Genomic DNA, 72,089 nt, shown 5'->3' on the forward strand with positions numbered 1-72,089 from the left:
GCCCATCACTATTTCCATTGGCAGCGAATGCCACAATTTGATTATTTCTTGAGTAAAACAAAATGGGTTCTTTTTGCCTGTTCAGAATCTGTTGTTCATCAATTTAATTTGGTCTCCCTGTGTTCTCGTATTATGGGAGAAAGACAAAAAGTTCTTAGAGGAAAATCTCATAAAAATAAACTACATGATTTGCCCAGCTTCATGACTCCCCACATAACAAAATGATGTCTCCTTTAAAATGTGAAATATCACTTAATCTAAAAATAAACCATAATGCCTAAGAAAATCACTACATGGGTACATCTGGGTGGGGCTGGGGAGCAATCTATGGAATTACATTAAGGACAGATGCTGAAAACAAGAATTGGTACAGATGCTCTTGATGCATTTAAAAGAAGTTAGCAAGAGCATTGTCATATCAATGGTACTCTTTTTCTTTATTTCTCCATAAAATATACAGCAATAGAAATAAGCCCAAGGCAATAGGACAGAATGTAGCAGGCTGTGTAATACTCTAATAGACGTTCTCTTTATACTTTATTTGTATTATTTATTAAGACAGTTCAGTAGCACCATTTGTTTATAAATGAACCACTATCAAAATTTGTTTATACTAATATTGCAGGTGATCTATATTTAGCTTTAGGGAACATGTCAGATATTTGTCACGTGCCTAGTCTCTAAGGGTATTGGGAGAGATTGGAGAAGGATTCATGTTTGTTATTTTCATAACCTGGGTTTAATATTCCTCAGCACAGGAACTAAAGCTAAAGGTACTAGAAAAACTATCATATGTCTTTATATGCCCACATGAGTCTCTGTCCTTGGCCAGCAGCCATGTTCAAATGGGTAGGAGTGAACAAGCTGAAACATAATTCTGATATAGGCTTGCCAACTGGGGATTAAGGGGCAGAACATGGGGATGGCAGGTTTTGGAGAGGGGAGGAACCACAGCAGGGTATAATGCCATAGAATCCACCCTCAAAAGCAGCCATTTTCTTCAGGTGAACTTGTAGATTTTTGAGCAGTCGCAGTCACCTTTGTTCCTGGAAACTCTAATTGAACTGAGGGAAAAAATTAAATCAACAATATTTGTCTATAAATATTTGATGTTGATTAATGAATATAGTATGCAGAGTCTCTGGGATGAATGGAATTAAGAGCTAGATCACCAAAGAAATGGAATATGATCTTAAGGTTTATACCAGGGTCTTCAGTGCGGCATCTGTGGGTGCCATGGTGCCCGGTGACACCTCTTTTAGTGCCCATCAAATTTTTGTAGACAGAAGATTAGACTAGCTGGGGCTTTTTCCATACAAAGCTGCTGATTGGTTGTGCAGATTTTTAAAAAACCTTGGGCCAGTCTCTTACTTTCTCTTTGGCCCTTTCTGCACGGGCCATTTACAGCACCCTAGGGACAGCAAAAATGCCATCCCTAGGGAGCTGTTTGCATGGGGGGCACAGCTGCATCGCAGCCGTGCCGCCCTCGCTCTCCCCCAGTGGCACGAAGCTGCTGTTTCCAAACCTCGCTCCCCAAGCAAGGTTTTCTGGAAACAGTGACTGGAACTGCACCATCTTCCCTGCCCCTACCGGGACCGTTCATGCGAACGGTTCCGGGTGTGTGTGTCAGCGTTGTATACGCCGATGCACCCCCCAGCATGGCCGTGCGGAAACGGCCCAAGTCTCTCTGCCTAACTTACCTTCCAAGATAGGTCATGAGGAAACATGGTAATGAGATACCATCTTTGCTTTCCTGAATTATTTGGAGCAAGAGTACAAAGAGCATAAATGGATCATAGTTTGTGCAACCAATGGCACCCAAGCAAAAACAAGGCATGTCACTATAAAGGCACAGCCCTTTGTTATGTGATGCCATATGAAGTGGTTTAAACTTAATGCACTAAAATAAATTAAACTAAATTAAATTATGCTGAGGCAGAGGAGGGGTAAAATGGCCTTTCTTACTCTTTCATGCACACACATCTGCCAGTGCCAACATTCCAGACATGTCCACACCTGAACTTTTAAGAATTGGGGGGTTAGAATGACATTTTCAGTTATTTGATTGTAAACTCAAATTTGTCTTAGGTGGCTAGATTACATTTTGAACACTTGTTTTTCAACAGAGTGGCACTGTTTTTTATACAGATAATTACAAAATTGAAATTTTCTAATAGAAGGGATATCTATTCCATGAAGGGCTAGTATTTCTTTAACATATATTAATCTAAAGTTAATTTTGGAAAGTAAATTTCATTTAGAATCCATCAGAACATAATAATTGAACAGCAGATTGTTCTAGTTCTTCAAATATTTTTGATGAACTGGCTCATTTTGTTTCAAGTCACGTCCAGAACTGGAAATAACAATTTTGAATTAGTCATTATTAAAGTTTACCTACATTCTAACTAGAAGGAGATTGGGAACAAACCATACTTTGTTCCAAAAGCAGCAAACAGTAACTAGAAAAGATGTGAATCACGATTTTTTTGCAATGAAATCCTTGGAAGAGTTATCACTTTTAGCTTCATAAGAAGCCTATGAATTTAGAAGAGTGTGACTTTGTTTAGGATATATTTGTTTATTAAAAACCTTTCTATGTCACCTTTCCACTAAGCTTAAGATCCTCAAGGTAGCAACTAGTCTTGCAGCCCCATCCAAAGCCCTGACCACAAAACACAATGCCACAATGGTGCCACCCAACCACCTCCAAGAAAGCTTTCCAGTGGCACAGGGAGTCAAACAACAAAGAAAAAAACCCGTCACTGGACAGCCCTCCATTGGGCTCCATGGACTTATACACCCGAAAGGGTGGTGTAAGTCTGGAAGCCAGAGCCATGCCATCATTGTTGCAAACCCAGGGTGGAAGCCAACTGCCATGCCCTCACTGCACCAATGTGGGTACCGGCAGCATGGCAGTGCTGCTGTAGAGCTGGGCACTGCATCCAGGCATCACAGGGCACAGAAAAGGCCACCCACCAGCATTTCTGACTTTCTGTTGGAGTAAGTACCCCAGGGAAGGAAAATCTGCTAGTGTGGGCATGCACTGCATCCACAGTGTGATTCAGGCCCTACCCTTTGGAAAAGGCTGAAAACCATTAAAATAAGTTTTGGAAATATATAATACAAAAAAAATGACAAATGAAACACATATACAGTTAGAACACATACACAGGAATAAAGGTCAATGAGGAAATGCCAGCTGAAACAGGTTCTACACACTGACAGAAGACAATGATAGAGGGGATAGACAGATCGTCCTCGGGATGGAATTTCATAATTTTGGTACTACAAGTGAAATGCTTGAGGGTTCCCTACCATGCAAGTTGGTCTGGTCCAGTGGCCACCACCACACAACTGGGACATAGTTTTCCTAGGTAAAGGCTATTGGGGGGAATGCTGAAGACAGAGAAGTAGATAAATGTAGGTTGACTGTTGAGCAGGCAAGAAAGAAGGAAGTAGGAAAAAGGGAAAGACTATAAGGCTAGCATGAAAGGAAAAGAGGAATATAATGGGGAACAAGGAAATGAGGTTCTTCCCACAAGTCCTCTTGGGTTCCCACTTCTTAATTACCAAATTTGTGCCAAAACGTAAACAATGTTTAGCCCATAAATTTGTTGTCAAGATGAGCCCTGGAAGGACTCTATAGAAAATGTAGAAAATGTCTTTCCTCAATTCTGAATAAATGCAGTCTTTTTAACAATTCAGAAGCAGGTTGTCTGTGGGTAGAAACTGGACAAGATATCCAAACATAAGAGCAGAGCCTGAAGAATTTTTTTTTTAAGGGAAAACCCTTCTCTTCTGATTTTGTCATTGCTGCTTTTATCTGATTCTAGCCTCTTAAAAAATAAAGTGTTTATAAAATTAACTAAAACAGTGGCAAAATAATTTTCATTTCAACATTTTCAGCTACCCAACCCATACAAAACAATTTTAAAATCTGATCCATTTGTGCAAGAAGGCAATGCTGAGGTTACAGAATGTACCAAATAATTTCAGATTTCAGGACCCAATGACAGAAATCATCTTTTGGAGTGTTCTCTATGGCTTTTTCCGCACACATACGGAAACACACCTCCACTGGCATGAGGTATGCCGGTGGAGGCTCAGGGACCGTTCGCACGCTAGCGTGCGCACAGCTCTGACTTCCCCTGCAGCCAGAGAAGTGGTTCCGTGTGGAGCTGCCTCTCGGTGGTCCCCCTCCGCTCACCTTCTTGTGCAGCATCCCTCTGGAGGATTGCAGAGACCCGTCCACGCCAGAGGTCACAGGGAAGCGTGGGTGGGTCTCTGCAACCCTCCAGAGGGACGCTGTACAAGAAAGTGAGTGGAGCCAATGGGGAAAGCAACGGCTTCCCGGTGGTGCGGTTTGTACTGTGCCGCCGGGAAGACACTGTTTATCGATAACCTCGCTCAATGTGGTGTTCAGGGGTGGCTTCATGCCACCTGGGGAAAGCCAGGATGTTTTTGCCATCCCTGGGATGCTGTATTTGGCCCGTGAGGAAAAGGCCTTATATTGAAAACTCCATACAAAAAGAACTAGCACAGCAAACACCAAATAGGGTTGACTATCAAGAAACTGAGTTCCACTATGCAGTTACTTGCCTTTTCATACATTGATTCAGGTTTTATGGCCTACATTAAAATTATAATGGAATTTAACAGTTTTGTACTTGCAATATAGCACAGCCCTAACCTTTTGAAACTGAGATAAAGGACCAGGTGAAACATGGTTTAAAGCAGCGATGGCGAACCTTTTCAAGACCAAGTGCCCAAATTGCAACCCAAAACCCACTTATTTATCGCAAAGTGCCAACACGGTAATTTAACCTGAATACTCAGGTTTTTGTTTAGAAAAAACGGTTGGCTCCGAGGCGTGCGTTACTCAGTAGTAAGCTTGGTGTCAATGGCTTTGCTTTGAAGCATCCATGCAACTCTTCCAACGGGTGAATGGCGACCCTAGGAGGGTTTACTCAGAAGCGAGCCCCATTGCCAGCAACCGAGCTTACTTCCAGGTAAAGGATTGTTCTTTAGTTTAACAGCGCTTAACAAAGTTACCTAAACTACTTCCCCAAAACTAGATCTTAGGTTTAATGCTAATAATCGAGCCCAGCGGCCCAGGCCAGTCTAGATGTGTGGAGGGGGCACTCTGTTTGTGTGTGCCCACAGAAAGGGCTCTGAGTGCCACCTCTGGCACCCGTGCCATTGGTTCACTATCACTGGTTTAAAGCTTGATTCCTTAGGCCTTCAAGGTGACTTCAAGGAGCCACCACAGTTCCCCTGAGAAAAGGCAGTTTTGAATGGCAGATTCTATGCTATCACACCTTTAATGAAATCCTTTTTCTGTGCCCTCCCCAGGAATAACCTCCAAATCTCCAAGGATTTCCCAAGCCAGAGTAGGCAACCCTAGCAATAAAAGCAGGAGCCTTTCTCTTTGCTGTGCTTGGATACTTTGTTAGAGTGGCATTTTTTATGTGAAGGAAAACTCAATGCTGGAACCATAAACTGAAGTCTGAGATGGTATCATCTGTACCACCACTTCAGAGCTCCAACATCTACTTCCAACTTTATTTTGCTGCATGTGTGTACCAGGCGTAAGGCTTAAAGTTGCTTTTACAGTTAGACAATAATTTGTGTCAATAACTTCAAATAGCATTGGCAGTTTGAGTTGGGAAATTCCTGGAGATTTCAGGATGGAGCTTGGTGGGGCATGGTTTGGGGAAGAGAGCACCTAAGCACATTATAATGCCACAGAGCCTATCTTTCAAAGCCCTGGGAATGGGTTTCACTTATTACCACCTATCCTGGTAATTGTTAGGTGAGGTGGGCATGGACTTCTACCTACTCAAGTTTCTACAGTCTGTATTTCCTATATCCTGGTAAATTAGTTACCCATCCTCTTGGGGTTTTCAACCTGGAGGACATTGTGCTATGAAGGAAACTACAACAAATCTCCTTGGTTGGCTCCATCCATCTGCAAAGGCCTTTCAAACCTGGTGATGTACCACAGTAATTGTGGTACTGAATTGCATGGCTTTCTCTGACATCTCTGCAGTGCTTGCAGAGGCCCAGCAGAGCTGGAGAGAGGCTTTTATAGTCTTTGTGAGTGGATGGGGCCACACTGACTACAACAGCTAGTCAATTCTAGCCCAGTAATATTTACTTGCAACCAGACTAGTTGCACCATGGAGCTGAAGCCTGACCCACATGGCTCCTCTCCCCATCATGATTATTTCTCTTGCCCTTGCAGAAACTAGGTAGCCCAACTGTATGATTTAGGGCTGATTTGGGGGGGGGGGAATGCAGGGGAAAAAACAGCCAAGAGTTCTATAGTAACTTTTGTTTCCAAGATAAATTGTCCTGTGAAAACTAGTGGTAAATTGGCCCTTCCTGCGAGTGCTGGTGCTTCTTTGTGGATACTGGGATTCTTTTTCCTTTGAGAACAAAACCTACAAAACTGTTTTCATCTAAAATAGTACTGAAAACTGAAACAGGGGAACTCTCCAATTATTTAACCTTTGCACTGGAGGGTTACATTTCCTGTCAAAATGAGATTTCCAGCCTCACATGTAAAGGTTATCACAGGCAGTGATAGCCTTTCAAACAATCAGACCACCTGCCAAATACAGGGTGTTCAGAAGTTTGACAGTTGCTGCAGTGATCCTGCTCGTGCATGAAAATGGCTTTATCAGTCCTGTAATTAGAAATGAAATAGCCTTAACCGGTTTCAATTCAGCTTGACTTTCAAAGAGGTTCCAGTTTCACATAACTTCATATAAACAGAGAACCAGAAGACAGAACCAGATACCATAGTTCCTGCTTACTAATTGCCATAAAGCAGAGCCATCTGCTTTATACAAAGCCTAGGTCAGGTAAGTCCTCTAAAATATGACCTTTGAGACGTAGTGGGACTTGTTTTTGATTAAAGGAAGGTTTGTTAGGAGGCTATTGTGCACTTACTTTGTACAAAAAAGAGGCTTTTTAAAAATGTTAAGCATTTATTATTTCCCCTCCAACATAAAATATTCTCTACACAGATTTACGCAGTGAGTAGAGGACAAAAACGATTTCAGGGGTAGGGAACCTGCGGCTCTCCAGATGTTCAGGAACTACAATTCCCATCAGCCCCTGCCAGCATGGCCAATTGGCCATGCTGGCAGGGGCTGATGGGAATTGTAGTTCCTGAACATCTGGAGAGCCGCAGGTTCCCTACCCCAGGGCTATATGAATATTCATTAGCTGTCCCTAGGAAAGTCATTCTCTTTCAGACTCAGCAATGTTCTCTGCAATACAGAGCCCTTTGCAGAGCTCTTTGGGGATAGGGCGTGGGCGGTATACCAAATCAAATAAATAAAATAAAAATAAAATATGGATGACAATACTGATCTTTGTTGTGGAGCTGTTGTAAGGAACACAAGAAAATGGCTCAGAACCTTTGCAAACACTGGCAAAAGTAGACCTCCTCCCCCTTTCCCCAGTGGTGCACTGTGGACTTGTTAGTGGCCTTGATGGTGGAGGAGGATGCAGCCTGGCACATTTGGGATTCTTTGCAGAGCCAAGCAACATCTGTTCTCTTTGGAGGACCATTTAGTCTTTTGTTTAAACTAACATTCAGAGCAAGGGAAGTCTGTGCTACACACACCTATTGCCCGTGTTCCCTCATGAACATGCACAGTTTACTAGGTGCAGGTTGGAAAACACAGATCTCCATTAAAATGTACCACTTCAGTGTGTCACTTTAGATGTCTTCAGTGCATTAAAAAGAGGCTTTCTTCACTCTGGCAATAAAATATTACACACCTAAGTGATTTATGTTAAAGAGATTTTTCCTAAATACAGCTCTAAAATATGAAAAGAACTAATCGTTGAAGAGTTGTTTGATTTTTATGGTATGATAGTGTAGTGCTAAGAAAAAGTTCCAGTCAATGTTAGCTTTTTACATTCCTTTCTCACTTCTCCCTCCGACCCCCAGCAAGACTTTGGTGCTTAGGATCTTTGATGGCCTCAGTGTACTTTTTTAAAAAATGTAAGCATGCAGTGCAAGATGTTCCTAGATAAATAGTTACTTCAGAAGGAGTGGGGACCCCTTCTTGTTAAGAATTTTTAATGATAAAAAGTTGCTTGCATTCCTTAAAAAAGTCCAGTGCCTTGACATTTGTACGACTAGTCTCCTTCTTTTTTAAACTTGTATTTTTCATTCTCGTTTTACCGTGGGCTTCCTCTCCATCTTAGATCTATCCTACTACTAGGCTCTTTGAACATAACAAAATTAAGAATTCGAGGCAATAATTTAGTGTTACCTTACTTTCCCTGTGTGGTGAATAGCAAGTTGCAATTGTTACTTCCCTTTGTATATAAGCAAAACCTGGGAATCTTCACCCATTATAAGTGTTAACTGTCTTAATATACAGTATGGCTGGAAGCTTTATGTAATGAAGAATTTCTATCGATTGTTCTTTTCTGTTTTCACTGAATTTTTCCAAAATAACTTTTATTTTTGTTTGATTGTTTTCCTTTTTTCTCTTCTTTCTCTTCTTTTCTTTTTCTTTTCTTTCTTTTATCTAACTAAAACTGATATGTTTATTGGCATCATTGTTATATTTTTCTGTTCTTGTGACTGTGTATTTTAAAGTTTGTCTTTTCTTAAATAAAGATTGTTTTAATTTTAAAAAAATGTATAACTAATGGAAGGTTTTCATTTTTAAATTGCATTTTGTATTATACTTTGTTCTATACATGTTGTATTTCATAGATCCTCAATGCTTCTGTTTGTTTTCTTCCCATACACCCTTTACATGAAATATCTGCAGTGAGGAATCATTCATTGCATTTGAGAAAATGGGCTCCATAAAAACCTATGCTTGAAATAAGATGTCAAAATTGTCTTTAAGGTGTCACTAGACCCTAAACAAATAGAATGTTTGTGTTGTTGTTTTTTAATAAAACACATATTGCAGTTTTGAATGCTATTTTACCAAAGGGTCAGAGCTGAGCTTTGAGTTTCATTATGAACGTTACTTGCTGTTTGTTAGGCTCACATAAATTGTCTTGAACTGAGACAGATCTTGGTCTATTAAGGTCCCAACAGTGTGCTCTGACTGACAGTGGCTCTTTAGGGTCTCAGATAGAGTTCTTCCAACTACTACTACCAACTACTACTTGGAGATTCCAGAAACTGCAACTAGAAACACTTGCATGCAAAGCAGATACTCTACAAGAAGCTTGGAGGTTTTTATAAATATGTGAGAGCTAGTTGTAGCGACTTAGTGGAGAGAAATCCTTTGAATATCTTCTGTATTGCCATGAACTTGCTGGGGTTTGAACCACTGTCTCATCCTCAGATTCTCTTCCCCCTATGATATGAGGATTATAGTGCTGACCTACTTTGCTGGAGTTCTATAAGAATGGCTAACCAGATGAATGTGAAGTACTTAGAAGATGAATTCTTTTTGGATATCAGTTGGATGTTCATGTTTGCAGTAAAAGGACGTACAAGATTTCAGAGCTCTAGCCAGGATTATAGCAGCACAACAGCAGACAAGTAGTACAATTGATGATAACAGGCAAAAAGAGCATAGCAAAGAACCTGGGAAGTGGTGCACAGAATCTCAAAGGAATTATATATAAGAGCAAAAGATGGGATGTGGAAGAATTTTGAAAGCCTTAGATAAGAAGACAGCCTGAAAAGAGTGCTGCCAGGTACAGTCCTATCAAATGGATAGTCCAGTGTTATCTTTTGCAAATTTATTTTGTGCATCTCATTAAAAACCTGTGTATGCAACTGCAAGATTTCATGTGCACAACTGAGTTCTGAGATCCTGGTTTTGGGAAGCGTTTCAAGGCTCTCAATGAGTCTTCACTCCTTCCAATTGTTGTCAACATTGCACAGGCTTCAAGTTCTTCGTCTGAAGTCAGAAAAAAAATATTGCAACCCCCCAACAGAAAGTGTCTTTTTAGCATCCTTCTCCCACAATATTGGCATAAAACTGGAACAGTACTGGAAAATATATATTAAGAATCTCATGTCCTGAGTCAATTATTCATGCTTCTAAAACCAAACAGATATACCAACCTAAATTAGTTTAATATTTTATGTAAATTCTGTTAAAACAATACCTTGATTACACAATACATTTTTCTTGATTTTAAAAAAAATGCTTATTCTTGTGCTAGCCAGAAGAGGTCACTCTTTCACTTTCATCATCCTGCCCTACTATGCGTCAAGTCATCTACTTTTAAAACAATTCTCTCCTATTGACTGGTTAAATACAGTCTGCTTTCTTCTGACTGTTCTGTTTAAGGAGTGCACTTTTCTGTGTGGTTTAGTGGCACACTGATGTGTTAACTGAGCCTTTAACTTTTATACTTGTATTGATGGGTCCTGTAGGAAATCTGAAGAATGGCTATGATTAGAGCCATGTGATCCATCAAGGAAGTGCCACAAAATACCAAGCATCATAAAGACAATTATACAAATCTGTAATAAGTTAAATTTAGAACACCATGCACATTACTGTTTGTGTCCCCTTTCAAAAGATACAGTCATAACTGGAAAGGTACACAAAAATGACACAAATATCAGAGCATCTTGCCTATAAAGAAAGACCAAGAGGTTGGGTATTGTAAGCTCAGAAAGAAAACCCCACAGTGGAAACAATAGCATTAGTATATTCAAATATGCTATAGTTAGAAATAGTGATTACTTCTCCTTTATGACATCACAACTTGGAGTTCTCCAGGGAAATTAATTGGCAAGAAATTCAGGATAGGCAAGAGAAAGTTCTTTACATGATCATGGTTTCAGAGAGTAGCTGTGGCTGTTTCCGCACGGCCGCCATGCGCCCCCACGCCGCTAAGAGTTCTGCCGGCGTGGGGGCGCAAGCCCGTTCGCACGCAAGCGTGCGAGCAGGCCAAGCAGAGCCCCTCGCGAGGAGAGGCGGCTCCGCGACGGAGTCGCCTCTTCATCACGATGTCTCAGCCAGCCGCCTGCTGGCCGTGGAAGCCCCGTCCACGCTGCCCTCCGACCCCTAGAGGTTGGAGGACAGTGTGGGCGGGGGTTCCACGGCCAGCAGGCGACGACGGAGACATCGTGAGTGGGGCGGAGAAGGGAGACAGCGTCTTCCCCCCCAACAACAACCCTTTAAAGGGTTGTTGTTTAGGGCGGCCTGACGCCGCCCTGGGGGGGGAGCGCAGTCAGGTCGGCGCTGCTGCGTTGCAGCAGCGCCGCCTGTGCGAATGGTGGCCTGGGGGCGGCGTTTTTACCGCCCCCAGGCCGTCGTTTTTGGGCCGTGCAGAAACGGCCTGTGTTAGTCTGTAGTAGAAAAGCTAGATTTGAATCCAGTGTTACCTTAGGGACCAACATTATTTGGGGGGTATGAAGTTTTGAGAGTCAAATTTCCCTTAACTCTTGAAAGCTTATAACCTGAAATTCTTGTTGGTCTCTGAGCTGTTGCTGAACTGGAATCTAGCTCTTGACATGATCTTTATTTTATCGAGTCACCAACCGGCCGCTGATGGTGCCTCCCCCTTTCATGGCCCTCTGCCTCATGGCCCTCTACATCTGGGACCTGCCATTCCTCCCTCTTGGGGAGAGGATTTCAAATACGGAGCAGCTGGATGCCATTTATATTTATTATTGTATTTTTATTGTATTATATTTATTATTGTATTTTTATTGTATTTTATTGTATTGTATTTATAAGACTTAGCTTTTACTGTTTTATCGCAGCTTTTAAAGATTTTGCCATTTTATTATGTTTATTGTTGTACACCGCCCGGAGCCCCTCGGGGATAGGGCGGTATAAAAATCTAATAAATAAATAAATAAATAAAAAATACAGTGATGTGTTTTTGCTTTTTTATCAAAAAAGCTTACACCATTCTGTGGAAGATGGAAATATAATTGTCAATTTATCATGATATAATATAATCACAGAGTCCCCATGTTCAGCAGTAATACAACACTTATTACCAAAGTGGAAGTGACCATCACCATCCTATTCCGTCCTTGCTTCCCAGGGACATCACCTTGGCCACTGCTGGAGGTAAAATGATAGTTTCAATGTCCTTCAGTCAGTAGGGCTATTCTCATGTTATGTCCTTACCTCTTCCCAATAACTGGAACCCAGAGAAATTCAAAGTGAGTGGAGTATGCTCTTTCCCCTGGCATTTATTTACAATAACCAAGGTTTGAGGGGTAGTAATGCTGATATGGATGCCTACCAACAATAACAGTAAATTAAAAATAATAAAACTGCAGCAGATAAACTTAATAATTATATCTAACCATAAATGATGTCACATTAAAAATATCACCCTGTATTAAAATCAGATAATGACCCTACAGAAAATCCATATAAACTTGCTGTCCTCAACTATGGACCATGTGGAACAACTCAGTTTTACAGACTCAAAAGAACTGTACCTTATCTTTAGGAGCTGAGGTCTCCTTTGATTGTGAGCTTCACTAGGCCAGGCCATAGCTGAAAAGGATCTGACCTTAGTCAAAGACAGCTAGATGGCCTTCAGGCCAGTGACTACCAGTAAGTTTCCTTCAGATGAGCACAGGGCTCTTTGGAAGGTATTTTGGAGAAGGCGGTTCCAAAGATATAAAGACCCCAGACCTTTTAGGGAACGGGTTGGAGCATGAATGAATCAATAATGAAGGTTGAGTGAATGCTTCACTACTTGTTGGAGAAGGCTGGAGGCTCTAAGATTCTCATCTTATTGTACTGAATCACTTCTAATTATACAGAATATACAGTATGCTTTATTCACACAGTGTGGTTGCGTATTCAGCTGATTTAATATGAAGATGCTGGTTGTGAAAACATACCTGGTGTCTCATTCAAACTGGGCCTTCAACTATGCAATGTTAGTACACCAGAGATCCATAAACCTGATTTGTGTCATACTGGTGTGTTAACATTAATGGAACAGTGCCAGAATCAGTTAGACACACATCTCATTCAATAGAACATGGGTTATTTCTTGCCTGTCAGGGTCCCATTTGAAAATGGTTGAAGGTAAATTTTGTAGGTGTGTTGTAGAAGCAACAGCATGTGGCAAAAGTAAGCATTTAGCTCATGCCTTAATGAAGGAAAGAATAGCATATTTGGCAAAAGCATCCAAGCATCAGCTTAGAGCTCAGAGACTTAATGAATTTTTTGCCAACTGACAAGAGTGGGAGCAAAATTTGGCTGGTATTATAAATACCTTTGAAAATCTCATGAAAGACATAAGGGAAAAATCATATTAACTTAACGGAAAATGCATTAAGATGCTTTTAGTTTTAAACTCAGGAATGTAGCTCATGGAAAGCACATTGAGAAGTGAAGCTGGGAAATAAAATTATTACTTGAAATGCCCAGGTTACTTACTCTCTGTGGTACTCAGTGGATAGATTTGCATGGCATTTTCCAAAGTGACACCAAAAATGTTTTTGGGTTGTTGTTTCTGTTATAAAAAGTCAAAATGCACATCCCATTTTAAAATGTAGTTTTGTTTTCTATTTCATATGAACAATATTCACACATACAGACCCCAAAGGGCTTTTGAAATCTAGACTACACAGCTGCAGACCTAAGATGGTTTAATTATTGCATCTTTTCCCAAGGAACTGCAAGAATGTTAGTGCTGTGAGGAAATCAAGAATTGTTTTTGTTAGAAAACCTTAGGATTTCTTTAAGCAGATTTAATATTACTAAAATTTCTTTGGGAAGCCATAACAAGTATGGTTGGGTTTTACCTCTTTCTAGTACCCTTTGTTAAACAGCTCTCTTCACCAGGGCTGTAACCTTTAAACCACAACTAATGGACAATCCATACTTAGAGCCAAACTACAAATGGCAGACCACCCTTGCCCAATAATGCCATTTTAAAAGCATTTGTGGGTTTAAAAAAAATTGACACAGTCGGGATTGTAAGTGGAACCAGAAACTCCACTGTGGCTTTTCAGGTACATAAACAGCACATCATAGCTGCTGAAAAGGCACTGGCAGGGGGAGAAACAAGACCTCTTGGGGCCTCTGCATGCCTAATCCATATTGGGGCCTCATGGCAATTTTAAAATGTTTTTAAAATGGTGACTGTGAGCAAAGTATGTACCTGTGCCAGCTGTCATTTGTAGTTGGGTTTTACTTATCAATTTAGGCAAAATTCCAATGATTTTTGCCTTAGGTTGTAAAAAAATGCACTGTTTCAGAAAAGTTGTGTGTGGTTCATTTTTCCTCCTTTTCATTACCAACCTCAACATAGTCACTAAATTTGATGTCTTCATGTCAAGAACTATAGTTCTTTTGAGGGCTTAGCCACATATTGTTCTAGGATGTAGACTGTAAACCCAATGTGACTCAGAAATGGCACTGTATGGCTTGATCTCCTTCCCCAGAGTATACAACAAGCTATATGACTGGGTGCCTCTACCTTTATGTACATGTGCTCTTGCCAGGCAATCAGTCCATCCTGTTACATAATTCCAATGCTTGCATAGGACTATAGGCAACCAAGCACGTCACACATACTGCATACAGAGGAGGATGACGTGTGAAAATATCACTCCTTTCTTTACACACAAAAGACCAACATGTGGGAATGTTCACCAGACTGAACCCTATTTTTTATGGAACAGTATAAAAACTTCTTTAACATTATTTGATATTTGTAGTCTGCTTTTCTCATTGAGACTCCCAGGAGGATTATTAGGCAGTGCAAACAATAGAGTAAAAATATCTGATAAGTGAAGTAATAGGACTAGGGTTACAGAAACCTGAAAACAAAGCATAAGTATTAGACATGATATGGTAGTTCTCAAAAGTGGAATTACACAGGCATATAACAATGCAGTGGAATTAGGAAAATACATACAGCAAAGAGATAATGCCATATACAGTTTGTGTAGCCCATCATCCTATGCCTCTTATTAAAAACTCCTGTAATAATTGAATCATAACTATAGCTTTATTGTCTTTATAAAATGCCTCTTCTGATTCAGTCATAGAAAACCTTCAGCACTATTATTTAGAACAGCCACATACATTTTTAGAACTATCAAAAAAGTGCCACAAAATACCTTTCAGTAAGACTAACCAAAATGATTCAAAACAGTGTACAAGCTTTCACATTATCCAGGAAAAAAACCCTTTCAGGCCATGGTATAAAGGCCATTTTGTGTCTATCCTGCAGGATGTCTGCAGGGTGCTTACCTGGCTTTTGTGGGCATAGGGTGTGATGTTAGACTGCATCCTGGCAACCTGGGAAAAATAAATGAAAAATAAAAACATCATATTGAAAATATAAAACATTATGCAATGGATTCATTATAAATGCTACTCTTCCATTTGGACATGACCTAAAATGAAATTTGCCAGCACTTGGAATTTGCCTGTCACTCTTTCCCCCTGCATGTGCCTCTTGGAGTGTTTAGCAATGTGCTTGTGAACCTTTGCCTGCTGGCAAGTATTTTGCTCCCCACCATAGAAATATGAGCACTGAAAAGAATCAACACTTGCTTTTAACAAAACCAGGCAGTGGGGTGGGGGGGGGGGGAGGAAAAGAGACCCTATCATTTTTGTTTCTCTACCTTATGGACAAATATAACAAAAAAAGGATCTTGTGAGTACTCTGTCATATCAGAATCCCCATAAATTGGAGCTGTGGCAAGCTGTCTGTCTGCCAGAGGTGTGAACAAATGTGAACAAGTCCCGCTGAACACATAAACCATCTGCTCTTTACCCAATAGGCTCACTCCTCATCATAAAACTTAAAGAAAGAAAGAAAGGAAAAGAAAGAAAAGAAAAAAAGCCTGTACTGTTATATCCCTTCCTCCCTCCCACTCTCTATTGGGATACATAAAACTTCAGCTTGAGCATCAGAACAGCTCTGCGGAGAGACAGTGCTCATGAGCGGTGAGTCAGCTTCTTTATTACCCATCGGTAACCTTTCACTCTTTGTTTCCGGCATGCATCTCTGCTCCCCAACATACATACTTTGTTTTTTGGTCACCCCTGTCAAGCTGTAACTATTCTCTTTTGCTTTGCAGGCCAGAAATAATACAAAGGAGGGATTTGTATGCATTTTTCTGTGGGTTGATCATGCACTTTATCAAGGGAGCATCTGTTGGCTGACACTTGATCTTTTTGTTGCTTTAAAAAAATGCTCAACAAAGCTAGTGGAAATATCTCACTTCTTTAAGTATGGGATCTATCAGAATAGGCTGTTATCTAAACTGAACTTTACCTCCTAAGCCTGTAAGGTTTTCCTGTCATTAGATAAACTACAGAATATATTATGTTATCTATACAGTGATTTGCAATGCAGAACCATTTTTTTTACAAATGTAGTTGCTAGCAGTTTACCTGATCTTGCAACATGAGAATAATGGGACATTTTCAAGACAAGTTTCAATTAAAGTCATCTACAGCTGTTGAAACCACTCAAGTATATCCAAGGAACCTCCATATGATTGATGCGAGGTAAAAGTAATCTAAATTTCCTGGATTGTACTTCTGCTGTCCACTGGTATCTTACCCAATATAATTGCTAACATGTAAAGCATTGTGACGATAAACCCTCAACCAACAGGCATGCATGCCCATTGTCCTGCATGCCTATTAGTTCAGGTTTTAGCATTGTGCTGAAAAGACACGGAGAGGCCACCTGGGTGCTCTGGAAAGGAGGTGCCTGCCATGAGCCTACCTGGACGAGAGTGGCAAGCTGGCCAGCCACTGTGGACAGGAGGTGCCTGCCACAAGGTTGCTTGACCTCCATGGAAAGGAGACAGAGTGGCCACCCATCCCCTGCCAGCCAATTCTACCTTCCCAATGATTAAGCTGGCTCCTGTGGAGCACCACCAGTAAACTGCCAAACCGGGGGGGGGGGGAGGAGGCACCGATCAAGCCCATTATGGGGGGACATGTTTGCTTTCCCTCCTTGATTAGAGCCCATTGCATTTTCCCTACAATGGGTTGGATGCTGTGCAGAATGGACCTATGTTTATTTTTCCACCAGATTTATTATGGCAAAGCAGAAATTCAGCTTATGTAGATTCCATATTGCTGAGCTTGTCTTAGTCTGGTATCTAATATCTGCAAGGAAAAAGTTTCAGTTTTCAAGTAAACTTTTGTTTCACCTGTAAATTTTCTGGCTATGCAGTGACTCAAGTGTGATTTATGAAGGAGAGGGACCGTATGTAAGCATTTTATGTGTCTCATTTGTATGCATTCAGCATGTTTACTTTCATGTGTCACGTTAGAATGTCAAGGGATGGACCACTAAATTTTGGTGTCGTAATGTTAAAGGGATATGGACTGATGCACGAGCTAAGGGCATTTACATGTGATGGGGTGCGTACGGAACGCTTATATAAATTGCTAAGTAAATAAACTAAATATCCCAATGTATTTCTAGGTGGGTTTTGTTTCTTTTTTCCCTTTTCTTTTCTTTCCTCTCCCACTTTTTTGGTGCCCTTTTTGGTGCCCTTTTTTGGCATCTAATCCTTACTTGTAAACTGGTACAATCCACAAAATCTGCCCTACATTTCACTCCTTGTATATTTCAACATCTAATGGAAAGACAACACCCCAGTGACAACTAAGAAAGAATTAATACAGTCTAGTGAAAACTGTTAGATTACAATCTGCAGAGCTCAAAACCCCCTTTTTGGAACAGAAGCTTGCTGATGACCTTGGGACAGTCACTGTCTCTCAGCCTGCCTAACTCACAGGGCTATTGTTGTGAAGATTACAATGGAAAAGTGCAGAATGAGGTGCTTTCGGTCCCCACTGGGAACAAAAGTAAGGATAAATATCTAAATAAACAAATGATGTGTACTTTCATGTTTTTTAAGCACTTCATACTGAAACTGAAACAGATTCATTTCCCATCAATTATGCTGCATAAAGTGAGAGGTCATTTATTTTCCTGTTCTAGTATGAAGTGGGGCTGCGGGTATTTTCCCCCCTAAACAAAGTTGTAAGTGGTTGAGGGAGGTAGAACTTACCTTCCTCTGTCTTTCCCTTCATTTGGGCCCCTAATTTCACAGACTTCTTTTCTCACCTTCAAAGAGGAGGTGAAAGAGCCAGGCCACCGAAATGATGGAAGAAAAACTAAAATATAAAAGTAACACATGTCTTTGTTAAAGCTGTTGGCAGCTCTAGATTATACTCCCTAGCAATGGTAGAGTGATGGCTTTGACGATCTCTTAGCAACAGTAATTCAGATTTCAGAATTTGGCCTTTGCTTTCTGAATTCTCTTTGTGCTTTGCACATGCTGGAACGTTTGAGCGAAGAGCATGTTTCTGGCAGGGACTGCATCATTTGAATCTCAAGTGTGGAATTAACAAGATGCTAACACCCTATACAACACAGATTGCTGAAAGCATGCTCTCTCATAAACAACGTGTTGGAGACCCTGTTGTCCTTCCTCTGTTTTCAGACCAGCTGGATCCTCTCATGAAATTTAATGTATTTCGGAAACATCAGGAACTACAAAAGAGACTTGTGAAGCAGGAACAGTTGCATTGACACTCTCAGAAACAATGGCAGTGCCAACAAAAGCAACTGAGGCACCTGCAGTGAATGCAGTAACATGAGATTGAAAGAGTAGAAGGGAATTCACAGCACAGAACCTTGGAACCACAAAGTAGGCACCAGAGTCTAGTAATAAGGCTGGCTGTCTTTATTCTGGAGATGGTTCTGACAGGAGTACATTAAATGCCTGTTGCAATGCAATTGTGAAGTTTGCATAATTGACGCACCTGCAACCTAGTCCTAATTTGTTGATAAAGACTATCCATCATGGCATGATTTGAGGGCTGTGATGTCAGGGCTGTGGTAGGGAGAGTTTCTATCCTGACTTCTGAACTTGTGTTTGGTGCTGTGCTGTGAAAAGTCCTGGCATTAGGCCACTAGTAGATCATTTTGCCCTTAATTTCCTGATGCAGCCAAAATCTCTGCAGATTGTAGCTAAATTGAGCTGAAATACAGAATTATGTGAGGTATGTTTTTTATGCTGTTTGGCATTCCACCAAGCAAAGAAAATGGCAGCTTAGATATTCACTTTGAACACATTCTCACAAGGTATTCTGATCTCTTGGCCACGCAGGTCATAATTCTGTCATCCTAAAGTCTCATTTCAAACCTTTTCGTTTTGTATGACATTTGGCTGTTAATTCTATTATGTGCTAATGATTTTTTTAAAGTGGCAGCTATTGTTACATTAACTTTTGGGGATTTACTTCGATCAATTTGTGGTGTTATATGTGTGTATATGTAAACCACATTAAGCATGGGATTTAAATCAATGATAACAATTACATTCATTGCAGAGATTCTTCCACTGTTATATTGTGAATCTTCTCAATTCACCAATGTGCATGGCAGATGATAACAACTAATCAATGATAACAACTACATTCACTTTAGAGATTCTTCCACTGTAACATTGTGAATCTTCTCAATCCACCAATGTGTGTGGCAAACAAACAGCTGTCTTGAGCCTCTTGAGTAGAACTGTTGCAAATAAAAAAGACAAACATGACGTTTGTTTTCAAACATATAGAAAAATAAGGCTCAGGAAGCTATACCAGAGCCTATAGTACATTTCAGGGTTCCCAGGAGCAACTCCCTAAGATGACACATAGTGAAGGCAGGAATGACATGTATTTTGAAGAACTATACAAGTCTCACCATTCTGCCTTGAGTTCCAAGAACAATTGTGTAGTATAGATTGGTGGCCGAGGCTATTCCCATCTCAACAGATCTCAGAAGCTAAGCAGGGTCAGCCTTGGTTAGTACTTGAATGGGAAATGACCAAGGAAGACAAGAGTTGCTACACAGAGGCAGATTATGAAGAACAACTTCTATTCATCTCTTGCCTTGGAAACCCATAAGTTCCCATAAACTGGATGCAGCTTGAAAGCACTTTCCATCACCAGATCTTTAATAAATAATATGCTTTGTATCAACAGGCACGTATGTGAATACATTCATTACATTAAAAGCCCTCCCTCAAGATCTGTCTGCTGCAATACAAGAAGTATGGAAGAAGGATGTGTGGGAAAGGCTATTTCACATGCAAATTTATGCATACTTCAATTCGCATAAAATGTGTGATGGAGGGGAAAATGTATGAACCCTTAACTCACTCCCATCTTTCACAGCACAGAGACACAGATGTGGGTGAACTAATATTTAAGGAAGTAAATGCTTTCACTTAATTTGTGATAAACCCATTGATCAAAACACTGTCACTCAGTACAACAGATGGAGAAGTGAGGATGGTGTACTTGTTTTCATACACTACACTTAGATTATAAGTAATGTCAATATAAAAAAGGGTCTCCTTTTGATTGTATTCCTTATCAGTAGTATTAACACATGCTCAGAAGGACCATGGTTTGCTGGATTTTTAATGTCCCATGAGACAATGTTTTTAGCTCTAGAAATGTTAACAACCCCCCCCCCCCCGCTTCCAGCCCAAGTCAGAAGATGCTCATGCAACCCATGGCAACTATCTTTTCCTCCCAAGAGAGGCCAAACTTGCACTCTGAGAGTCAGTATGTAAAGATATATGCATGTCATTTCTGACTTTGCTTCTTCATTTCATAAGTGAGCTGTTCCCATATAATGAGCCATTTCTTTTCTTAAGTCATCTAAACAAAATGAGCAGGACTCTAAATTTCCTATTTAAGGCTGAGCTACATATTTGAGGGTAGCCACTTCTAGAAGTCTATACCATTCCCAGGCAGAGTGATGTTTTAAAAATTATTGTGGCAACCAATGTGCGATTTGCTTCTTCATTCCATTAACAGCTATGTGAGGCGCCAGTACTACAATTGGGTCCATATGGTGGGCTGCCTAAATGAGATTGGACTTAAGATGTTAAAAAACCAAAATAAATATCTGCTTCCAGTGCACAGCTGTTGCCCATTGTGGATAGAGCTGAGGCTAACCAGGGCCTTTTTGATTGTTAGCAATATAATGCTGAATCCTTAACAAATCCTTGGATTTGTAACCCATGTTCCCGAGAACTTCTTTGCCTCTCAGAAAACGACCTCACTTCCAAACAGCAGGTACCCTTCATATTGCTCTTCCGTTCAGTTATTTTGGCTATTTTATTTATTAAAAGGATGAGTTTTATAGCAAAGCTTTTAAAATGACAAAATAGATATGATAAAATCCTAAGCCATAGGCAGGCTCATGCATACATTAACAGTGTCTCAAATACCCCAGTTGGGTGGGAAGGTGGGGGAGAAAAAGATATAGAGAGATTGTCGAAGGCTTTCACAGCCAGATTCAACTGGTGGTTGTGGGTTTTCCAGGCTGTGTGGCCGTGGTCTGGTGGAAATGTTGTTCCTAACGTTTCACCTGCATCTGTGGATGGCATCTTCAGAGGTGTATCACAGAGAAAAGTCTGTTTCACACTGTGTCTAGTGAGAAAGGAAAGATACAGAAAACGGACACACACAGACCGGTATCTACATAAAAACTCCAATCACCATCCACAACAGAAAAGGGGCATAATCGAAACTCTGACAGATTGTGCAAAATGAATTTGTGAACCTCACCCGCTCCTTAATGAAATCAATCCTCAAGTCTGGACTCTGCAGGCTAATGGCTACTCCACAACAGAAATCAGAAGATCTTTAAGACCAAGAGAAACCCAGAGGACTGACGAGAAACAGCCCACTACAGGAAAAATATTTCTACCACACAGTATACAGAAAACCAACACACAGAAACCAGTATCTACATAAAAACTCCAATCACCAGATATAGAGAGAGTTTCTTCATTTGAAGTGGAGTGTCTCAAGACAGCAGTAACTAGTGAATGGAATAATGTGCGTTATGTACAACTGCCCATGTGCACCAAAAAGGACCCCACAAACATGCTTGAGCTACTCCAAGGCAACTTGAACTGCCTGCCAAACTATCATCTTTTAGCTTTTGAAGGCAAACAAGATATGAGCAGAACTGGTTGGTGGTTGAGGATTCCTAGTTATAATACAAACTAGTGGGGCCCGGCCACGTGTTGCTGTGGCAATTGTCCTTCTCATCACAGTCTGCAACCCACACAGAGGTCCATGAAGGTCCAATGATCCGCAGCATAGCCTTTTGGGGTGGTCAAATGGAATCTCTCTTTCCCTTTTCAATTCACATTGTTATATGGTGGTGTCTTTTTTTTAGTATAAGGTAACCCTTTTCATTCCACAACAGAACTGTCCAGAGTGCAAATCCTGCTGTCCATGAGGCTGGTTGACATGCATAGTCCTGGCTTGGGTAAGGCAGAACTGGGGCAAGGAGGCTATCCCAGTCAGGCAGCAGAGGCAGGGTGGTGAAATGCTCAGATCGAGGCCTGCTCCCTGGGTTCTTAAAAGGCCATGTGCAAAAGAAGCGGAGCCAGTAGTGTTGGTGCGCCCCCACCCCGCAGATTTTCTTAGAAGAAAAAGGCTAACTCCAGCTTGCTTTTAGTAAAAGAGAGCTGTGGCAAATATGGGTCAGGAAGTGGGTAAGTGGTGGTTGGATGTGAGGGAGGGCAGAGTGAGGTGTGTGAGGATGAGCTGGATGTGTGTTGTTTGGTAGCAGTTGGTGAGACACAGAGAGTGAAAGTTACCTGCGTGTGAGGGGGGGAACCCCACCTGACGTCTCACACGGCAAAGTGTTTATGTGTTTCACTTCCACTTGTACTACCTAACAGTATTACCTATTTACTGTTTTCAATGCTCATCTCTGACCATCTGAGCGAACATTCTAAGGGCATACCAAGCCCTCAGGCCACAGACATGCTGCACGAACATTCTAAGGGTGACAGTTAAACACAGCCAGCTTCATGGCCTGGTGCGCCAGGAAAAAGACGTTTTACCTGGCTCAGGTATGGACTTTCGGCGATTTGAAGGTCTGATTACTTGCCCGCAACAGGGAGGAATGTCATGTGAAAATTTGGGGGCGATCCGTCCAGCCGTTTCGGCGTTAGGGCGTGACTAACAAAGTCACTGTTACCTTTTTATATATATAGATAATGAAAATACATAGTGTTTTAAAATAAGAATGAATCTGGGCAAAAGGTACAAACTGCACTCTCTTCTTTTCCCCCAGAGCTAGTTTACCATTAAGTAGAGGCCACTTTAAATTGTTCCCCAACAGAGTGGTTATCCCATGATGAGACATTCAGATTCAGCCATTAACCAGAGACCAAGTGAATGAAGTGACCTTTCTTTGGCAATATGGATGGTGCTATTCTGAGACTCTACACACAATCCATACATAAATGGCTTTAGGCACCATATGGAAAAATTTAAAACAGTTTTCATGTGGCAGCCATGCATAAATCATGGCAAGAACTGTCTGTAAAAGCCCTTTGTTATAAGAAAAGGCATTTTATCAATGTTCTGTAGAGGTCCTCTAAGAAACTATGCCTACCTAAAAAAACTTTAATGGCTTTGTGATTTTATATGAGTTACACAGTGCAGTCTGCTTCTGGGAACAATTCAAGGTGCTGGTGCTAACTCTGAAAGTTCTATATAGTTTAGGACCAGCAGACCTGAAGGACTAGCTACTCCTTTACAAACCTATGAACACTACAGTCATTTTCTTAGACACAGCTTTGGATGTCCCTACTTTCTCAGATTAGATGGGTGACCTGGGAGAGGCCTTCTCAACTGTGGCACCAAAACGTGTTCCCTGGAGAATTTCTTCTGTCCCATTGTGTTGCTGTTCTCCACCAGCAGGTGAACACTTTGGTGTTTCATCTGGCATTCCCTCTGTGATCCCTCCTACCTTCCTCATTTTAACTGTTGTGGTTTTATATGTGTACTTTAGCTTGATTTTATTTGCGGGCAGATGTGCAGATCTTTCCTAAGTGAATAGCCACAGGACACATTCTGGATTAAATTGGGCTGCAGTCCTTTATTAATGCTGAAGCTGGGCAAGCAAGAGGAGTGCATCTTATAGCCGGACAGCATCCCAGGTGACCCAGCAACAACCCCAATCCTTATTGGGGAGGACAGAGAGGTACCAGGCCGCTGGGCGTTCACCCCCTTGCATCCCCCTAACTGCTGGGATGTCAGGCTTGCCTGCAGAGGCCTCCGTGGCATGCTCCATGAGCCCAACCCACCCCAAGCCTCTGTTGGAGGTCCCCAACCACGGGGAGGTCTGTCATGTGATTTTGGCATCCAGACAAGGATGCTCTCCTCTGCCCAAGCTGCCAGGACTGTGACTGAATAGCAGCACTGTTGAAAACCCTGTCCCTAAAGAGGGAGGGAAAGTGGGTCAGTTTGCTAAAGGTGCCAAAAGAGGCTAAAGCAACCGTGTGCTGCCTAATATATATAGGGAGTGTGCTCCACCCATTGCCCATGTGCGTGATGCATGACATTGCCGGGTTGTCAGGCTCCGTCGTTTGGCTGCCCAGGGTCATGCATGCTCCTTACCCAGAGTTCACCTCGTGCCCTTCCCCCTGTCGCAATTATGGACCTTGTTGATTCAAGTGCCATTATTTGTTTAATGTTTTTTTAATGGTTTGTAAGATGTGTTTTTAGTATGCATATTTTTAATCTATTAGCCACTTTGATGGCCAAGATAAATGCAGAAAGGCTGGGTATAAACAGGTGTTGTGGGGTTTCCAAACTGTGTGCCCATGTTCTTGTAGTTGCTCCTAACATTTCGCCCACATCTATGGCTGGCATCTTCATTGGTATGTCACGGCAAGATGTATGCCACATCTCGCAAGAAACACATCTTGCTGTGGCATGTGGAAAAAACATTAGGAGCAAAAACTACCAGACACAGCCAGAAAACATATGACAGCCAGTTGATTCTGGCCATGAAAAACTTTGACAATGTGTGGGTATAAAGTTTGTAAACAAACAAACAAATAAATAAATGAAATCTCCAGGTAGTGGAGCCACTAAAACCCATCTTAAACAAGATTCTTGCTGCATGAACATTTGGTAAAGATTTGCTTACTGACCAAGCATCATATTTAAATAGAAGGGTGATAAACTAGTCTCAACATTCTGTGCCTTCTGGGCATGCTCAGTCCCTGTCAAGCTCCCCCCACCCCCCGCCCTAGATTCAGTTAATTTACAAAGTATTTTTAAAAAATTGCTGGAAGACTACTGGATATGTAGAGATTTCTACCTTGTTTGTTACTTTTATGATTGGCATGGGGGTCAGCCATTTAATATTATTAAATACAATGTCTGCACATAATTTTTGCATAGTTTGCATGGCCTTTGTGCTCTTGCAAAGCCCATTTGCCTTTTGCATATTTTAATTTATCTTTACAGACTGAACAGGATATGATGTGTTGTGACTTCTTTTGACTAAATTGCTTGCTGTTTTAAGCATCTACTGCATTTTGCCACCAGAGCAGCTGTGTTTCTGCAAGGAGTGAAGTCATTCCTACATATTCATTAAGTGACTATATTCTGCTGACATTTCCCCCCATATTAGACCACCATTGCTTCAACCAAGAGGGAAAATTTGTTTGTTTATTTTTTGAAGCAGTGACTTCCATAGACTCAAAATATCTCGAAGTGCTTCAATTTCTGTGCTTTCTAAATTTTCTAACAGGGTTCAAAAAAACCAAATCCAAAATACCAAAAAATGCAGTGACTACTCTGAAAATGTTGATGTGTCAGTAAACTGTGTTTGTATCGCTTGTCCAGGCACAGTTAGAGCAAGCAGAGTCCCAGGGGTGCCGGAAGCATCTCAAAGGTTTGCCTTGGACTTGGCTGATGAATGAGCAGTTCTGGGAGGTGATGAGAAACATAAACTATGCATGTTGCTGTCTCTCACACTGCTAGCCCCAACAGTGTTGCCAGTGATTGAATGCTTGGGCAAGGATCTGGCCCTGGATGCCAAGCAAAACAGTCTGAAGTGCTGCTGTTGGTGTGCATGCCAGGTGAAACTGAGAGAATATATTAAATCAGGAACTTGAAATCAGGGAAGAAGCTTTATTGTGAACTTCTTGCTATCATGGATGATAGGATTCAATTTTGTATGTTTGTTTGGGTCTGTGTATGAGAGAGAGAGAGAGAGAGAGAGAGAGAGAGAATAATTACATTGTGAAACTCTATGGCTGTTTCCGCACAGGCAGAAAACAGCACCCTAGGGACAGTAAAACACCATCCTTGGGGCGCTGTTCGCACAGCTGGCGCTACCGTGCTCGCCTCCCTCAAGTGGCGCGAAAATGCTGCTTTCAAAACTCACTCAATGAGTGAGTTTTTTTTAAAGCAGCGTCTTCCACGCACTGCCATGCAAACAGCAGCAGGTGGAAGGCAGTGTTTCCCCCCTCCACTTTCTCCCCCCTCTTACCTTCTCTTGGCTGCTGTCCCTGTAGTGAAGCCAGGGGACACACCTCCTGACCTCTTTCCCTACAGGCGTCACCATGGCTAAGGGGGCGTGTTTCCTGGCCTCTCTACAGCGACGGCAACCAAGAGGAGGTAAGAGGGGGGGGGGAAGCGGCATGCCCCATCCAAAGGTGGCCCTGCTGGGTCTTCGGGGCTGCTGGGTCACTGAGGCCATTTGCAGAATGGTGTGCAAACGACCTCAGGGGGTGCACCAACTGCAGTTATGTTGGTGCACCCACGCTTGCTTGCCTGTGCGGAAACAGCCTTAGTGTTTATCAGACATCTAAATCACTGTGGATTCAGGCAGTAGGGTACAGAGAGCTAAAAGGGCAGTGAAAGTAAAACTGAAGTTTGTAGTGACTGAATTTGACTGCGACAAAAGCAAGTTAACCACCAAATGAACTGAACTAAACCAACCCATTTTAACCAAATAGAGGGAGGGTTGGATCAGCCAGTTTTTTCTTTCATTCTTACCTAACTCCCCTCCTTACTACACCCCAATTGTACCTGCTTTTTGTCCATGGAGATCCCACAATTCCCAGAATAATCTTTTTGATTTGCAAAGGGACCATCTCCTCCCTTTTTAAGCAAACAGAAAATCTTTAACAATGTAGTATCCAGTTCATCTTATTAAAAAGCTTGGGTAAAAACAGAGCACAGGACAAAGAAATCACGAATGCATGCTAGTTGATTGCCATTAGGTTTTCATGAGTTTATAAATATATTGATAATAGATTTTAATGGCATTGTTTAACTATAAATAACTTTGAAGCCTTTATTCAGGTGGTCTCCGCATGCTGACTTCAGTTTCTGGAAACCGGACAAAGTGCACAATAATTCTCTTTTGATAAATGTTTTCTAACCTGTGAATTACTGGGTAATTCAATATTGAAGATTATAGAGAAAAAGTGTTTACCTCAATAAGTGCCTTCCAGCCAACCACCTGTCAGAACAAATAACTGAATGCAACAAAACTGCATTTAATATGAGGCTAAGTGACAGAGTTCTTGACCTTGAAGCCCTGCTTCAAGCATCGAACAATGCATGTTACATCTGCACATGAAATTGTGCCGTCTAGAGAGGCTGCTCTGAACGTGATCCTTTTGCAAGACATTCTCATCCATCCGTTGCACCGATGAACTTACATGAAAGATTACAAAAATATTTAAACGTGCAGGAAGTGCTTTTTCTGGATATGGGAATATTTGCATAATTTGTTGCTGACACTGAAGTTCTTATCAATACGAGATTTTCAGTTCAGATTTTTTTGACATCCGCCTTAGCATTTGGTGGTGGAAAAACAATGTATTACTACAGAAAGTAGTTCCCCGGTCCCAAGTCAATTCCAATTTACTTTTTATTTAGCTGTGTTTTGAAACCCGCAATCCAGAAATCACAATGACTGCATTTCATCCACTAATTTACCATAACACAATCATAACAATACATAAACATTTGGCTGGCTTATGTGCATTTCTAACTGGTCATGGTTACATTACCAATCAGGAATTAAATTTTGATGTATACTAATGTAGCTTTGGGATTGCACAAAACTTCAGCTTCTAGGAAGCGAAAGAAGGAAAGACCCTCATGTACTCATTTCCTCAAACTTTGGGAATGTTCACTTGGTGGAAACCAAACCACCTGGTTAATACTTGCATGAAAACTAGCATTATTGAGTTCTGAGCTAAATCTTTAACAGATTAATTATGCATTATATGCAGTTAGATCACTTTCTGACTGTTTCTGCCCAGCACAAATAAAACATATTAAGACAGGAAAATAAAATATTTTCTGCAGGAATTCCGCAGTTTTTTTTAAGCATAAAACGTTTTGGAAACATTTTATTTACCCACAAAATATTTTATTTGGATCTGCTAAACTTGTGATTTTTTCCCCCAAAATGTTTTCAAAATGTTTCCTGCCTTCTGTGCAGAGATCAGGAAACACATGCAGGCCGGCAGGGCCTGGGGAGGGTAAAAGCTGGCCTGTGTGGAGGCCAGGGGGTGGGCTTGGGGGGCAGGGCTGCCTGCCACGAAGCCCTGTCCCTGGCCTCCATGCAGGCTGAGAACCACCCTCCCAGCCTCTGTTCAGGCCGGCAGGATCTGGGGAGGGCAAAATCTGGCCTGTATGGAGGACGGAGGGCAGGGTTCAGCAGCAGTGGGTGGCCCAGGTGGGCACCGTGGCTGCCTGCTGCCGAGCCCTGCCCCGCACCTCACTGCAGGCCGGCTCCTCAGCAGGCCTGCTGGGAGGCAAGGGTAGGGCTTCGTGGCATGCGCCCAGAGACATGGGTGACCCCATGTCCCTATAGTCTGTACACCTCTGTTGATAGTCATGTTAGTCTGTCTATAGCAATAGAAAAGACCAAAACTCTAGTAGTAGCCTAAAGATTAACAAAAAATTATGGCAGGGTATGAACTTCCATGAAGTGAGCCATGACTCACAAAAGTTCATACTCTGCCAGAAATTTTGTTAGTCTTTAAGGTGCTGCTAGACTCTCACTCTTTTCAGTTGGTGGAAACATTAATTATATTCTTGGATTTTTCCACACCAAATTCATACAACCTTAAATTGTGCACTACTGCTGCCTCGAAGTTAGTTTGATCGCTTCAGTTAATGGCTGGATCAATTCTCCAAAGTGGTTAGACGCTTTAGGAAAATTTTTTTCACAAACCAAACACTGATGGAGTTGCAAGAGAAAACAATCAAATAACAGCGTCTCTACATGGCCAGATAGAATGTGCTTTGAATTTTCTAAGCATTTGGCATCATTTGAATTTCCCCTCAGTTATGAGAAGAAGAATCCTATTCTTCAAGAAATAATGTCCTTTTCAAGATCAGTCCTCTGGAGATTAATAGGAGAGTGAATGAAGGTATTAGAAGTGAGTCCTTATTTTCAAATAATTGCCAACACAGCTGCTAGAGAAAACATCTATAAAATAAAGTAAGATCTTCCCATAAACCACTCAATGTCTTGGCACAGCAAGTTATACAAGCAGAGCTGTGCTGTGTTTTGTGGCAACAAATTTTTGAGTCACAGCAAAGCAGGAAGTTAAAGGTCATAGGGGTAATTTCTGCTTACGGTTACACATTTCAGCAAGTGAACATTCCACACGGAATCTCCTACATGCTTTCCTCTGGATACAGAGGATGCCTGCCAGATTGTTTGGAGGGATTTTGGAAGAAAAACAGCAGAAAGTGTGAAGTGACTTAACTGCAGGCTTAGTTCTGCTCTCCAGTACATTGATGCAATCCCAAAATGCTTTAGACTGACTTCAGTCCTGCAGAACTGAAGCGAAGTGTGGAATCTGTGCCGTCATCTCCTTTCCAGCTGGTTGTTTGCTTTCCTGTGTATGGATCTGAAATGAAAACAAATATGCAAATGGCTCAGAATAGAAGACAATTTTCACAACCAAAGGCACATCAGAGACAAGGGTTTATGAAATCAGGACATATGAAAAGAACTCTGCCCTTCTCCCCAGTAAGAACTCATAAGGATCATATTTCTTCTTGCCAGAATTCCTTGCATTCTTTTTCACCCAAAAATCTACTCTTAGGCACACCCCTACTGCCTTTGATGAGTCCCCCTGCCATATTAGCCTTTCCAAGACTCTTTTGCAAGTGGAATACAGAAAACAACTAAGTTTTTGATTTCAGTTACCCCCATGGGTTTACGTTCTCTTTTTTACTGCATTACACATGAAAAGGAATGAAAAGTATCATTGCAATAGATGTTTAATTGCTGTGCCCAGTCTTGGATTCCTGAACACAAATCAGGTCTATTTCACCTGAATTTTACCCCTATTACCTTCTCCCCATCTTCCCCACTTGCTTTAACATGCAAGCCCGGCATGGAGCCTGGAATTGGCAGGCAACCTGAGCAGAGCTGCATGACAGCCTCAGCCAAGGCTGATGTGTTATCTACCACCTTCGATCCTTACATGGAGCCCAGAGATGGTGGGCAGCCGGAACAGAGCTACATGCTAGTCTTGGCTGAGGTTGGCTAAGGTTGGCTCTGTTGCTCACTATTACTCACTCTGAGGTTGGCTTTGTTACTCACTGCCTCTGAACCAGTGGTGGGATTCATATAATTTAACAACCGGTTCTGGTGGTGGGATTCAAATAATTTAACAAATGGTTGTTTACAAGCATCATTTTAACAACCGGTTCTGCCGAAGTGGTGCAAACCTGCTGAATCCCACCACTGCTCTGAGCCCCACATGGAGCCTGCAGACAAGGTAAGTAAGGGAGAGGGGATTTGCCCTCAGTGGTGGCATGCTGAAGCAGCCCCTGAATCATGTCAAAAATTCAGGGATCTCCTTTTTGGTTCTGTTTTAATTGTTGCCGTTTTGTTTTGGGTGATCCTCCCCATAACAATAAGATATATTGGGTTTTTTTTTCTTCAGTTTGGGTTTTGCTGAACACATGGCACACATAACAGAAGAATGGACCCCACTCTTAGATGAAGTAGAATGCATTCCAGCAGTTGTGCTGCAGCCAAGTGTCAGCTGTGGCTTGTCAGTCTGAGGTCAAGGGAGACAGCAGTCCCAAGTCAAGGTGGGCACAGACATTGTTGGAAAGTCCAAAGTCAAGGCAGGCACAGATGTGGTCAGGCTGTCCAAGGTCAGGTAGTCCAGAGTTCAGGCAGGCAAGACTAAGAATGGGGGTTCAAGGCATGGAGCAGGGAACCAGGTGTGTAGAAACACACTTGTTGCATCCCAGAGTGTGTAGAAATACACTTGTTGCATCCCAGAGAAACACACTTGTTGCACCCAAGCAGAACCAAGCCCAAGTCAGGGTTTCTATAAGATGCCCTTTCTAATAAGGCCCAGATGCTGCATAGTCTCAGTCCTCCTCTGATGTTGCTACTTCTAGCTCACAGAGCCTTTTGCCATATCAAGCACTTCTATGTAGGCACTTCTTTTATTACAGAGCTGCTGTGCTATTTCTTCCTTTGTCTTGTGTGTGCACTGGCTCATCACTTAGTTTCATCTGGGGCTGCTGAATGCTCTCGCTGCTGCACTGCATCTAGCTCAGTCTTAGCTGTCAGGAATGGGTTTGGCTATATTAGTCGGATCTCCTCTTGAGAAGATAGTTCCCAGTTTATGGTGTCATCTGGCTCTGCATCTGATTCCTTGTATCCTGGGGGTTTGTTCATTAAAGCAGTTATTTAAAATAATAACTGGAAGTCCAATGCAGTTGAGGGGGGGGGGCAGAATAGCCATAGAAAACTTGGGCTCTCCCCAATGCAAGGGTGGGGGGTAAAATGGTTCCCAGGCCCTGGAGATGAGCTGTATTTTCAGGGGAACAACAGGTCTCACTTATCTTGGGGAAGTTCTTGTTGAATATATAATGAAAATACTATTCTACTTTTATTTCAGATCCTGCACTCTTTTGTTTTTGTGTAATGTATTGGCCTTAATCTGTGATGTAAATCCCATTTAGCTATCCTTCATGATATGTAGGTGTTGCATGTTCAGTGCTCCAGGCCCCTGCTGTCATCCAGCTCATAGAAAGAGATTGACAGAGAAAGTACCTCCATCCTAAGACAACTTCATCAGCTGGCTGACTGCAACAAGAGGCATACAGGGGTATAAGAGAAAGTGGATATTTATTTGTTTTATTTATTTATGTATATGCCACCTTTCTGCCCTCACAAGATCTATCAAGGCAGCGAACAATTAAAATATACATGATAAAATCACATTTTAAAATTTTTAAAATCAACCCTCCCAGTACACATCATTAAAACAAATTAAAAGTGGAGTTAAAATATGACATTAAAGACATCAAAACATCAATTAAAACACTGGTCAGGAAGGAGGGGTCACTGAGGGAATGCCAAACAAAACCAACAGAAACCTCTTCACCTGCTAGCAGAAGATTGCAACAGAATATCCCTGAAGGGAGAGTTCCAGACCTTTGGTGTCATGACTAAGAAGGTCCTCTCCCAGACCTAACCTTAGAAAATGATCCAGTCAAAACAGGACCCCCAGAAATTAGTACAGTGGTCAAATTGATACATAATGAAATAGGTGGTCCTCAAGGTATGTTGGACCCAAAACAAATAGGGCTTTGAAGGTCAAGACCAGCATTTTGAATTGTTCCCTGAAACCAACTGGGAGCTAGTGTAGATGAGCCAAGATTGAAGTGATACTGTTCCTATCCAGTCAATTCAGTCAATATCTCAGCTGCTGTATTCTGTACTAATAGAAGTTTCTGAACACTTCTCAAGGCCAGCCCCACATTGAGTGCATTGAGGCCATACACCACAGCGGCCAAATTTATTTGCCCAGGAAGGGCTGCATATGACTAACCATTCAAAGCTAGTAACAGGTACCGTACTCCTAGCCACATTTCCCACCTGCTTATTCAGCAGTAGGCCTGGGTCCAAGAGCACCTCTGATAATTGACCTGTTCCTTCAAGAAGAGTGCAACCCCATCAAGAGTGGGTGCTACCTTAAATCCCTTGTCAGATCTTCTGTTCACCAGTAGCACTTCTATCTTTTTGAGATTAAGCTTCAGTTTATTAACCCACACCCACACTCCAAACATGCCTTCAAATACCAGTTCAGGATTTCTACATCCTCTTTAGGATCAGCTTTGAGCACAAGATAGAACTGAGCGTCATCTGCATATGTTTATAAAATCGCTCTGAAAGTGGTTGTGGAAAGTCTTTCTTTAGCTGTTTTTGTTTACATTAATTCTACGGAGAAAGGGAACTGACTAAAATAACTAGATGAAAAGAAGAAGAAAAATGACTTCTGTACCTGTATAGAAAATATTGTCAAATGAATATAGCTGCATCTACAAAGGGATTAATATATTTTTTAGAATTTGTATTTTTATAGTGTTTTTTCATTTTTCCCATTTCCATTGTTGGTGCTCCCAATTCACTTTTTTAAAATGATACATTCATGTCATTTTTTGTTATATGGCCTTTGAACCATTTTTGTGCTGAATATGCATCTGCTGCAGAAACAGACATAAACTATTTCTATTGTATTTTGTTAGCATGTTTAGAAAAGAAGTGCTATCCTGATTGGAGAGAAACCACGTCAGAAACTGGAATGTTCAAAGACTGAAAGAGAGTGGTTATGAAACCAGGTAGGATTGCTAAGAACTTAGGACGGCTGGTCTCCTTTGTATAATCCCTTATGAGTAGAAAGTACTGGCAGTTTATGATATTTTTGGTAATATCTTTATTTTTACAAATAAAACTATAGGGCATGGAAAACGGGAAACCTTTAAAAAAGCACACTTTTTGCCAAAATGTTAGTGGACGCTTGGATGGTCCCGCCACCCCAGATTACTTTCATTCAGTGCAAACCTCAGGTCTCTCTCTCTCTCTCTCTCTCTGGCTGTTTCCACACAAACTTTTAAAACATTTTGAGACAGGAAAAAATGTTTCCTCCATGGAGTTCCACATTGTTTTTACCCCATTTGGTTCCCAAAAGGTATTATTTGCAGCCTCAAAATGATTTAAAAGAATGTCCTTTCAAAACTGTCCTTTTGTTGAAATATTTTGAAAACAACTTCAGTTGCCTGTGCAATCTCTTTAAGACATTTTCCATGCCTATATGCTGTTCCCAGACTTCCTCCTCAGCACCATTTTCTGGGCTTACTCCTTTCTTCCTCATCTGTTCTTTTGCAGCATTTCTGTTTTTTTAAAAAATGGGGAACCAATTAAATTTTTGAAGTATTGAACATATAAGAAGTAGAAAATTGCAGCATGAAACTTTGAAGCATTTATTCGACACAGAAATAGAAAAAAGAGAGGAAAAATAATGTAATGGCAGCCATGAATCATTTCGAGGGGATGGACATACATTGTTGTGGGGGGGGGGGGGTTTGAAAATGTTTTAGAAATGTTTTGGATTATTTGTGTGGAAAGGCCCTCCCTTTGCCCTTTGCTACCCAAATTCAATGTGCGCAGGCCATTTTTCATAGTAGCCACCAAACATTAGTGCTCATTAAAGAAACATCTTGTAGCACTTTAAAAAACCTAAGAATCTTTATGCATAGAAACTCCAACTGACCATTCATTTTAATTAGCAAATAGTAATTATACAAAAGATTGCCAACCCATTCTTTGATTCAACGCAATTATATTTCCATCACAGAAAGACATCTGATCTTCTTCCATTCTACTGTGAAGTCAATCTTCATTCTTTTATGGCAGAAGGCCTGCGGTAGGCAAGAATACAGCTGTACAATGGATTGCATATCCCTTTTCCTTCCTCCCAGTAACCAAAGCAGCACCTAATCCTTTTGGCTTTAAAACAAAACAAGAAAAGATTCTCCTCAATCAAATAATCCCCTGCCATTATCAGCGAGACATCCCTTTCTTGTCTGCGGTATTTTGCAGCTGTGGTGAAGAAGCTCACAAATCATCCCTGAAGGTCAATGAAATTGATAACTTCTGCTTTTGCTTGTAGGGTAGAGGTTCATCAAAGATCTATCTTCTGAGACATTCCCACTCACTGTTGACAAGCAAGGGGGAGTTGTTGGTGCCAATTGATTTCTCTTTGATTTCTCTGCTGCATGGAGCCTTCAACGTGAGAGTCAATTTAGAGTCAAAAGCCCTGAAGTGATTTAATAGCTTCTGTGTGAAGAACAGCAGAATCCAGTAGAGCTTACAAATCTTGAGTGTGGCATGTGCTTTGGCATGACTACAGACCAAGGCTACAGATGCTGGGCTCATTTGCCCTATTATCCCTTTCAAAGAGGTGACCTCATAACAAACAGAAGGCTAATATTTGAAAACAAGAAATGGCTGTGGGGATTCAGGCACAAAAACAAATCCACTTTTTGTTGTTGTGATTACATAGTCACCACTATTAATTCCAGGAAACAGCTATCACAGCAAGTATTTGCTGTAATAGCAGATTAAGATTCCCTTCCAATGAAATGAATGGCAACATGCCCAGTGAATGCAGTATTGTGCTTTGGGTTCCTAAATATAGTCTCTCTTCCAGTCTTATGAGAGCTGCTTCAAACATCACATCTCTAAATGCACAGCACTTCTATCTAGGAATTAGCAAACAACTTCCTCGGTTGATATATTTTCTGCATTTTCCATCACATTGGTATAGTACATTGAATGAAATATTTATGTTTGTGTGAATGTTAGTCACACATGTTGCTTGGATGCTAATACAAATACTTTCTGTTTAGTAATATTTGAAGCAGCCCCAGTTGGTGGAAATTTTAAGGAAGTGAGAAGAAACACATTTTAAGGAAGTGATTTATTTTGGGACGTCTTCAATTGGGCTATACATTGACAAAATTATTTTAATTCTGTACCAAGACTTAAGAAAGGAGATGTGTGTTGGTTTTAAGAATTCTCAAATATGTTACCATGAGATTCAAATCAGATGTCTTCCTATTGTTCCTATGCATAGAAAATGGCAGATTTTCTTGAGCAGACTTTCACCACCAAATTGTATCAAAATATTAGGGAATCTCCCTAATTTTGAAGTATGTTGAACAAAGGGATCTGATTATATAGCACCTTGAATAAAGTATATCCAGCTTTCCTCTCAGCATGACAGAAGGAACAAAAATGGCTTCCAGTTTTATGGAGCAGTGGGGTTTTTTTTTTACCAAACTTAGGCTCATTCTGCACATGCAGAATAATGCACTTTCAAACTGCTTTCAGTGCTCTTTGAAGCTGTGCGGAATGGCAAAATCCATTTGCAAACAGTTGTGAAAGTGGTTTGAAAATGCATTATTTTGCGTGTGCGGAAGGGGCCTTTGTTACACCAGAGTGTAGTGTCTGTCAAATAAGATGCCCATCAGCCCCACCATTTGTGTTGTGGAGACGTAGTAGATTTTTTAAATTGAGGCAAGTTGACGTCACATTGCAGTTGGTTTGCTTGGGGTATAGGAGGGAAGTGGATTGTGAAGTCTGTCTGTGCAGAAGTACATGCTGCAGAAAAGCTTCATTCTTCTGCCAAACAATGTAGGGGTAACCACATGAGCAGCATGAATGATGTTTTCCTGGACTTTGGGGGTCAAATAATGTGCACACAATAAACAATAACAGACAAACTACTTGGAAGCACATTAAAGGGAAGGCATAAGATCAAACAAACCAGAAATTAATCTGCACACAATCCAAAACAACACCAGAAATATTACCTTTTCCAAACTATCCCAACCCAGTGACCAAATGTCAACTCCTCACTAAATTAATAAATTTGTAAATTAATAATAAAAATGGATCAAATGAGTCTAAGAAAATCCTTTTGAGGGTGTGGCCACTTTTGTGGCCACAGGGTGGTGGGGGCAACAACAAAAAGGACACCATGGGGGATCCAGCCAGCCAGCCAGCCAGCCAGCCAGCCAGCCAGCCAGCCAGCCAGCCCCCCCCCACACACACAGAGAGAGAGAGAGAGAGAGAGAGAGAGAGAGAGAGAGGAAATACAAGAGGGACAAGAGGAGAGATTTAAAAATATACATTGAGAATGATGAGTGAGAGAAAAATAAAACCAACACGATGGTTATTTGAATCTGCACAGATCCAATAACCAACCAGAAGTCCTGCTGGGCAGAAGACCCACCTGGCATCTCCCACATGCTACCAATATTTGGCAAGTACCAGGAAGGGCAGACTAAAATGACAGACAATGGTCAGAAATTCTTCCACTTTTGAGGCAATCAGATTAACAAGAAAATTCCTTTATGAGAAGCATAAGTTGGAGGGAGAGGCATAAGGTGAATAAGGTGGAGGGAGGGAGAAATGACATCTTAACTATAATGGGAAAAAAGCAAGTTGGACAAAAAATCACAGCTGGCCCATAGAAGAACTGATTGACCAACCCATTCTGTAGCAGGGTCCCCACCCATTGAGCTCACCATTGTCAGATTGGATCCAACTAGATGGCCTCTCTCAACTTGTTCCCAACCCCAAGATCACAAATGCAACCCCGGATAAGTTCAGAACTGTTGCTTTTTTACATGTTTACTGAGAATTATTGAGTGAGAAAAATCAGCATGACTGGGATCACCGCAAGTGAAAGAATTTATTGTCTAACCAGTTGAGAAACTTATGCTGAGACTATTCTACAATTTTTAAGTTATATCCAGGAATAGCATTGCAAATTCAGACAAGTTCTCAAAAGAGGCCTTTGCACCAGGTTCTACTGTCATTATTAAATTTACACATTCTTGTGTTCCATTTGCCAAGATGATGATCTCTGTTGAAGCATGCAGGAAGCACTTCACCGCAGAATATTCTAAATGAGGATATATGTATTAATGTCTACTAATACTGGTTCAGATGTTCAACTCTCTTTGGCTGTATACTTAATAATACTGAAAGATCTAGGCTATCTGCTGTTTTATTTCTTGTGTATGTTTTGAATTAATCACACAGGATTAATATTTGGTATTAATTATCTTCATAGCTTCAGTTCCTGCAAACCCACCAAGAACAAGGGCTCCTTTCAACTACACTGTTCAATACAGACCTCCTCTTTCTTGAAAGAGGAGCAATGCAAAGGAGATTGTACATTAGATAACACAGATGACATGCAAGAAACACACACATCTGGATAAATACAATAGAACAGGGTCATAGCAACAGGAATGTTATTTTCCCTTTGCTTATGTGGAAAAGGTAAAGGATGTGCGTGGGGAATTATTGCATAGCATTTGCTCATCATGACCTGTCGTTAAAGTTCTTCATATATCTTTGCACTTTATGGCCAATCCATTCTATATTATTAGCTTGGATCTACCTCACACTGGGCAATAAAAGAAGGCCAACTAGAACTGTGGGAAGTAGACAACCATATGAATTGAATTTCTGTATCATATTTACCCAAAGCAGTACCATCCAGATATGATCTAGTTTCTGAGCCAGTTGAATAACTGAAAATTTTTGTAACCCATGAATATCTGAAATAATTAAAAAAATGGGAGGGAGGAAGAAATATTTATTTTCAGGATTATAGTATGTATAAATAGGTGTACCACCTCCAATCCCCCCATTGTTTTTCTTAGATGACAAATGAAATGGAAGACATTCTCAATTGACAAGCTCATCATACAGTGACAGTTGCATGACACCTGAATACCCTTTTTTCCTCCTTTCTTTCAAGATCCTTTGTTCTAATGATCTTCAGCAGCAGCCTTTATTTCTTTAAGGAAACCATAATGGAGACATATTTGTATTTTTCAGCATCCCTGCCCACATTCCTCAAGGTCTTGCTTCAACTGATGCTCTAGCTGCTGTTCTTCTTTTGAACTTAAGAGCACATGTTGTCCATTCATTAAAATACTGCTAGCCAAGCTTATACTTAGCTGAACACTGTGTCAGTCTCAGTGATGGGGCATCTTCTACTGTGCTGTTGCTACACTGTGGCCAAACTCAATTGTTCAGTGTACTAGCAAAAGTTTTCATGGTTAGAATCAACTGGATGTCGAGGGTTTTCTGGACTGTGTGGCCTTGGTCTGGTAGTTTTTGTTCCTAGATACGGTTTGCCTGTTATCTATGACTGGCATCTTCAGAAGCATCTTTAGAGGCAAGATGTGTTTCTTTCCTACCACACTATCACTTCACACTGTTCCATAGAGAGAAACACATCTTGCCTCTAAAGATGTCAGCCATAGGTGCAGGTGAAAAGTTAACAGCAAAAATCACAAACCACAGCCACACAGTCTAGAGACTCACAAATCCAAATCAACTGTTCCTTTCTCACCCTGGTCAAATGGGTGAATCATTATTTCCAGTTGTTTCTGAGCAGTCTGTGGGTGGGGTGGGAAAGAGGCTACCTCACATTCAACATGGTGTGAAAGACAAATGACAATCATAACACCTATAAATACACTGATGAAAATGAAACAACAGTTCTACTTGAAAAGGGGCTGTTGGGTCTCAAAGATTATATCATGGTTTTTCTGTTTTTCCAGCTTCACATGTAAATATTATTGCTGCTATTTCCCTATACCCATAGTATACATCAAAAGTTTAGTTATACTTCACAGTGGCATGAGCTTAAAGGAAGACTAGACAGCTTATCCATGTGGGCCTTGATTAGAACTTCATATTTACCACATCATATTTCCCAGACTTCCCAATTGGTGCCACCTGGTAGCTTCGATAATTCTATTTTAAATAAAGCCTCCCACTCAATCACTATGTATTTTCAAAAAGATATGATTGTGTTGGAGTTATATTTGGGTTTTCATACAAGGTATATTTACTTTGAACTTGTATTTAACATTTGCAGCATTTAACTCCTCTCTTCCCATTATGTAATTAAATCTGCTTTAAATACATGGCTTGTTATAAAGATAGACCTGGTAAGGATAATTTCCTGCATACCAATCTCTGCTGCTCCTGTGGCTTAGCTATAAAGCCAAATGGCTCTTCTTTCTCCGGTTTTATGTCAGGGTTATAGATTGTGAAATCTCTATTAAACTCAGATATAAACCTGTAAGGAAAATAATTAACCACATGAAAAAGGGGTGCTAAGAGGTCTTCATGATTAATTTCCTTAAGAAGTGATTCTGACTCAGACTGACTGAGTAATCCAGATATATTTTCCTGGCTGTGTATTTTGTGTTGTGGCAAACAATGCACTTACTTTTATCCACAGCTAAAGGACATATTTTTACACATAATATAAATCATACCACTATAGCCATCTTTTATAGCAAAGAGCATCTAAATGTGGAACACAGAGTCTTGTATGAATGGTTTGTGATGGAGTTGTTCAGGATAATTCCAATGAGTTTTGAAAATATATATATATAAAAGGAAGCAATAAGGAGCAGCCCTGATGGGATAATGGTATCCAACCATGTCTAAAAGGATAACCTGAACTGTGAGTTTGGTCTCTATAACTTACTAAGGCATGAATCCAAAACATGAAGGCAGAATGAAATATAAGACTACCTTATGAAAGGCTCCTGTGCTGATCTGTCCCAATTCTCTCAAGAGCCAGAATCATTTTCTCAAAAGCTAATGGCATCATGTACCGTTCATGAGTAAATCAGTTCCATACACGATCCTTCCTATATATAGAACTGGCAAATAAAATTATTCAGCTCCAGGAGTGGTTGTGCTTTTACTCCCGGACTTCAAATGAGCAAAGAAAAACATTTAAGTTCACAATATCCATTGAAGTGGTTTCTAAATCTTTGCAGAGATTTGGATACTTTGCACAGATACAACAAATAGGGCCTAGGTAGGATATTTTATACAATATCCACTTTAGAAAGGTGGATGCTTTCTGTGGGGAAAACAACTTTGTGTGGATATGGTAGGTATGTAACTTTCTGAAGCGTATTTAGAATTGCAAGCAGCTGAATGGCGATCCATTTTAAGAAATTGTGCTTGGCTGTTAGCTATGGATGTTTTAAAAAATGCTCTAACGATTTGGCTATAGCTACAGTGACTGTCAAACTGATTTAACTGGAACAGTTAAATACTGTTCAAAGATTATTTGCAAAACACCAGAATAAAATATTTTCTATACTCTTACAGTAACAGCAAGGAAAAGTTAAGCATTTCCATTCTTTTATAGTGATGCTTCTTGGGAACTGTTAATGTAGACAGTGAGTTAGACTAGCACTGTTGGTTTAGGCATTTCTTTGGAATAAATGAGTGCGTTGAGGACACTGATCCATTAGCCTTGTACCAGCCTTCCCACATGAAACAAACTTGCTAGGATGAGTCTACCAGAAAATACCTCAGCATGCATGTGATTCAGTGCTCTGAAAAATGGAGGTCTTCATATGGCATGCATAAGAAATTACTTCTGCCTATGTGTGCATGTAGGATTTCATGCAAATATGACTTTTCAAAGTGTGGAGTTTAGAGTTTGTGAAGATCTGTTTGTTTCTACCCAAAGGAACACTGAAGCAGGAACTATGTCATGATGGGTTGTGAAAGTCGTGTCACATAATACTTGCGCTGACCTGGATAGCCTAGGCTAGCCTGATCTTGTCAGATCTCAGAAGCTAAACAGGGTTGACCCTGGCTAGTAGTGGATCATGGAAAATCTCCAAGGAATACCTGGGCAATGTAGCAATGGCAAATTACATTTGAATGTCTCTTGTCTTGAAAATTGTACAGGGTTTTCAGCTGTGATTCAACAGTAATAAAACAGTGTTAAATGATGAAACCAAATGGGACAAAACATTCACTATAGTTGTATAATGCACAGAATGTTGGACATGGACTGGAGAGATCTGCATTCAAATTCTGGGTTGGAAAAAATTGGCCACACTCATCCATGCACCTCCTCCTCCTCCTCCTCTAATTATATCAAGATTAGACTACTGTAATGTGCTTGATATAAGGGAGCCTTTGAAGATAGTTTATAGGATCTGGCTAATACGAAATACTCATGATGCCACAGATTTCACAGCAAACCAGTCAGCAGTAAAACACACCCTGTTCAACACTCACAATCAGATTGAAAGGCTGAAAGGCAGTCAGACAATTGGTCTGATCAGCTTGCATCAAGCCCATCAAACACTTGTTTGTAGCTGCCTGTTGGTTAGAAGCTGACTCCAAGCTGACTGGGAAATCAATTGAGAGTCAGGTTCTGGTTTCCTAGAACTTTGCTGTACTATAATCTTGTCATGCTGGGAAACAGGAAAGCTTCACAGGTAATTGGAAGCTGTCTTACAACAGATCTGGGATCACCTGGGAATGGGCTTCTGATCTAACCTCCCCTGAAAAATTGCTACACAGTGTCATTGGAGATCAGAAATAATCTCTGGCCCTTTCTGCATGGGCCTCTATGCGCCCTCACACCGGCAAGAATTCTGCAGGTGTGGGGGTGGAGGCCGTTCGCACGCAAGCGTGTGAGCGGCCCCAGCAGAGGCCGGCGCAGGAGAAGCGGCTCCGCACGGAGCCGCCTCTTCCCCGTCCCTCTCCCACTTACCTCGTCGCTGTTGTTGCCCTGCTGTCCTCCTAAGCCCCACCCATGCTGCCCTCCGACCTCCAGGGGTTGGAGGACAGCGAGGGAGAGTTTTAGGAAGACAGCAGGGCGACGACGGTGACGAGGTAAGTGGGAGAGGGACGGGGAAACAGCGTGTTCCTGGCGATGCTGTTCGCACCGCGCCGCCGGGAACACGCTGTTTACTCAAAAACTACCCTTTAAATGGCCTGACGCCACCCTGAGGGAGGGGAAGGGGAGCCAGGTCGGCGCTGCTGCGTTTCAGCAGTGCTGCCTGTGCGAACGGCGGCCTGGGGACGGCGTTTTTGCTGTCCCCAGGCCGCCGTTTTTGGCCTGTGCGGAAAGGGCCTCTGATTTCCAAGCTGCAAAAGAAGATGAGTTCAAGCTCCAAAATTGAGATCTTGAGGTGTATAGAAACGGAGTGATCTCTTCCTTTTCTTTATAGTTCAAATTGACATCTGAAGTGCAGAGAAGAGAAATCAGCTGAGCACCTCTCCCAATTTGCTGCATCTCGGAAAGTCTGGGAGGAAGGTCCTAATTCCCTACTTCTTTTTTTAAAAAATCTTTGCAGTGTACAGAACAAAATTTCCCCAGCAAAATCAATGAGGGTCAGCCTCTGATGGTTGCAAAGAGCCTAGTCCTGCAAATAATTGAAAACAACTGAAGCTGTTGCCCATCAGTTAATTGTCTGATCACTCCTGGTAAATGAGCTATAAACTGAATTGACAGATGATTGAGTGGCCCTACAAGATACTGACTCAAGATTGCTGATGGTTACAAATAAAAATAAACTGGCTACCTATGGGATACAATTATAAAACTATTTACGTTGTGGGAAAAGGGCTTTTAAGGACTGGCTGCTTTCCTCTGAACCAGCCAGAACAAGTAATCTACTAAACCCCACTCAGTGGGCTCCTACCTTCTGAGAAAAGGTGATTAGTCACTGAAGATAGTGAATTTACAATTGTGGTATCTCATCTATGGGAACATCCAACCCACTGCTGACCATCTGGCTTTGAAAGGAGAACAGGCCGATTCATGAAAGCTAAATCCATCTATGTCTACTAGTCATTAAGATTAAGGGAACTTTCACCTCCAGAAGCTTCTGAATACCAATGCAGGAAAGCAACATAAGGGGTGTGCTTTAGTCACTAAACCCTGTTTGTCAGTCCTTCCAGGTGAAGTGGTTGTCCACTGTGAAACAAGATACAAGATTACATGCACAACAAAGCATGCACAACAAAGAACCTTTTTTGTTCTTTTATATGCCTAATTTCAAGCCCCATGTTAAAATCTGGCTAGTTTTGATATGGTTTGCTGGGGTATTTCCTCCTTTTTTTCACTGCAGATGTGACTTTTTACTTGATATTATGAATAATAAATGATATTTTAATCCTGCAAATTGACTTTTACTGTCAACTTGGGAAGGAACGATCAGAAAGTACCCTGAGGCATCAACAGTGATGGATGGTAGGTCTGGAACAGTGTAACACTGGCTGCCCAGCTAGGTGTGGACTGGCAAGGAGCAGCCCTCATCTGAGCAACATATTTCTGAACCTGATAGTAGCCATGTGATGTATCAGGGGAATGGTGAAGGGCACCTCTCAGCACATTGTGTGCAGGTGATTATAAATTAGGTAAGCGGAAGTCACAGACTTAGCTCATACCTACCTAGGTTGAAAGTTAACATAGGACAACATATGTGGCATACATTGTGAGAACTTATGAGCAGCTCCACATGCTTTTACAACTGAGGTATAATTGAAGGTGCTTGACACTCCTTCTGTGATTGCCTCTTTTTTATTATCTCAAGGAGGTAGAATTTTCATGTATGTTTTCTTGGAGTCCCACATATTCTCCTTCCCACCAGAAGCTATTTTTGCCAATGGACAATATATATATATATATGATGTTGGTATATATATATATATATATATATATATATATATATATATATATATATATAAATCTAAATGTGTGTTGGTCCCTGATGGTCTCCCTCAGAAGCTGCTGGACAGATCGCCACCAAATTTTCACAGGACGTCCCTCCCTGTTCTGGGCAGGTAATCAGACCTTCAAATCACCGAAAGTCCATACCTGAGCCAGGTAAAATGTCTTTTTCCTGGCACACCAGGCCATGAATCAGGCTGTGTTTAACTGTCACCCTTAGAATGTCCGTGCAGCATGTCTGTGGCCTGAGGGGTTGGTATGCCCTTAGAATGTTCGCGCAGATGGCCAGAGATGAGCACTGAAAACAGTAAATAGTTAATACTGGTAAGTAATATGAGTGGAAGTGAAACACATACACACTTTGCCGTGTGAGACGTCAGGTGGGGTTCCCCCCCCCTCACATGCAGGTAACTTTCACTCTCTGTGCCTCACCCACTACTACCACACAACACACATTGGACCTGTATGGATATCTGTGTGGGTTGTGGACTGTGATGAGAAGGACAATTGCCACAGCAATACGTGGCTGGGCCCGCTAGTATTATACAAAGACTTAGAAAAACAACCTGTGCTGAATCATGAATAGCATTCTGAAAATCAGCACAGAAGCAATTTGATTTCTGAGCTGCCTCAACGTAAGTTGTAAGTAAACCTGTTATTTTTATTCTGACATCATCACCAATTAAAATAAAAAATGGAGAATGACCAAAAAGAAGTTACAATAATTCTGTAGACTACAAGCTGAAGAGAGCTCTATTATCTCTGTATAAATAGACAGATGCTTAATTTTAGAAAGGGTTTTTACTCCTATGCACCATTTGTTTTTGCTTTTGCTTTACTGAGGGAAGGCAGCTTTGCCCCCGCACGTGGCAGGAGTGGTGGAAATCAAACCTAACTATACCAACATCAGAAACAGATGTGGAAGCCAGGGCTGTGCCAGACCAAACAATTTATTAAAGGCAATCCATTGTGATGCCAAGACAAATATATTTCACCCAGATCAGTCATTTCAAGCTCACTGGAACCAACCAGAGCAAATAACCATGAAGAAATAGAAGTTTGGAGGATAATGATTCTGTGTGTTGGACTGAAACATACTTCTCCCTAAGGAAGTTATAAGGGGTTTACAATACAATTTGGGGTGGCAGATGAGTACAGTTCTTTACCCAATCAATTAGGCTTCCGTGTTGCTATTCCACTTGAGTAGTTATATTGGGACTTGGGATATCCAAAATTGTGCTAGATTGAAATCACTTTGCTCCAGATTTGGCTGCACTTGTCTATCTGGTGTTGCCATTGCCACAAAGGATCCAAAGTGTAAAGTCTGAAAATTGGTGCTTCTCATTGTATAGGACAATATATCAACAATTCAGAAAGCTTTCACTTAAATTAAGTGGATAACAAATAACAAACTTAAATTTTAATTTCTGACATCTGCCTGAATGAAGAAGGAAATAGCATTTGTTTGCACAAATGAACACATAATATACATACAACTAAAATCACCCCTTGCTATTGCTCCTAAAGAACAGTACAATTATTTCAGTCTCACTGTTCATGTGGAATTATAAAATTCATGAAGAAAACACCCCAAATATTCTTCTCTGAGACTTAACAGGATGCTAGACTAGATGGATTGCTGATCAGATCTAGTAAGGCATCTTTTTTGTTCTTGTATCAACTAAAATTGAAGTTAAACATTTTGTCAAATTTAGCAAGTTTGTTTGTAACCATGTGTGTTCAGTTTGATCTTATTCCTTATATATACATATTGTTGTAAAGTATACCTACACACACAGAGAGAGATGTGTGTGTGTCTGTAAAGTTATACCTACACTGGCCATTTCTTATTATACACCTGATGTCCTATTACAGTGACACTCCACAGCTCCATCTCTGTCATGAGTCCTGCACAGCAAGAAATCTCATAGCTTACCTGTTTTTCTGGCAGCAGTGCTTCAAGATGGGAACCATCTGCCAATCACAAGCCCTCCCACTTTGCCTTGCCTACTTTGTTAAAACATAGGCCTGGTGCCATATTGGGGAATGGTGTTTCAAAGAGCCACAACAGGTGGCACAACAGTCTCACATGGCTTCTGAACCACTGAGTAGCACTATCCTCAAAGCACAATCATAAGACATAGAGAAAACAAAAGAAATGCAGTTTCATTTTTATTAAAACTTTGTTTTTAAACATCAAAGGTTTCAGTTAAAATTTTAGAGGAAAGAAGCCTGGTTTTTTAATCAAGAGCAATTGATGGTTCCTATAAATTCCATAATTTGTACATGTCTGCTTTATTTCTATTTTAACTCATCCCCTCACTTAAATAAAAAACCCTAACAGAGTCCAGGTTGCTTGACTAGAAGAGTTACTGCCATATGGTCATATGAGTAAAATGTAATAAAAAGATGAATGGACCTGAGATGCTATAATGTATGATCATTAATTTTAATTTCTGCCTGACATCAATTTTTGATCCATGTCTATTCCTTCCCTTTAGCTAGAATGATCTTCAACTACAATGACTAGAACAAACATTGTTCTTGAATGCAGTGTGCTTTGCTTTAGCTCAATGAGCAAAATCTTGACCTGATAGTTTTCCATGAATCCCCTTCCCCTTTAACTGTGGTAAACTGAGAAACTGAGGTACATACAGCTAAAATCTTAATCAAGGATGTGGTTGGTCTTCATTGAAATTAATATAATTGCACCAAGCAATGTGCTGTATTTATAATTTATACATTATGAAGATTTGCAAAGGGGTCAGAATAGAAGGACATTGGAAGAATCCAAGAGGACTGGTCCACTTAGTTCCACATAAGACAAAACCTGACCCTATCGTTATCACCCAGCAACTGGAATTCCAAGGTATATGGCCTCTAAATATATAAATATAGAACATCCATTCAGCCATCATGACTAAAAATCTTCATTCCTCGAACAAGATACAAAACTAGTGCAAAGCAAAGCAAAAGCACGAAACAATGTTGCAAGACATTATTGCAATCATCACAATACTGCCCTTGGTTGTTGTTTAACTGGAATGCAGGTGGAGATTCTAATAAAAAGAGAGATTAAACATTGTATTGTCAAAGGCTTTCATGACCAGAATCACTGGGATGCTGTGTGGTTTCCGGGCTGTATGGCTGTGTTCTAGTAGCATTTTCTCCTGACGTTTCGCCTGCATCTGTAGCTGGCATCTTCAGAGGAGATGCCTGCTACAGATGCAGGTGAAACATCAGGACAAAATGCTACTAGAACACGGCCATACAGCCCGGAAACCACACAACACCCCAGATTAAACATTGCTCTGAAGAGAAGAGTGAGATACAGTGAAATCCAGGGACATATCTGTGGAAAACAGCGCCAAGGGCAAGCACTGAATGGCCCTTTCCCACCTCCTGCAGCCTGTCCAGGTTCATTGTTAAACTGCATGCACTGCCACCTGACTTTGAAGATGGAGCTTTGCGGGTGGAACCTGCAATATAAAGCCAGACCAGGCCAGGTGGAGTCCACAGTTCAATACTAGGTCCAGCTAGGTCCCAGTTTTAAACTGCCTTCCAATTCCATGTGGACTTTGAAGATGGTGCCTGCAGTTTAAAGCTGGACCTGTCAGGGCAGAGTGAAGTTCTTGGCAAGAAGGAGGCTGGGTGAAAAAGCTGCCCTCCCCTTCCAATGACACCCAAAGCATGCGCCCTGAAGCAAGAAAATGAAAAGCTGGCCCAGGATGGAAATTCCCGGGGTAGAAGTCCAGAACCAAAAAAAACCTAAAGAGCAGTGTGGATGACGCATGGATTTCCAGGACCAATTTGTTGGGAGGAAATTCAGTGATTCAATAACAATGTGTGTAGAAGTTCCAGTGATTGGTTCTAGAGTGAAAATGAATATTACTTTAGGTTATAATCCCACAAATTAGAGTCAATTACTCCTGGACATGAGGGAGTTTCTGCAGGCTTAGTGTGTTCTTTAGATCATTCCTGCATTCAGGTTGCTCCCGTGCTAGTTCAGGGCTCCTGTAATATCTAATCACTGTTAAAAACTGTTTAACAATCAGATCCAAAGGGGAGGGATCACGTTGTGGAAGCAGTGCACACCTGTGCCGGTGGTATTTATCTCAGCAGAGGGGCAGAAATGCCAGTGGGCAGCTGTTGCCATGCCTGGCAGTGCCAGTATGTAACACCCAGCATCGTGTCAATGCTCCCATGCCACCACTACCTGCGTTGATGCAATAGGGGCATGGTGGGGGCTGTCCCCCTGGTTTGCAACAATTATGCTCTTGGACTTATACAACACTTTTGAGTGGTGTAAGTCCACTGTGCCCAATGGACAGCTTTGCAGCAGTGCTTTTTTCCTTTGTTGTTTGCCTCCCCATACCACTGGAAAGCTCTCTTGGAGGCAGCAAGGCTCTGGATAGGGCTGTGAGTTAGTTTCAGGAGCCTCAGAGTGCAGAGTGGTGAATTGCAGTACTGCAGTTAAAACTCTGCTCATGACCTGAGTATGATCCTGGCTGTTGGCTTCAGGCAGTGGCGTAGTGCCAAGGAGGAAGGGGGATGTACCAGGCGCACAGCCCAGCTGGGGCGTGGAGGAGGCCTGGTGTGGCAGAGACAGATGGGTTGTGGCAGGGGTGCAAGGCGAACACATGCCCTGGGTGCTGTTCTCCCTTGCTCCGCCCCTGGCTTCAGGTAGCTGGTTCAAGGTTGAATTAGACTTCTATCCTTCCCCAGTTGATAAAATGAGTACCTTGCTAGGGGTAAAGTGTAGATGACTGGGGAAGGCAATGGCAAACTATTATTTTAACAGTCTGTTCACCCTGAGACTGTGGTAAAGGACAGGAAATAAATGCAAAACCAACAAACAGACATCTAATAAATGTTGTGATGTGATGTCATACCATGCTTTGTAATGAGCCAGTGCTTGTACAGGAGAGTCACTTTTACCTTTAAAGTTTTATAAGTTACTTGCGTGCTATGTAAAATGTGTCTGATGTGAATCTCTTGCCTTTCATCTGCATGGCTTGCCCATTCATTCTGATTAGTATTCTTAAATGTGGTATACCCCCAAATTATTTCCAGATTCATACTGATTGAGGGATACATATGTGGCTGTGTATTTTCTGAATTTCTGATTTGCATCCAATTTACTAGCTACTGCATTGGCTGATAATAATGGCAGGTGACAGCAACTGAAGGAACAGCCAACAGGAAAGAGAACAGTGTTCTCTGCTTCCTTCTTTCTTGCCTTCTCCCACTCTTCCTCACTGTTTCAGCAGTGTCCAAGGCTTTACAGATCAGAATCAAAGAGCAGGTATCTTGAGTGTGTGAGCTGTCCTGTGGATTTCCATAGGGCACAATCTTATACCTTTGCTACTCAGCCTCTATGTAAAACCTTTAGAAGAAAATATTCATTGCTTCAGAACTGTATGCTATCAATATACTGATGACATCCTACTCTATTTTTTTCTGTAAATCTTCTGGTGATGAGATATAGGTCTCGAGCCACTGCCTAACTGTTGTTGTCAAATAGCTGCAATCAAACTGAAACTGAACCAAGATGTGGGGGTAAGTTTGCCAGGTAGAGAAACTCCTGGAGATCTTGGGATGGAGCCTGGGGAGGACAAGTACCTCTATGAGACACAATGCCATAGAGTCCACCCTCCAAAGCATCCATTTTCTCCAGGGGAAATGATTTCTGTAATTTTGGAATAAACTGTAATTCCAGGGAATTCTCAGGCTGGCATCCCTAAAACTGATCATTATCTTTTCTAATTAAGATGAAATGTAATAAGGCTAGAATTTCTAGGTGGGTTTTAAGTTTGCAGGGTTTTCAGTTTGACATCTCCTATATAAAAAGGGAGAGAAATATTGTGGCAGATAGTTTGTCTCCTTCCAGAGAGGTCAATGAGTGAACGACAATGTGAAATCATGAGACTGGTATGCATACAGTTATCAGTGATATTGATTGTTTCTTTGGTTCTTCCTCCTTTCTATCATTGCTACTATGAATGAATATACAGCTAAGCACGTAGTGCTGCAAGCTGGCTTGCAGCTATCAACCTTAATGCAAATAGAGTGATTTACCCAGTACATGTTACTCAGGCTTCTGAGTTTGGTTTTCTCCATTCCTCAAGTCCCCCGAGGAACTAACTCCTCTCTTCAAAGGAACTCAATGCAATTACTGTTCTCTTAAACTAAAGCAAATGCAAATACTTCTGCCAGGGCTTGAACATATGACTGTAGCTATCACAGTACAGACTGCTCCAACTTTAAAGAGCTTTAGAACAAGCTTCAGATCTAATGATGTAATTGAAATGAACACCAGACTCTGGGTTCAATAATTCCTGAAAGATGATTTTAATAATCTTACAAAAATTACATTCATAACATGAGTATATTATTTTCCAGATTTTAAATCACTTCCCTCTTGAAGAGATTAGTAATTTGGTAGGATAACTTTTCATTTATCTCGAATGCAGTCAAAACCATTGACATAATCAGAAAATCACACACACAACAGATCCATTTACATAGCAAATGGCTTATGATTTAGGTAACTAACATAGCCATAAAAATGGCTTTCAGACAATTGCCCTGATCTAGAGATCCCTTTCAGCCTTGGGAGTTCTGACATATACATGGAACTTTCCTGCCTGCCTACCTGGTCTTTCCCATTCATTTTGTTGGAAAATATTGGCTGGCAAAGGATATATGGATAAAACTGCCCTCAACATTAATCCAGCCATTCAGTCAAAAGCAAATGAATATGTACTTGGGCATTTATCATAGAAAGGTGTAGGATGCTCCTAAATATGCAGGGATCAAAATTATAGATACTATATTGAGCAAATATCAGTTTGATTGGGAGAAGAAAGTTTTAGACCACTTTCTCCATGAAGAAAATGACATCCAAGGTCACAAATACATTACAGCCTAATACAGAGTGGGCTGAGACTGGGGAAGGAACTCTACTGTGCAACTGTACTGCATCCAATGGGCTTCCAGATAGCAAGGCAAGGCAAAATAAGAAAATAAAACCCAGCCGCCAAAATACTCCCATTGGGTAAATTGGATGTATGCCACTTTTTTTGTGGCATACATCTGACCCAGGGAGAGAGGGCTTGAAGCCTGCAAGTTCCTGGGCTTGAAGCCTGATAGAAGGTGACTAAAGTCAGCTCTACCTCTAGGAATACCTCTAGCCCATCCCTGTTGTGTTGATGGGGCTGGCTGCGGTGCTGGAGTGCTGACATGGTGCTCAGCACAGTGTTCATACATCCCAGAGCCCCACAGCATTCCCCAGCCAGCATTTTTGCCCCTCTACCATGATAAGTGCCCCAGAGAGGGCACATCTACTAGTGTGGCCTCATACTGCATCCAAGAATCAATTCACTTTTAGCCCTTTCCACAAAAACACTGCCCCTAGGGAGCTGTTTGCATAGGGGGCACAGCTGCATCACAGCCGCGCTGCCCTTGCTCCCCTCCAGCGGTGCGAAGTCGCTGTTTCTCAACCTTGCTCCCTGAGCAAGGTTTTTGGGAAACAGCGGCTTGGCAGCGGCTGGAATACGCCATTCCCCCCCTTTCCCAAATGCCTTACCGTGTCCTCCGGCCTCCGGCGCGTTGCACAGGCCAGGGGACATGCCCCCCCGCCCTGCGACTTCTGAGCTGTCGTGCAGGGCAGAGGGGGCGTGTCCCCTGGCCTGTGTTACGCGCCGGAGGCCGGAGGATACGGTAAGGCGTTTGGAGGATGGCACAGCATGCGTGGAGGCTGCACCATCTTCCCCAGTGCAACCGGTCCCAGGGGAGTTGAGTCGGCACCGACCCAACCCCCAGCGTGGCCGTGCGGAAATGGCCTTAGATTGGTTTGTCAGTGTCTCCTTTCAGGGAAGGTGCTCCAGCTACTTAATTAGGTTGGTTGTTGTTTACTGTACTGTGTTCATAGTTATGATATTATTTATGAGATGACAATTTTCAGAAAAGGGGGGTTTCTTGTTTAATTGCTTATTTTTTTCTGTTTTCAGTTCTTCGCCTCCCCTTGTAATGAGACACCTGAAGTGATATGAAAACTCATGGCTGTGGATTTATCTGTGACTGCTTTGTGGCTGCGGGGCCATGAGCTGAGGTGGAAAAAGACTGCATTTTCTCTGCCAGGGCATTTGGGGCTGTTGTTCTGCTGCAGCAGTTCTGAAGCCTCCTGGGCAGGGCAGGACAGGACAGGCAGCCTAGTGGCTGGCAAATCACTGGTCACTGGGGCAGGCTTACTTCAGGGCAGAGTTAGGAGCAGACTTAAGAACCATGAGCTTCATTCTGTTCTGCTTGTACCATACTTAAAGCCTTGCTTCCTGGGCCCAGGTGTTCAATCAGCTCTGGACACTCCTCCTTCCCTTGCTTGCACGTTGTTTTGTGTGGTTATTTTACTTGTTCTTCTATTCTTGGTCACAACTTTATGACAGTTTCAGGCACTGAGGCAGATCAATTTGGATGGGTGGCTGTGCCTGCGTGCCTGCCTTTCCAGGAGAGGATCCCCTTAAGAGGTCTTGGGGGACTGGTCCCCACAGCTGCATGACTGGCTTAGAGGCAATCAACCAGCTCCACCACCAGGTGGCAAGGTTTCCATAAGAGGCTTGTGCACTTGTGGGACCAATGGCTTGCCATTCCAGGTTGCCCCCAGCATGCAGGCTGGACATGAGTTTCACCAGTTGACAGACAGGTTGCCTGATGCCTGAATCCTTGCCCTATGCCACACCAGTGTTTCATCTGCTGTACTCAATAAAGATGTGGCATGTTTTATTCCACTTGGGATCTCAGTGTGTGTTGTATTTTGTCTTCCCACCCTTCTCTCCTTCTTGGCTACCTCTCACTACCCTTAGAACTGCAAATTCATTGTTGGCTTCCCTGAGCATTAACACTTGTCAGAGGTTTTTGTTTTGTTTTATGTTACAGCCTTTTATTTTATTAATTATATCAAATAGAGGTATCAGCATTGTCAAAGATGATTGTTTTGCCCAGGAATGCTTTTATAGATCCTCTGGCCTACAGATAACCCCATCACCCCCACCCAAATATAATCAAAGTTAAACAATTGTATTTACACAACCAAGGACAATTATTCCAGCGTACTGTCGAAGGCTTTCACGGCCAGATTCAACTGGGTCTGGTGGGTTTTCTGGGCTGTGTGGCCGTGGTCTGGTGGATTTTGTTCCTAACGTTTCGCCTGCAGCTGTGGCTGGCATCTTCAGAGGTATATCACAGGGCCTTTCCCCACTTACCTTAAGCCCTGCGCTACTCGAGGAGAGTAGCGCGGGGTCCCTTGGCACTCCCCACTGAAAGGGGCGGCGACAGCGCAGCCGCCCCGAAGCTGCTGCTGTCAAGCCCCTCAGCACGCAGCATCCCAGGGGCTCTTCTTAACGGCGCCTTTTGATGGCCCCGCGCAGAGCGCGGGGTCGTGGGGACGGCCGGGCGCACGCCTGGGATGCTGCGCGCTGGGAGCAGCGCGCGGCATAGAGGGGAACGATGAGAGTGGGGAAAGGCCCACAGAGAAAAGCCCGGAAAACCCACCAGAACCATTCCATTGTACATTTGTCAGGCTTAACTCGCTCCCCCAAACACAACATGAAAACACACACCTATAATATGTGATGCTAATACTGCACAAGTAGTATCTGCAAGTAAAATTGATGTTTAAAAGTAGCAGAAGAAAAAGTTATTATGGGATTGTCCAGTGTATTTGGGTATGTTAAGAGTTTTGGTATTTGAAATCTTCCAAACTATGAAAGTAAGCCTAGTACTGACTTAACAAGGTGAATTTTGGTGACAGTGTTGAATAAAGTAGCACTTGTAAATGCTTGAGTGAGTAACAGAAATTGTTTTCCTGTCCCATAGATTATTTGGTATTGATTTTTATAGTGCATGTGTCAAGATACAGTTGCTAGATAGTGTAATAGCATAATAGCAGGCATAGCACTTACATTTAATCAAAACTGAACCAGTTTTAATAACAGTGAAACTAGAAAAATGAAGACAGAAATGTCAGGGTCCAGATCCACAGTTGTTATAAGTCTAATTCTGAAGTTGATAGAAATCTTAACAGCTTTTGTTCTAAATATGTACTGGGCAGGGAAATACTTATTAAATAAGTATTTCCATTGTATTTTACATGTTTTTGATTGGGTCTGTGTTTTTTTTTAATGTTCCCCTTGATCTGGCACCTCTACTCCATTAAATATGTGCTGACAAAAACCATTAAAGTTGGTTAAAACTGAATTTAGGGTTGCCAGCTTTGGGCTGGGAAATTCCACAAGACTTGGAAGTCATATGAAAGGGGCAAGGGAGGGTGGAGATCTCAGCTGCATATAATGCTGCAGAGATTTTTAACCAAACCAGGCATTGTCTCCAGGGGAAGTGATTTCTGTAGTCTGAAGATCAGTGGTAATTCCAGGAGATCTCAAAGCCCCAAATAAGAATACCATTTCCCATCAAAACTGATGGTAACCTGCTGTCATAATCCTAGGCTTGAGGCTGAGGGGATAGAGCAGCCTATAGGCCTCAAGAAAGTCTTCCTCTCAGACACAGGTTGGGTTCTATTTGCCTGCTTAGAAAATAATATCTCCTGCTTATAACAGGAAATCTCCAGCCCAGTTGCAGTCCTTGCCCATTGATGGTCAGCTGATCAGCAGGCAGAACATGAGGTCAAAGAGGGGACATGATTGTCTTGGGGACAAAAAATAAGAAGCAAAATATGGTAAGTAAGGCTGCCACCCTTCAGGTGGCAGCTGGAGATTTCCCACTATTATAACTGATCTTCCAGAGAGAGAATGGCTGGAGATTTCTCACATGTAGAAAATGGCTGCTTTGGAAGGTAGGCTAAATGGAATTATGCCTTACTAAAGTCCCTTTCCTCTCTAAACCTCACCCTCCTCAGGCTCCCGCCCCAGTATCCCCAAGTATTTCCCAACCCAGACCTGAAAACCCAAAAAAATAAGTTTTGTTTCTATCCTGTGTTAATTTGTTATATGTATTTAACCACTTTCATACTTTATCAGTACAACATTTGGGTACAATATTTCTTTTAAAATTAGTCTTGTTCATTTAATCTGCCTGAATCATTCACACCTAATATTTGGCCATACAGGCATCCTAGCGCAAACCCTGAAGTGATAATTTCATGATGTTGCTCTAGGGTTCCACTGAAACATCATATGAAAACTAGATTTTCAGGGGAATCCTAGAACTTTGTGCTCACTCAATACAGTCGCTTCTGGGATTGCAACAGAAGTGATATCACAGATTGAAGCTATGGCATTCTTTGCCATTTTCTACCATTGTCTTATTGAGAGATGGTGGAAATTGGGTTGCTGGGTGGGAGGATGCCCAGCAGAGCAGGATACCTGACAGCCTTACCTGGAAGGAGAAGGGAGGGTGCTCTGGGCCCTCCCAAATCAAGATCTAGAATCCGAGTGCTTCCAGCCAATTTGCCTTCTCCAAGGCTGAAGGGGGCAGAAGTGAAGGGGGGAGTATAGGGTGCTGGAGTCCTTGATAGAGACCCCTGTCCACAGTAAAAATTCCCAAATCCTATCCCTTCCTGCAATACCTGCTACTAACTTGGACAGGAGGATACAGATTTATTTTCTGATATTTTTAATACTATTTTGATGAAAATTTGCAGACCACCTTCAACTGATCACTGTCCATATGGATATTGTTTGTTATAATACCGTAGTGGTAATGCATGTATATGTCAGTAGTTAGCATTTATTTGTTTTATAAGGCAGTAGAATTATAGTCTACTGCAATGTTTACAGTATGCATCACCTTCCTTTTACTGCAACCCTCTTTCTATATTATGGTATTTCATGGCTTAGATAGGTGTTTTGCTCTGTTTACAGTTCTATAATCCTTTATCTATTGCTTTATCTTTTGGGTGTCTTATGATGTCTGATTGAATAGCTTTATATTTGTAATCCACCTTGAGTTCCAGAGAAAAAAGACAGGCTATAAATGAAGTATATACATATAATAAAAACACATTTTCTGAAGTGTGTTCTGTTCACTATTTTAGTGATTCTTGGAGCAGACATGAACACCTGGTTACTATTATTACACTCATACTGCAGATGCAGAAAAAAACCCTGTTAAATGGTACCTCTGTGCATCTGCACAGCCATTTAATTTTACAGCATTGTCAGGATCCAGCACAGAACTTTCAGTGTGTCAAGGATTAAAGCATGCCCAGAGGCAGCAGGGTCTTAATTTTTTTCTTGAAAGTCAGGCCATCATGCCATGCTATTATTTTTGAAACTTACCTGAATTTCTCAATGACCTTCCTTGTGGAAAGGACTGCTGGTTGAAAGTTCAAAGTCATCTTTTATGGCTTGTTTTTATGTTGTAGTTTTTATTATTCATTTTCATGCTATTGTAAGATTTTACAGTATTATCTTCTTGTGAGCCACAATGTGCAGTTATGTAGAGAGATGGCATACACATTTTCTAAATAAGTACAAAAATAAATTATTTGGGATATGCATTGCTAGACTTATGCTTCTTCTGATTCAAACCTATGTGTTTTCTCCTCCCCTTCAAGAGAATTACGTTGTTTTCTGAAAATATTTCTAAATATATCTTGCACTAGAAATTGCCAGAGTTAATTTAAAAGATTAAATAAAAGTTAAATAAAAAGAGTTTAAACCAGAATATCTTATCATCTGCAAGCAAGACAAGGATAAATCAAGAATAATTCAAAGAGGTCATAACACCATTAAACTTTCCAACTTTTTAATATGTAAAATTGCTTTCAGTTAAAATAGCTCAGACTTAATTCCCCTGCAAATAGATGCTTGAGGAGGAAGCTATCACACTATATGCAACAACTATATAATAATAATCATCACAATTGATGAGAAAGCTTCAGGCATCTAGTGATATTTGTTAGATGTGTATAAATGTGTATGGGGGCAGTTTTCTGTTGACAGGCAGAAAGGAGCACATGGATACTCTAATACAGAAAAACAAAAACTGCCTAGCCAGCTGTATCAAAAAGCCTTCCATAAAATGAAATAATATAGATGTTTGTGTATTTATTATTTATTAACACTTTTCAGCCTGCATTTCTCTTACTCAAGGGGATTACAAAAATATGAAAAGCAATTCTACCAGACAGCAGAGTTCCAGTAAACAATGCAGCAGAACTAGGATTATAAACTGGAAAACAAAAAACCTGTCTAAGGTCCATTCTACATAGTCATTGTATCAGGATTGTTGACTAAAAGATAGTTGGACAGAGCCTGGTTCAAATCTGTTGGGCCTGTGCCAAAATTTTTGCTATGTCCAAAGACCTCTGTGGGTGTTGGTCATAGAGCAAATAGAAGGTCTTTGCCTTGTGAGACTAGGTCACAGTTCTGGATATGAGGAGGAATGGAAAGTTAATTTGAGATCTCCACAGAAGGGAAACTGACCAAATCACTCACCTCTTGCACCTTCTAGGTGGAATCCAGGAAATAATTATTATGGAACTTCCTCTTCCCTTTCCTCACAGTTTTTGTTCTGCTTTTCAGTTGAACTTCATTTTGTTATTATTAGTTCTGTTTAGTTTTACCACTGTTTTCATTTTTATCCCATTCTCTCTTCCTCTTATGTCCTTCCCCCACATACTGTGCTATCTGCCAGGGCTGTGGCTATCACTCCTGCTGGCCTGGCCAGGTGCATCCTACTCTGGCCAGAGAGAGAGCCTCCTTCCCTTTTTACCAGGCACTAAGACTTACTTTCTGTACCTTCTGAGGCACCATCCATAGGTACATATCAGGTACCAGGTTGTCTGATATTATCAGCATCAGTATTAATGTTGGGGACCTGGGACATCATTTCCCTGTGTGCAATGAAACATGGCAACTTGGACCCATCACAATCAGCATCTGAGGCACTGGTAATGTTGAGGGAACTAACTTGCTTGTGCTGGCAACAATCCAAATCCTAACACTGTGTGTGTAGATGCGAGTGCGGGGGGGGGGGAGGGGAGAGATGAGTTGTGGAAGAGTGGGGTAAAATGAAAATAATAATGAAAACAAACCCAATATGGGTGGAAAACACTTTTTAGCCTACTCAACAGCCAACATCTTTGACACATACCTCCAATCCACAAAACTCAGAACTGACTCTGATCAAAAGGAACAGACAGAATTATAGGCCATTTCCGTTCACCCTGAGAGATATACTGGCCGGCCTCTGGCATTTAGTCCAGCTGGGACACTGATGTTTGTAATTAATTAAGCTAATTTGTTCACAGTATGTTGCCAGTCCTCCACCAATAAAGTACAAAGGGAACAAGTGCCCAGTGAGTAGCCTTCTGGTTTTACGCTTTGAAGGGCATAGGTGAGAAATTCCTTTTCAATTACAGTCCTCTGTGATGCCTTTCCCTTCCATACTCCCTTTTATTTGCACATCAGTTTGGCTAGATTGGCAATATTAAGCAGCTGTTTAAGGAGACAGGTTTTTGTATGTTTTAGGGGGCTGCACCATATTGCGGGGGGGGGATGTGCCTTCTGCCCATGCTGTTCCAGTTCTGCTAGATGAAATTTGAGCTATGGAAGCATAAGCACTTTCCCCAGCTTTCACTTTTGTTTATATTGTAGAGAAAATTAGTCATTTACAGACATATGTCTGTACATGCATTAATATGTGTATTTTGTGCTTGAGTATCTATATTATAATCTATCACCTTTTTTTGGTAATCCTGGTACTAACGTCAATATCCAGTATCACACATGTCTTTCTGTTATGAGCGTTAATAATTGTTTAGGAATTTCTTAGATTAAAGCAGACCTAGAAAATGACAGCTTTTTACTTTGTATTTAATCTCAATGTTGCTGCACAAATTCTCTGCCAAACTGTGATTCACAACTCTTGTGAGTGTCTTTATTTAAACTGTCTTCAGCAAACTGTGTTTTCAAGGCTAGTTCTGGTATTCATTTGTTTTCTTTTCCGTGTACTGGCATAAAAATTCTATTCTACCTTTTAGAAGTTGTTACCTTTTTTTTTCACTTAGCAGATTTATGCCAGATTTATTTAGCTCTATTGCTTTATCTATTGTAATATGTTACATACAAGTTATAATCGTGGAGTTGGTTCCAAATTTCTGTGAAGAGAAGAAGTTTGCAAAATATGCCACTTGATGGGGAAAGTTGGGGAATTCTCCTGAACAAAATGCCATGTTGCACGCAAATAATTAAAAAAAACACCTCTTTTGCTATTGCTCAATGACAACAAGATTGGGTATAAGACTTGCTCCTCACACACAAGATGCTGCTAAACAAGTGAAGGTTATGGTGGAATAAATAGATATATATGCTGGAAAGTTTATGCATTTAAGGGGCTTTGGACCTCTCTTTTGTTTAGCTGCGGGATATAAACATGGCTACCTCTCTAGAACAAGAGAGGGCAGTTTCACTTGTTTTACCCTTTTTTCTGCAGTACTCTCATACACAGGTGATCCTAGCACTGACTTCTTTGGGATGAAATGGAGATCTGTGGGTGGAAGGGGGAGGAAGGGATCATATACTTGCATCAACTTTTTCTATTCACAGAATTTTGGCCCGACACATTAACCTCAAAAATGGTCAAGAATATATTTATAGCAGGCAGTTCAAGACTCAGCTTCTTAAGGCCATCCACATGAAGTCTCCCTTAAAATGAAAAATAAATAGAGAGTGTCTGTTCTAGGGAGTATCTGTCCTTGTGTGGAGTACATGAGAAACTGATGACTATTTTATGTCTAACTAGAATTTCTTTTTATCCTTTAACAAATGCTGATGTTTTGCATGCTGAGTTTAGAATTCTGCGCATGTTTTGTTTCCCAGTTCCTGGTAACAATAAGATACAAAGTGCACAGATGGTCAATATCAGAGCAATAATATCCAAACAGGTATGAATGTTCCTCATTTCCCTATCATATATTCTACTGAAACCTACACATAGATATGATGAATGTTTTTAAGAATGTTCACTGGTATGTTCCTCACAGGTGCCACAAACAACACATCTTTGTGAGACTTTGGGTTTGAAACAAGCAGTTGTTAAATATGAACAACATGGTGAGGTCAGAGGTTGAAAGGAAACTGCGGCAAACCAATAGGTAAAAAGAAATCTTGGTAAACTGTCAAAGCTGATGCTATTGTTGTACTAACCTCTCCCTTGTAACATTCCCACAGAGGTTTATAAAGACTGCTTATACTGACAATTACAGTTTATTACATAGAAGCATTCCCTGGCAGAGGAATAAAGAAACCTGTCTGGGGCTTTCAGTTAGCCCTAAGGTTCTAAAATTTGGGAGAATAACCGAGAAATTCATCTCTTAGCAACTGGTCCCTGTCCAAAGGTGAGATAAAAGGCTTATAAGGAATCCTACATGCTATTTTTAAACAAAAAAGCTGTGATGCTCAAGTGATTGAGCCAGAATTGCGTCTGCATTCAAGTTTTCAGCTCTTGACTCAAAACCATTTATATCCACTGAAGAATTAAAAATTAGGGCGTGTGTGGATTATTAAATGTATGGATTGTTTAATCCCCGGGCATCAGGGTATGTGGCAAAATTGTTAATCACACAAATTACTGTGGTTGAACACTGCCTTGCCTTATTTCACCTTCTCATTGGTGATCAAAAATTAATTTAAATCAGCAGGCCTATTGTGATGTTAGTTAGACAATGTGTGCATTTCTAACTTCATTTAGTACTGTTAGACAATGTGTGCAAAAGACATTCAGAAAGTGAGAGGGAGGATCAAGATAACTTTTGCTATAACAACCTTGACCTCCTTATGTTCATGACTCCTATGTGTATGGAGTCTATGTTCATACTTGCATATGCATAAGAGCACTACATGCACATCAAAGGTGATTATTTATTTAAACATTTATATCCTGCCTTTCCAAATGGTTCAAGGTGGGGATACAGGGCAGTAGCAGAGCAATCATACATACTTTTCAATCCACACAAAGAGTATCAGACTGTGTGAATCACCAGCAGAACAGAACTCTAGAAGTGAGCACAGCGCTGCCACTGAGATGCCCTCTTGCAATCTTGATTTGGTATATAAGCATAAAAAAGGATATTAGCCTGTAATAAATGTAGGATACTAACTCTGTTGTGTATGGGCTGCGAGTTCCATTGCATCCAAGACAATGAAGCTTGAAAAAATGAGCATAGGTGAAAGGAACTAACAAAATGCTCAGGTAAACAAGAACACACCCACACCCTTTTTTTGTATCTGCTTCACCAAATGCATAACTTTGTTCAGGGAATGAAAATATTGCCCTGATCTGAATAGCTGCAAGCTATCTCAAAAGCAAACCAGGATCGGCCCTAGTTAGTATTTGAATGGACAACCTCCAAGGAGTATCAGGGTCATGATGTGGAGGCATGCCAAATCACCTCTGAACATCTCTTGCCCTGAAAACCCTACAGGATCAGCATGCAGCTGTGACTTGATGCATGCAATAACAACAAATGATAATTTCAGTGCCAGCAATGGTAATATTTTCAAATTAACACATTAATTTCCCTATGAATTGGCCACATGGGCTGAATTGGAGTAATAGCAAGCTTTCTTTTCTCTGTACTAGCTGTGTTATAAGTAATTCATTGATTTAGTAATTAACTTAAGACTGGTCTACATATTACATTATTCCCTTTTAAGGATGCTTTAACACCCATCAGTTTGCTCACATTCTGTTCACCAGTTTCAAACAGGAATCCAACATTTAGTTCATTGTTTGGCTGTTTGCAAGCAGTTATAGCCTATTCATATATTTAACCAACAGAGTACAGATCAGTGAAATCAACAAGGTTTCATTCACGTACATTCTTATACTATCCCTCCTTTGCTGATCGGTCATCAGCACTTGCTGCTTGGGAGCAGTCATATAAATAAATAGCAAGTAAATCAGCCTGTGATTATAAATAAATGCCTTCTATTTTTATAAAGTTTTACCATTTGGAGCTTGTTAAGTCTGTGATTTAGATTATTTTGTGTATGTGTAGTTACATACATGTTTATAGGGGATGTAGTTCCTTCCCTCAGATGATCCATCTGACAATTCATGATCCTAGGAGAGAATTGATTTTCTTTTCTACACAGAAGTAAAAGTTCCTGCCAGGGAATGAAATGGCACTCGAACTCCACAAAGGAATGAAACTCACAGCAACGGCACAGTTGTAAAGCTGATCAACTTGGACAGCACTAAGGTGAACAGGTTTGAGGCTTGGCTCATGAATGAACACAATTGCCAAGTATGGCACGTTCACTTGCCAACCTTCACTTCAACAATCTCAGTGTCCCTAATACTCATGGGAAGATGATTCCCTGTGTTGATGCTTCTTACTAAAGTAGTAACATCTATAATATCTATCATGGCTTGCCTCAGAAAAATTCAGTTTTGATATCTGTGATCAGTACCCCAGGAACTTTGAATAACACAGGCACAAAAACTGTTCAGTTCATTCAGAACATCCACATAGCATTGAAGTTGTGTTGAGGAAAATCATTCACTGAAATAACAAATAAGCTTTAACAGGAACTTTTTTGTTCTTAGAATACAAAAAGGATAAAATTACAAAAGTTAAAACACACATTTTTCCCCATGTACATCTGATGAATCTGTAACCAACAGCAGTAGAATACTGGCCTTCCGTCCCCCCCCCCCCCCCCCGTTCTTTGAACTTCTCGTTTCTGCTTAATTTTACCGCACAGCAGTGCATAAATGTCACTGAAGAAAAATATATACTTCTTACTGTATTGGAACAATGTGCTATATTACTCCATATGAAGTCAAGTGTGGGTTTGGGAGAGTTCTGATGACAATAAATCAATATTTTCTATTTCAGAGAGCATTCATTATAGAGTCTTATTCCTCTCCTTGCCTGGAATGATGCAATCCTGTCCCCAGGAGTAGGATAGTAAAGCAATGTATTTTATTTAAGGCCAGCTGCCACACATTTTGGCCTTCTCAGTCATTCAAAATGTGAAAGAATCTCAATGAGATGAAAAAAACAAGAGCTGCAATTAAGGTGCTGGGTTTCAAAAAAAGGAAATGAATAAGGGTGTAACTTCTTAACCACTTTTCATTTTTAAAAAATAGCCCCTTTTTTCCAGGTGCAGTGAAGTCATCACAGAGTTTATCAGATTTTATGATTGCAGAGCAAAATAAGGTGGTAAGAGCTCTGAGCAAGCTTTATTTGTCCTTGGTAATGTGAACTTGTAACCAACCTGGTTGGCTAGCTGCATGGCTAAATCAGTGTTTGTGTGTGTGTATTCTGATTTATTTAAATTGATTTGAATTATTTATATACTGTTTTTATTGTGTTTTTTGTAAGTCATCTTGAGTTATTTTTGCCATTTTAAGGTGGGTTCTGGAGATTTCCAAAAATTACGACTGATTTCCAGACTATAGAAAGATCAGTTCCCCTGGATAAAATGACTGCTTGGAAGGACAAAATCTATGGCATTATATCCCACTGAGGTCTTGCTCTTGTCCAAGCTCCACCCTCTCCAGGCTTCACCTACAAATCTCCAGGAATTTTCCAGTTGGCAAACTCTAATTTGGCAAACTCTAATTTGAACAGGTCAAGAGAGGTGGCATAGAAGTTTTCTAAATAAGTAACTATGAAGAAGAATAGCTATATTGCAAACAAAACAAAATACCTTGTGCTATACCCACAACTAATCATTCATGAATTATCACAATGGAATTCTGCCACTTATGTATAAGGTACTGGGCCACAATCCTCTTGAATGCACGTTGGGGTCACTTTCTTTGTGCATACTGACATTAAAAATCACCTTAAAAGTTCCCCTGCCCAAGATTGCCAAATTAGTTGCATTTTATGGTGGCAGAATGTGTCCAGTGAATGAGCTCTCCTAATGTTTAGCCCTGCTCTTACATAATTGAAGCAGAGCTCAACTCCCAGTTTACTGTCTCCTATCATTTCTAAACCATCACGAAACTGTTAACGATTAAGGCTAATGAAGGCCTGATCAATCTAACCATGATGCATCAATCCAACAACTTCTGGAAGCTCAATTACAATACCACAGTGTGAGAATGCACCTTTTGTTAATTTGTAAATTGATCAAAGTGTCTTTAAATTGCAGGGCAGACTGCTTGGCTAGCTTTACCTTTTGCAAGGCCTTGGACTTCTGTAACTTGGTGGTACCAGCTTGTCTGTTGCCATAACTTCATTAATGTAACTGGAACCACTCCAGAGGCAAGTTTGAGCCTGTGCCACAAAAATGGAATGGTTGTGCTGGGTGCACTACGTCTTTTGCTTATTTTGAAAGCCTCCTCCAAAGTGACAGATGTATTAAGCCTTAAAGAAACATGCTACTGCAACTGCTAGAACAAGCAGAGCAATGTCTTTCTCTGTTAGGGATTTTACTAGGAATTAAGCATTATGGGCCCATAATTCACAAATGTATTCTATAAATCTTTGATATTGTGGCTAAATGCACAGTTTGATTCATATATGTTTGCTGCCTGATCTATGGAATTATTCTACTTCATGCTGTAGATGTGTATTAAGAATAATACCTCAAATGCTTGTAAAGCGCTCCACATTACAGAATCATCACGTGAAATATGTAGTATTTTGGAAGGGAGATGTGTACAATATTTCAAAGCTCTTGGAGCATATGTTGTGAATTTATATTCAGGGTAAAACATAACAAAGATGAAATGACCTGGCTTTATGAACCTGTAATGTCTAATTCTCAATTCAGACAAGTATAAATGGGAGAAAAACTGAACTGAATGCTGTATCAAAGAAGTTACATCAATATAATTGAGGACAAAGACTAGCTTATGCTGTCATAGAGATGGAATGAACATCCATTCCACGCCATCTTTGAGATTAGGAGAATCACGTATCGGTAGATATTCTTCCACAAACAGGCTTCCAGCGTAAAGCTTTCCTCGCTATTCATATCATGGGAAGCAGGTAATATAGTGATGTTCAGTTACTGTATTATATAATTATTTCAATATGTTTTTTAAAGGATCATGTTTCATTCCATTTCACTGTTGTTGTTGGCTGTCTCTAGTTGTGGCCAACTTATGTTTCAATAATGATCCGAAATGTTTTGGTACTGGGTACTATGGAATTATTACACTGGAAATGAGGATAAAATTACAATAACTATGACAATGGATCATGCCAGACTGGAATTTGATGAAGTGAGTGAGTGGTCTGAATAAGTTGAAAGGCTGGAAAATTTCTTTAAAGCAAACAAGACAGAGGCATCAACAGAGAAATGTCAGCTTAGCAGACCAAGGCAATGAAGGAGATGAGGATGACAGTGATGGAGAATATCTACCATACATGTCTTGGGTGATCACCACCAGTTCAGGCCCCACTAATCACTGCAGGTTGTATCCAGAACAGGACATAGACACTGGAGTAGCATTTTCTATAATATGAGTGCCCCCTTTAATAAATTATTAGCCTCAGCCAGTCTACCACCTTTACAACCAGCAGGTGTTTATCTTTAAAATTAGGTAGGAAAACCTGTCCCTCTGGTAAGCAGGGTACTTCTATCAAAGGAGAGCACAAAAATTATTTTTGTGAGTGGTGTGAGGAAGAAGCTTCACTTTGATGGAATTGGCTATGAGAATTGGTGGAAGCGTAGGAGCTAACAAAACAAACATTCAGTCTAGGGTTAGGCATGCTAATGGGGATGACATGACTCAAAATACACAGTCTTGTTTTTTTAGACTCTGTTCTCTGCCATATGCCATAAAGTGGAAATAGATATGCAGCTCCTGGAGAAAGATGATATTCTAGAACCAGTCCACTTTCCATACTAGCCAATTATACCCATAGACAATACAGATGGATCTATGGAAATTTGTGGTGATAATAAAGTCACTGACAACAGAATTGTAAACTGGATCCCTTTTCATTTCTTGAAATCAAGGATTTATTCGCATCCTTAGCAGGAAGGACTATATTTTCCAGTCTAGATCTTAGACTTGTTTATCAGCAGCTGCTTCTTGATAAGAAATTTTTGATAGGCTCAGAACAATATTTGGAGCCTTTTATTGATGCAGAAGAGATCTGTCCAGTACGTGACAAGGAAAGGTACTGAAGTCCCAACATCTATATTTGTTTCAGAATTAAAAGCATATTTGGGTCTTTGGAACTATTGTCATAGGTTTTTGCTCAGTCTGTTTAATACATCTACTCCATTGCACAAGTTATTAACAAAGAATGTTTCATGGAAATGGGAGAAAGCTCATGAAGTTGCATTTCAGATCTCAAAGACTCAACTAACACATTTTGAACCTACATTTCTAATGAACCTACATTACTGGCTTGGGTGGGGTACAGAACAATATGGTAAAATTTGAATTTGAATCTAATGGACTTGATTTTTTTTGTAATCCCAGATATTTCTGAACCTACATATTGGGAATATCCAGATTCCCCTGAAAGGGGGTCTGTTAGGCCAAAATCCAATTTTTACTGCCAACCCTATTTCCCCTTCCCTGTCTTCTCCACTTACCTGGACTTCAGGGCTGCGCATCTGTGCATCAGCAGGAAGTCTGGAAGCCAAAGTGGTGGCAGGTGCAGAGCTGCATCCAAGCCCCATATGGAGCACGGAGGTAGTGGTGAGAGAATTCTACACCAACCTGGCCAGCTAGCAGGTAAGTAAGAAAGAGGGGGAGGGAGAGGATTCCCCCAGCCTTTTTTTAAATTGCGGATAGTTTGAAGTGATCTGAAATGTGGGGAAAATATTCATCATGATTTGGGATCCAGTTTTCAGCTTCTTTTCTAATGTCTTCTCTATTTTTTGCTGTAAAAACCTGTATGATATTCACATCTTTCGCCTGAGAAATAGGCTTTGGACTGTGAAGTTCAATAATAACCTTGATTTATCATAAAAGAATTATAATGCTATCTTTTATAATTTTTTATAATGATTCATAAATATGAATCATGTCTGCTGCTGAAAATGCTATTGAAGATCAAACATTTCTCTAACGCTTGTACTAACTTACAAAAACTATAGTAACAACATGGCATTACAAACTTTTATTTAAGAAATATGCTAATTTTTTCCCATGAGTATATCTGCTTGTGCTGCCGGAATGCTTCAGATTTAGAGGAAATCCCTTTATAGGTCAACATTTCCTTTTTCTATGAAAATGTTAGTTTATCTCTAAGGACCAAATGACATGAGATGCTGGGAGATCTGCCCTGGGTTTTTAAAAAGGTGAACTGCATTTATGGGGTGGGATGCAGAGCTTTGCTTCAGTCTGAAACAGGAGGAGGGAAAAGAGAGGTTGCAAACAAATGCACATGTGCCTCTCCAGAGACCTACTTGAGGCAGTTCACAAAGTAAAAATATTTAAAAACAACAACATACGAATGATAAATATTAAAGCAAGCCATTAAAAAGTCAGCGGTATAAAAACAACACAAATCAGTATTCAACAGCCTAAAATGGTATTCATTAAACATTCCTCCAGCTAAAACCAGGCTGTTAAATGGTAACAAAAGATGAAAAATATGGGCGAAAAATATAAAATAAAAGAAATGCTTTGGACTAGTGCCTAAAAGACACCAGGTGAGCCTAAGTGGGTAGATGTTCTGAAAGTGAGGTGCCACCACTGAAAAGCAGTGTCTGTGTTATCAGTCACCTCAGTTCTGAAACACAGCCAACCAGAGCATAGTTTGAGAACTCGACTGGTAATTCATACTATGAGAAGAACTGATCCTTCACATTACTCAAGGTAGTTTTGGGACTCAAAGGTAAGATCCCCCACTAGAAATACTAGAAATTGCTAGAAATACTTGGGCAGTTAGGGTCGATTTTCAGTGCAGGAGCGATACAAATTCTGTACCCATTTGTCAATAGCTCAGCTGCCACATTTTAGGCCAACAGAGGTTTCTAGGAAGTTTTCAGTAATCTAACCTGAATGTGATCAGAGCATGGCTCATGATGGCTGGATCATGTGTTTAGTCCTACTTTTCAGATTAATTAACTGAAACTGTCCTTCTCTGGCCACTTGCCCTGGAGAAGAAGAAGAAGAGTTTGGATTTATATCCCCCTTTCTCTCCTGTAGGAGACTCAAAGGGGCTTACAATCTTCTTGCCCTTCCCCCCTCACAACAAACACCCTGTGAGGTGGGTGGGGCTGAGAGAGCTCAGAAGAACTGTGACTAGCCCAAGGTCACCCAGCGGTCGTGTGTGGGAGTGCGCAGGCTCATCTAGTTCCCCAGATAAGTCTCCACAGCTCAAGTGGCAGAGCGGGGAATCAAACACAGCTCCTCCAGATTAGAATGCACCTGCTCTTAACCACTGCACCACTGCTGCTCTCCCTTCACCACCCTTAGGGGCAGGAAAGCTGTTTTTTTCCCCTTCCAGAGTTAATATAACAAACAAATAATAAAAGAATTAAAACTAAATAGCTAGAGGAGGGTTGGAGTTGATCAGCAAAATCCTACTATGGGGAGGTTTTACCCCTTTCTCCTATTTTCACCCCATCGAATCAAAATGAAATCTCCTATGCAGCTGCCTTTGAAAATACTAACAATCCTTTAACAGATCTGCCTGTATGTCATTAGTTTGTCCTTACTTTAAATCATAGAGGATAAAATGAGATTAAAAACCCCTTTCATAAGTTGATACATAAACACATCTGCAAGAACACACTAAACAGAAGTGGCAAACATTAATGGTATGAAGAAACTGCCTGTTGTAGGAAATCAGGGGTTTAATGTCAAAAGAGAACACCGGCTTTTGTGCCTCTTTGTGAATAATAGGAAACAAAGCAAGACATTCCCAGACAACCCTCTAATTATTCTAATTGGAAAAGGAAGACACTGTTGTGCAGGGGATCGTAAGCACCTGAGGCTGCACTTAAGCACAAGTAGTGCTGAAAAGATGCCAGCTTACTCTCAAGTGTGCACTCGTTGTTCTCCTAATAAAAGTTAACTTAGTAATTTGCATAGCAAAAGAACAGGATGAGCATTGGCACCTAGTTGGAATAAATTTAATTAAACAGAAGAACAAAAGGAAATGATCCTCATTGCTCCCTGCTTGATTAGGAGCTCTTCGACTTGAGAATAGGTGAACAGAGTAGAGATGGTAGTTGAACACAATAGGGGGTTGTAGAATGATTGTGGCTCTTGAGCAAGAACAGCTGGATTCCCAAAGCTACCATCTGGATTCTAACTCATAACTCATTCAGACTTAGGTGTGCAAAATAGCTCTTGAAGCATAAAAAAAATGCTTTTGCCAAGACAGCCTAGGTTAATTCTATAAATAGGCCTGGGGGTTCTTGCAGAAATGCTCTACCATAATTAAGAGAATTCTATTTTAAATCAAATGCAACTAGTAAAATCCTTCAATATTTTAAGCCTGGGATTTAGATTTCTGATTCACTGTCAAGCTTCACCCGAAGTTATGTACACTTTAATGGATTATATTGGTCCCCATCATATTTCTCATGAGTATGAGTTGATGAAAAGATGCCTAGAAGAGAGTATCATAATGGTGATTTAAATTTTTAAAAATGTTTCTTCTATCTCCATTGATTACAGAAATTACAAAGAAGCTTGAGAGTGATTCAGAGTGCAGAGCTTGGCTTTTCAGCTCTGGCCCCGGCTTGGTGAAATACTCTGTCAAATCCTGGGCCCAGTGAGACTTGGTTCAGTTTCTAGGGTCTGCAAGATGAAGTTGTTCCAGTAGACCGATGGTTGAGGAAGCAATGGTATCTATCCATCCATCCTTCCCCTGTATGAATGTGAATTTTATGGAAGGCACAATCTTAATTAGTTTGTCTATTCCTTTGAGGAAATTACAATGCTGGAATATTGATAGTTATATTTTATTGACTTTATTGTTATATTTTAATGTTGTAAGCTGCCCTGAGCCAGTGGCACAGCACCAAGGGGGTGGGGTACGTGTGATGTACCGGGCACGCACTGGTGGGGGGCGTGGTGTGGCATGGCAGGAGCATTTCAGGGGTGTTCTGGGGTGTGGTGGGGGCATTCTGGGGCAGGGGCATGGTAGGGTCATGTGCCCCGGGCACAGTTTTCCCTCGCTCAAGCCCTGCCGTGAGCCTGTATGGCGAAGGATGGCTTATAAATTGAATAGAAATAATATAAAAAGTAAATCAATATCTCCCATCCCTTCTCTCTGGAAATTTTATGCTTGAGCTACTCGGAATCAGCACTTTTCACATAAGAAGAGTGGGTTGAATTCAAAATTCCTCACATGGAATGTAGACCATGGAACCAGATTTTCCTGCTTTCTCCTTCCCTTTGTTGCTGACTATGGCTTCTGATCATGGGGTCAGGGAACTGTCATGGAGAGCTTGGATAGCATGGTAGGTACTTGAAGAGGGGAAAAAATGGCTCAAATTCCTGGTCCTGAAATTGACTTCAGTGGCCTCAGAGAGGGAATTCTAGTTAGGATGGCACCGCAAATTACCTTACAGAATTGTTTTTAAAATTACTGAGATAATATATGTAACATTCATAAATGTGAATTTTTATTATTATTACAAGTGTACTGGTATCCTTTCAAACTAATGTCCCAGGGGCTGATCTTGCATTTTAAAATCTTTTTCATACTGTAGGATTTTTAAAAATATATAGTTTAGTTTGGATGTCTGCATTTCTGACAAATGGAGTTTCTGCTTCTTCCCTACTGCATAGCAAACATTATCCAACCTTTTGGATTCTTTAGAATGGACCAGATGTCCCAAATTGCCAAAGGGATTTCTTTGTTCATCTTTTTGAATCCCATTGGATTCTGAAATTCTTTTAAAAACAATGACCCTTCCTGTGTCTTAAAGCACATTTCACCCCCCACCTTACTATTGTCATTGGCTGCCAGAATGGAGGGCCAAAAGTTCAAGTTGAGCCTGAGATTTCTGAATGCAAGCCATCCTTTGGGATCTAGGAACTGTCGTAGATTCACTGGAAGTGTAATCTTTACTTGACTTGTTAAAGAAAGGTTTTGGCCTAATAGAAACAGACAGCATATAACAATCCTTTAACAAAGAAAAGTAACTGTTATCAATAATGCCAGTTCTTCTTGAGAGTTCTTTCACATTCATGTTTCTTTTAAAGTTTTGACAAGCATGATTCCTTTAAACAGTTTATACTCCACAGATCATGCAAAGTATGAAATGTAAATAATTCAGTCTTGAGCCCTGGTTATGACCACATGGAAAATGAGGTATACACATGCGCGTGCACATGTATGCACGCACGCACGCATGCACACACACGCACACACCCATACCCATGTGGGGTTACAAAATGAAATTGTTGGTACTCTGGAGAGTGAATGATTCCCCCCTCCTTTTCCAAGCATCATATTGTCCTTAAGTAACAGTCATAGCTAAAGCTACCACTTCATTTGACTTTATTTAGCATAAGAAATGTGTAAAATCTAATTTTGTATAATATCAGAAGACACAGAGGGGAAGTTTCTCACATCTGAAAATATAATAGTTTGAAAATTAGAAACCCAATGTTGATGAAACCTCTATGCACAGAGCAAACCAAATTAACTCCTACACTTTAATGAACATGCACATGCTGTCTTCCTTTGCAGAGACTCAAAAAATGCATTGGGAAAACAGAGAGGGGTTTTTGTTTTGTTCTGAGGTGGGGCTACTTATTGTATAAGGGAATGCATTTTGTATTTTGGTTATGTAATTTCCCCTCTAGAGCTCAGAAACTTGAGCTTTTAAGCATGACAAGCAGGTGCATCAGGGTTTGCATGAGAAAAGGTATTAGTTATTAAGATATGTAAACTTACATTTTTGTAGGTAAAAGCAAACCTTTTTGCTGGTAGCACTACTACCTGCACTAGTGCTCCTGT

General features: G+C 40.9%; 1 long non-coding RNA gene across 1 annotated transcript; it reads left to right on the forward strand.

Moving 5' to 3' along the window:
* Positions 1–15,696: 15,696 nt before the first annotated feature.
* LOC125438216 lies at positions 15,697–35,190 on the forward strand. The gene is made up of 3 exons (XR_007245311.1): positions 15,697–15,902; positions 33,360–33,452; positions 34,469–35,190. It is a non-coding gene; the product is annotated as an uncharacterized LOC125438216 (long non-coding RNA).
* The last annotated feature ends 36,899 nt before the right edge of the window (positions 35,191–72,089 follow it).

The sequence above is a fragment of the Sphaerodactylus townsendi genome, linkage group LG08 (genome assembly GCF_021028975.2).
Source record: "Sphaerodactylus townsendi isolate TG3544 linkage group LG08, MPM_Stown_v2.3, whole genome shotgun sequence".
Classification (NCBI taxonomy): domain Eukaryota; kingdom Metazoa; phylum Chordata; class Lepidosauria; order Squamata; family Sphaerodactylidae; genus Sphaerodactylus; species Sphaerodactylus townsendi.